We start from the raw sequence: 65938 nt of genomic DNA on the forward strand, positions 1-65938 counted from the left end.
TTCCTTGCGAGCTTACGTATGTCCTCAGCAGTTACAGCCCATGTTTCACTGCCATGTAGCATGGTTGTTCGTACGCATGCGTCATACAGTCTGCCTTTTACTCTGAGTGAGAGTCCCTTTGTCGCCAGCAGGGGTAAGAGCTCTCTAAACTTTGCCCAGGCTATTCTTATTCTAGCAGCTACACTTTCAGCGCACCCACCCCCACTACTAACTTGGTCGCCCAGATAGCGGAAGCTATCGACTACCTCTAGTTTTTCACCCTGGGATGAGATAGAAGTTGTTTCCTGTTTGTTTGCAGTCTTTATTGCACCTGAACATCTGCCACAAACAAAAACTAACTTGCTAGTTAACCTGCCTTTGATGTTGCTGCACCTCTTATGTGTCCATAGCTTGCACCGGGTACATCTTATAGAGTTACTACCTACTCCTTTTCTACATACTGAGCAGGGCCATCTACCTGAAGGGGTTTGTGTTTTATCTACCTTCCTACTTATTAGGATTTTGGTTTTAGCTAGGTTGACTCTAAGGCCCTTCAATTCTAGACCTTGCTTCCACACCTGAAACTTCTCCTCTAGTTCTGATAGTGACTCCGCAATTAGGGCAAGGTCATCAGCATAGAGGAGCTCCCAGGGGCAACCTGTCTTGAACTCCTCTGTGATTGCCTGGAGGACTATGGTAAATAATAGGGGGCTGAGGACGGAACCTTGGTGGACCCCTACCTCTACCCGGAATTCATTGCTGTACTCATTTCCAACCCTCACCTTACTGGCCGCATCTCTGTACATGGCTCGCACAGCTCTCACTAGCCATTCTTCTATCCCAAGTTTCCTCATTGACCACCAGATAAGGGATCGGGGGACCCTGTCAAAGGCTTTCTCCATGTCAACGAAAGCCAGGTACAGAGGTTTATCCTTGGCTAGGTATTTCTCTTGCAACTGTCTCACTAGAAATAAGGCATCAGTAGTGCTTTTACCTGGCACGAACCCAAACTGCATCTCATCTAAATTGATTCGCTCCCTAATTAGTTGGGCTATGACCCTCTCTGTAACTTTCATAACCTGATCTAACAGCTTGATGCCTCTGTAATTATTTGTATCTAAAGCGTCCCCTTTACCTTTGTAGCAGTTGACTATGATGCTGCTACACCAGTCATAGGGTATGACTCCTTCGTGTATCACCTGGTTCGTAATACGGGTGACTAGGCTATAGCCAACACTGCCAGATATTTTGAGCATCTCTGCAGTGATTCCTGATGGGCCGGGGGCTTTCCCGGTCTTCATACTCTTAATTGCTTTATCTACCCTGGTACTATCAACTCGGATAGCTGGTCCCTCTATTGGGTCGACATAAGGCAGGCTCTCTTTCTCCCATTCATTCTCTTTATTAAGCAATCTATCGTAGTGGCATCTCCAGACCTCTTTCTTTGCATCCTCATTTAATGCAAGCGTACCATCATCCATGCGAACACATTTCTCTCCTACAACATCACTATTCTCTCTCCTACACTGTCTTGCAACACGAAATACCTCGAGTCTTTGGTCCTCACGGCGCAGAACATTGGCAAATCTTTCCTTATCTGCTTCCCCTCTGGCTAAATAAACCTGTCGCCTAGCCTCCCTTCTGGCACATTGGTACAATTCCCTGCTACCACCGTTCTTCCAGTCCTTCCAAGCTTGTTTCTTTTGTCTAATAGCCCTGTCTACCTCCTTGTTTCACCACCACGTTACTCTGGGTTGGGAGGGGACCTTACACCACCCACAAATCTGGTCGGTGGCTTTCAACAGGTTGTCCCGCAGAAATCTCCAATTGTCTTCCACGTTGTATGATGCTATATCCCCTTCTATTTCGTTAAATGCTTCAAGTAACTTGTCTCTAAGTCTCTGTCCGTTTGCAGGGTCTTTAAGCTTCCACACCCTTCTTCTCCAAGCCTGTCTAATTCTGGGCACCCATTTTGCCTTGATCCCAAAGTCGCTAACTACTAATCTATGTTGTGGGGTACATTCTTCGCCAGGGTAGGTTTTGGCATTTATAAGCCGCCCTCTTTCCCTATTTCTGGCGAGGATGTAGTCGATTTGGCTAGAGTGTCTGCCGGAGCGGTAGGTGACTAGGTGACTGGCAGGTTTCCTGAAGTTGGTATTGCAGACCATAAGATTGGTTGCATCACAGAACTCCAGCAGTCTGGTTCCCTCCTCGTTGCGGGAACCGAAGCCATAGCCTCCATGTATGCCATGGAAGCCCCCAGCACGACGTCCGACATGCCCGTTGAAGTCTCCAGCCACAAAGAGAAGGTCCCTGTCACTCGTCGACGAGGTAGTTTGCAAGAGGGTGTCATAGAATTGGTCTTTCAGACCATCTGGTAGCCCAGGTTGAGGTGCATAGGCTGAGATGACAGTAGCTAATCTATGATGATGTATGTATGTATATATATATATATATGTACACTAACGGACACACATATATATATACATACGTATATGTAATATCTATATATGTGAATGTATGTATGTATGTATGTATTATATATATATATATATATATATATATATATATATATATATATATATATATATATATATATATATATATATATATGTATGTATGTATGTATGCATGTATGTATGTATGTATGTATGTATGTATGTATGAATATATGTATATATATATACATATATATAAATATATATATATATATATATATATATATATATATATATGAATATATATATGTGTGTGTATATATGTGTGTGTATGCATGTGTATGTATATATATATATATATATATATATGTATATGCATGTGTGTATGTATGTATGAACGTATATACGTACGCACACACACACATACATTAATGTCTCGGTTTACGAGTTGATTTCTTCCCGGATGCCGCTCGTAAAGCAGAGCAATAATGTCCCATAGCAGCAATGACATTTTGAGCTGCCATTTTACTCTGCAGTTGTGTAGATGCGACAGGACCAGTGTTGCCACATACAAAAAATAGCTGTTTAAATTGTTTGGAGTGGCTGTGTGGTAAGTAGCTTGCTTACCAACCCACATGGTTCTGGATTCAGAACCATGGCAAGGAGACAGAAAATGTACAGTAAATACAAACTGAAAAATAACAATATACAAAATGCTCGGTGGATGATAGCAACCTGTAAAATGTGCTGAGATTTTGCACGTCGAGTTTTTGCACTAAATTAAATAAAATTAGAAGGTGTCTTCAAGTTTTTGAAATGGTAAGTTATTTTGCATCACCCTAATATATATATATATATATATATATATATATATATATATATATATATATATATATATATATATATATATATATATATATACACATATATACATATATATATATATATAAATATATATATATATATCTATATATATATATATATATATATATATATATATATATATATATATATATATATATATATATATATATATATATATATATATATACATATCTATATATATATATATTATCGACTATTTCCAGTAAATATTGGTACTTTGTTGTACCACTATCCTAGATACGTATACATATATATATATATATATATATATATATATATATATATATATATATATATATGTAGAGAGAGAGAGAGAGAGAGAGAGAGAGAGAGAGAAAGAAAGAAAGGCATTAGTCAAGTACAGAGTGTAATAAGAGATTATATATATGACAAGGGAACACATAATTTCTTGTTCCCTTGTCGTATGTGTGTGTTAGTGTGTGTGTGTGTGTGTGTGTGTGTGTGTGTGTGTGTGTGTGTGTGTGTGTGTGTGTGTGTGTGTGTGTGTGTGTGTGTGTGTTAATCAGGGGCATCAAGGAAAAACACTATGACACATTGTGCAGATGGATATTATCAATAATGCACAACCGTTATCGACCACACACGAACATCTATAGCAAAGATTCTCAATAGTTTTGATATCGAGGTATACTAGAGATAGCAAAAAAAAGTGATACATTTCTTATTGAAAGAAAATAAAATTATTGGCATACTTCACATGGCAAGTTAAAAAGAAAAAGAAAAATATATATTAAATTTATTGCTTACTTGATTTTATTAACCATTCTTGTGTACAACTAAATTGTGAATAACATGTTTTGCAAGATGAACAAGCATAGATATGAACTATGTAAAACCTTAGATAATTTTTTTTACATCTTCCGTGCACTTTGATAATCCTTGCAGCACTTGGTTTGAGAAATTCCGATCTCTGTGGATCAACAACACATCGGAACAGTAAACACCTAAACTATCTCCGAAGCTCTGTATCTTGGGTTACGAACACCACAATATTAAATTCATGTCACAACAACTGTGAAGTCAACTATCTCACTATGAACTAACAAGAGAGCCTCTATATGGTCCTTCAACACACTAGAAATAGCAACCAAATTCTCCCTCAGATTACACATTGTTATTTGTTGTTGTTGTTTATTTCTAAAAAAAAAAAGGACCCACTGGTTGTATAGTGTAGTCTAGATTACACTGTCTAAATATATGTCGTGATGATCATGGTTGGAATACTTTCGACCAGAAGTTTGTTTAACCTGAGCTGGCTTGAGGTTAAACCACCTCACTGAACCAATACTGTCTTTAATACATTTTCAACCATTTACTTCCACTTTGTTTATCATCTGTGATGACATGAAGCAAAGGTTTCAATGTCCAGTGTGACCACTAACATAAGTTGCAATCCTCTGAACGAAAGAAGGCTGAGCGAAAGAAATTGATGCAGTATCATCAAGAAACTCACTGCCCTTTCTAGAAGCAACCACGAGATGAAGGATGCGTGAGAACGGGGGGAGATGGAGCCATAAGCTGTAAGAAAGAAGTCAACCAGTTGAGAGATACATGAACAGAGTTAAACAGCTAAAGCAACAAAATTTCAACAATACACTAACCACCACCATTCTGATACTACTCTCATTATCGTCTTCGTTAACAGTATTTTGTTTTAATTACTAATGATGGTAATGAGATCTGTGAGGCTCTTTGTCTGCTGCTTTTTAGCCCAGGTTTATGGCATTCATCTGATGAGGGATATAACTGTACATGGACAAGACGTTAGCATTCCTATGTGATATGAAACTATTCTCGACTGCAAGTTAAACTGTGGCAACGGCAATTTCTGAGTTCCTTCCCGAAGAGAACAGAAAATAGATTTGACTTTGCGATCTGAGAACTATTAACCCAATTGCTCATCCATACAACCATCTCATCACCACGTTAATGATACACGTAGCTTAAACAATAGAGCTACAACATCAACAACAACAGCAGCAGCAACAACGAGAAATCTAGTGTTATACCACAGCAAAAGATCAACGGTCACACAGTAATAAAATCAAAAATAACAGTATCAACGCTACCATCTTAAGAACGGTAACATTTAAAACCGAAAAAAAAAAGCGTCGACATAACTATAGCAACAATCACAACAATGTCAACAACGGAAGTGACGCTGACAATAATAGTAACTGCACCCCCCCCCCACCACCACCACCACAAAAAAGACGACAGTCTTTTGGTCTGTATCTCTTTTAGTCATGTTGTCTTTTCTCTGTATCCCACTTTCTCGCTCTCGTCTCTTTCTTTCTCACATATACGCAGCGGATTTGAAGGAGAATTTGGTTGTTATTTCTAGCGTGCTGAGGAACCATATAGAGGCTCTCTTGTTAGTTCATAGTGAGATAGCTGACTTCACAGTTGTGATACGAATGTAATATTGTAGTGTTTGTCTATATCGAACCCAAGATATAGAGATTCTGAAATGGTTTAGTTGTTTACTGTTCCGAAGTGTTCTTGATCCACAGAGATCAGTATTACTCAAACGAAATGCTGCAAGGATTATCTAGGTGCTTGGCAGATTTTTTAAAATATTCTCTAAGGTTTTAGATAGTTCATACCTATACTTGTTCATCTTGCAAAACATGCTATTCACAATTTAGTTGTACAACAAGAATGGTTGAGAAAATCAAGTAAGCAATAAACTTAATATATACTTTTCTTTTTCTTTTTAACTTAACATAAGAAATGTTTCACTTTCTTTTCCTTTTTTATGTCTAGTATACCTCGATATCAAAACTATTGAGAACCTTTGCTATAGATGTTCGTGTGTAGCCGATAACGGTAGTACATTATTGATGATATCCATCTGCACAATGTCATAGTGTTTTTCGATTTATCTTGAAGCACCAGTTTAATCTGTGGACGCGTATGGCTTAACGTATTCCAAACTCCCTAACGTTTACCTCGAAACTATCCACAAACAACAGAACTATTCCCGCCTTGCTAATTCTGAGCAGACAACAATATTTCACAGAGGGAAACGGTAATTGTTTATGTAGAATATACTATTCTTGGTTAATGACAATATCAATCAAAGAACTCTGCGAAGAAGTCACTTAAAATCTACAATAAAGGTAAAGTATCTTATTAAATTTATTGAGAAATATTCAGCAAAACCATATTGACTTATTTCTTGAAAGAATTCCATTTAACATTTTGTTTAGAGCCCCGTGATTCAGGCTTGATGATATATCATCAACTAACGTACTCTTCGCGAAGAAGCCTCATAGCACATATGCAACAACTAGGATGAGAGGACTTCTCATCCTTTTATTCCTAACAGCACAATGCAGGGATAGGAAAGATACATGTATAAGGATGGAACATGTTGGATTGGTTGTCATTTAGGAATTGCATGATGTAACAAGTCAGATTCATCGCAAAAATGGGGCGAAGTTATTTTCCCTTTGTTTATGATAAGTAGTCGGGTGCTTCTGGAAAGGAACATATTTGTACTATACAGTGTTTAATCTTACAATGACCACTACAATACTCTCTTTTCTATAAACAATCATTAGCATGAGAAAAATGAAGGTAAAAAGATGCATTGCAGGATAGTGAGAAAAAAAAAGGAGAGAAAAAAAAGGAACAGTGCGTGATAGAAAGGAAACATCATAAGTGTAAAATTTGAAAAATAAAATTGCCAAGAGTGAGTATAAAAAGAAGAGAGGACAAGTAAGTGACAATGAAGATAAGGTTGTAGAGAATAGTAGGGGACTGTAGAATTAATTTAAAAAATACCTAAAATTTAAAAAGAAAAAAGAATAAGATCGTAAAAAATAAAGGAAGGAGAAAGATAGAAAAAAGTTCGCGAAAGAGAGTGAAAAAGATTGAAAAACACGGCTAAAAAACAGAAATGCAGAAAAAAATCTGGAAAAAAAATATGACCGAATGTGATGGTAGGATTTTAAGTTTAATCATAACCGTAATTATGATCATACATCTAAAACATTATATCCCTGGGGTCTGTGCGCAAAACATGTGGTTACTAGAGAAGGGACAGGAAATCATGAAGCATAAGTTATTCGAATATCAGGGTTCATTTGCCTCAAAACTGAAAGATTTTGAGCAGAGAACTGACGCGGCCTACCGGCACGGAAATTGCGGGGGAAGGGTGACGTCACCTCCCACCCAAAGGATTTTGCCCTCGCAGAATTAGTTTGTGGTGGGAAAAATAAAGACGGATAGTTTTTGAACGCTCCTCGTACGTACGAAAAGGATATAAAGAATATATAAATTTATTTTAATGTATTTACTCTAAATTATTTTCTACATATCATCCCATCATTCAGCTTTTGATATTTTCATATGTTTATACATTATCACTGAGAAAGTTTACAAAAGGCTAAATGAACACTTTTCATCAAGAAATATTTTCGCTATATCTACAAAACATTCATATCTATCACAGATATTATATACGCATATGTGTGTATAAGTATGTGTTTTGTGTGTACATGTGCGTATGTATATATCTGGTTATATACATACTCACATACATGTATGTATGTGTATATACATGTGTGTGCGTGTGTGTGTATATACATGTATGTATATATATATATAATCTATAAGTAGGTAAGTATGTATCTATACATACACACACATGCATACATATACTCACATATACACACACAAGCACACACACGCACATGCACGCGCATACGCACACATACACATACGTACACACATACACACACACACACACACACACACACACACATACACATAAGCTCTTTCAGCCTGGTTACAATCAAAATATCGTGTTTGAGTTTAGTGGTGGTACTACTACTACTACTACTACTACTACTACTACTACTACTACTACTACTACTACTACTACTACTACTACTACTACTACTACTACCCCCACCACCAAGCCATCTTCATTCAACCCTAAACTACATTTCATCAACGCCAGTAGTTTCAGATCGTTAGGTCAGTTACAGTATGCTGCTTCCTATAAGATTTTTATCAACCATCAAACCCTCCGTGAGCCATTGTGTCGATGATAATTTAGTTATTTAGTAAAAGCGCTGGTTTCTAAGAACTCCCCGGGGGGACCGAAACTGCTGATGTAATTGGTGTTCAAATATAATTTCCAGTGTTGGAAAAAATTCAACTAATGAATACTCAAAATAAATAGCCGTCAGAGCATCAGAAATAGCGTCACATAAACAGATTTACTGGTGCATTATGCTGCACATTAAGTCATTTCTGCAGCTGACGAACAAAACTATGTATATTTATATATTTATTTATTTATTTATTTGATAGAAAAACATTACAGAAAAAAATCTATTGTTCATTTTTAAATAGACATTTATGGCACGAAAGACCGATAAAACAAACAGTTTTATCGTCTTCTTTTGTTACTTCAAAGTTACTGTTGTTTAACAGAGCGATCATTGTTCATTTGTTCTCGCTACTTTGAGGGAATTACATCATCAGGATTGCTGAAAAAGCAGTGACAGCAGAATAATTGCGACAGAAATAAGGATTGAAGTCCCCTTCACTACGAAGTAGCCCCTGTAATCTGGTGCTTAGTGGATTTGGTTTTGTAATGCATAACAGATGAAAGATAAAAACCTGCTGAGACAAGACGTCAGTCAACTGCAGATATTTTCCAAAAAATGTACTATACAGGGTGTCCACAAGGTCTGGGTACATGGAGTAAATAAATTCATAACATAAGCAATTAAATATACGAAATAATAATTTCTTAAAGTATGTGATAAACCCCATGTACCCAGACTTTGTGGACACCCTGTATAATGCCAGGCTTTCAAGAAGTAGAAAAATACCTACAAGTTATTTTAACTTGCAATATAGGAGTTGGTTGCGAGCTGGCAGACTCATTAGCACGCCTCTTTTTTTTTATGTTCTGAGTTCAAAATCCGTCGAGTTCGATTTTACTTTTCATCCTTTCGGGATCGATAAAATAAGTGTAACTTGAGAAGTAGGATCGATATAATTGAATTACCCCCTCCTCTTAAATTTCTGGCCTTGTTCCAAAATTTAAAATAAGAATTGGTTAATTCCGCTGAGACCGACTTTGCCATTCGTCCTTTCAGGGTCGATAAAATAAGTACCAGTTGAGCATTGGGACCGATGTAATCGACTATCCCCCCTCCCCTTAAATTGCTGGCCTTATGCCAAAATTTGAAATCAATATAAAAATTGATTAATTCCACGAGATTGACTTCGCCTTTCATCCTTTCACGGTCGATAAAATAAGTACCAGTTGAGCACTGGGTCGATATAATCGACTTAGCCCCTTCCCCAAAATCACTGGCCTTGTACCAAAATTTGAAACCAATATAAGAGTTCATTTTCGAATCCTATATTCCGTCAGCCAAAGAACCTTTATTAATGCAATGTTACTCCAATGTTACTTCCACAGTATCTCCCTAACCGAGTTTAATGAAATATCGCTAGCATGGTGGCTTAAATTTAGCGCAGCAATCTAAAGGAACACTCGTCTATGATATAGTGCCCCTGTCATTGCCTAAAATAAATAGATTTGCCCTCTCATGATACCTAAATAATTAGCAATCTGGCAGAGTTGTTATAGCGGTGGACAGAATTTACTGCAATATTTGCACCGGTTCTATGAGCTCTCAGTTAAAATTCCACTGCTCGCTGAAGTCAGCTTTGCTTTTCATTCCTTCGTGATCAATAAAGTCCCATTCAAGTGGTGGGGGTCGATTATTTCTCATTCTCTCTCTGTCTCCCACTTCCTCTTTTTCTCCTTCTCTTCCTCTCTCTTTCTTTTCTCTCCCTCTCTCTTTTTCTCACTGTCACAGAATATCGTGGTATAAATATGTGTGTGTGTGTGTGTGTGTCCGCGTTTGTCTCCCCCACCATCGCTAGACAACTGATGCTGGTGTGTTTACGTCCCCGTAACGTAGCGGTTCGGCAAAAGAGTTACTCTAGAATAAGTACCAGGCTTACAATGTATAAGTCCTGGGGTCGATTTCTTCGACTAAAACCCTTAAGAAGGCGATGCTCCAGCATGACCGCAGTCGAATGACTGAAACAAGTAAAAGAATAAAAGACTATGTTGACACAGCCCCCCCCCCCTTCTATTTACTGCAAGTCGACAGACTCCCATCGTTGCTTTATATTTGCTATATATCGGACTCTCATCGCGGGGTGAGTCTCGGAGTCCATAGCTTCTCTAAAGATACCATCAAGTCTAACATCACAAATTATATTCTTTTATATACCCAAGGGCTTATTTTTTTTAGGCTTAGTACTTATTCTATCGGAACCTTTTGCCGAACCGCTAGGCTACGGGGATGTAAACACGCCAACACTGGTTGTCAAGCAGTGATGGAGGAACGAGCACAGACATAAAGATACACACACACACAATCACACACATATATGTATACACACACTCACACACACACACGACGGACTTCTCTCAGTTTCCGTCTACCAAATTCACCCACAAAGCTTTGGCCGGCCCGAGGCTATAGTAGAAGACACTTGCCCAAGGTGCCACGCAGTTGAACTGAACCCGGAACTATATGGTTGGGAAGCAAGCTTCTAACCACACAACTACCAACACTGTAAATTTAATGTAAATAGCTAAAAATATTAGAGATGATTGTTGATGTTGTTGTTGTTGCTGCTGTTGTTTAGCTCCAAGTAAATCCTGATCGAGCAGGCTCATCATCAAGGATGTTCCAGCTATGATTTTTTTTTTATTCAGCATTTTCCTTCTCTTTTAAAACGTTAGTGTGTGAGCTGGAAAATATCTTGCTGCTATTTCTTGCAGGTCAAGTGAGCACGAAGAAGCTTCTACGTTGGCTTATCGCTAGTTATTGGTGTTTAGTCTCTGGTCAGTCCTAATCCGGAAGACTAGTGACCAAAGACGTTCCAACCATGACATAATTGGTTTTTTACCTTGTTTAGTATATCTAGGAAACTCAGCATTAAACCGTATTTTTTTTTTTAAATCGTTATGGTATTATCTGAGGGACGTTTTTCTACTATTTCTGATAGACCAAGCAATCACGTCGTGTTTCCTTCGCTGATATGATGAGAGGGAAACAGTAAAGTGAGAGTACTTTGAGCCGTGAAAGCACCCTAATCTTTTCTATGTTCCCATCTCTAAAACAAAATAGGAGCTTTAAATTAATGCAAGACATAATATCCTTTCATTCGAGAAACGTGTCGAAATGTCTGCAACCGATTCGAACGTACAATCAGTTAGCAAGATAATCAAAAACTTCAACCACTCATTATTTTCACTTCAACGTTATCAGTTAAGTGCCTCCCAGAACTAAAGCGCCTGATATCCATTTGCTTTCTCCCCTAAATATATAATTAGGGGTCATAGTATATATGATTGACTGACGATAAATATATATATATAATTATAATTAAGGGTACCGAAAACGCACCACCATGCCAGAAATAGCATTTATATATATACATGTATATATATATAAGCAATGTTAAATCTCTGAACGAGGTATTAACAGTAACTGCACGATAAAGTGAAGTATATTTGCCACTTAAATGTGGCTGACCCCGAGGGGTGGATGTTACTGTTGCTTTTAGCCCCAGGAGGACATCTCCTCCAGCTGGCTATCGACACACTTCTGTGTCCTGTCTGTATTTGCCAAGGGAGGTTATCCTTCCCATCTTGATCTACGATACGTACGTACTCGAGTTTCAGGGTTATTTCCCTTCTTCAGCGTACGACAATCGCCGACCTTCGATGCAAAAGGCATCCCTTGGCAAATATATATAAGTTTTTCCAGTGAAATTATTCACTGATATCGAAAAACTGAAAACAAGCAATGTTAAATCTCTGAACGAGGTATTAACAGTAACTGCACGATAAAGTGAAGTATATTTGCCACTTAAATGTGGCTGGCCCCTAAGGGTGGATGTTACTGTTGCTTATATATATATATATATATATATATATATATATATATATATATATATATATATATATATGTGTGTATATATATATATATATATATATATATATATATATATATATATATATATACAAACATATGTGTGTGTATGCATCTATATATATATATATATATATATATATATATATATATATATATATATATATATATATATATATATCGTTGAGGCTGCAGACACTTCAGAAATTGTTAATGAAATAGTAATTTACTCTACCTTGGTATCTGAGTACTATTTTCCTACTTGTTTGGCACTTATGTTCACACATGTATGTATGTATGTATACACACACACACATACACACTCACATGTATATACATATATATTCAACGATGTGCTAAAATGCATTTGACCAAGATGTCATTCAATGCGCTCGAGCCCGGGACCTCGTGATTGCAAAGCGGACACTATTACCATAACCATTCTGCCATCCCGTGTCCTTAAGCAATGTCAGATTTCTTGCAAATTAATATCTATTTGTAAGTGTACGTAAATGTGTGTGTGTGTGTGTGTGTGTGTGTGTGTGTGTGTGTGTGTGTGTGTGTGTGTGTGTGTGTGTGTGTGTGTGTGTGTAGGATGTACGTGTAAATAAATAGCTTCGGAACGACCTGATTTCTCTAGAGACTTATTATAAATTTATTGAAGCATACTGAACTCTCAGACAAAATGGAATTGGCCATGATTAAGTGCGCAGACTTCTATAAGTACCAGCGACAAAAGTTGGAATTAAAAGCCTGTTATTAACTTCAGAACTTGGCAACGTATATCGCGTTTTGGATCAAATTTTCGTAGTGATTCTATCAAAGAAAAAGTCAATGAAATGTCTATTTAACAAGCTTTGAAGGAAAGATATTAATAGAACTCGGCCACGTGAAATGGCTACACATTAGAACTCATCATGTGTATCAATGGATTCTTGAGATTCAACTGGAAAAGCAGATAATCAAGTCGACTACTTTTGAAGAACAAACACGTCTGTTTCTATAAATTATGAAAATTTCATAATGGTATGTATTTCTTTGTCATCTTTCCAGAACATAGGAACATTCTAGATTTCCTGATAACACTTCATTGTTAATAGTTCGTCTTTGATATAATGCCTTTAAACTAAATAGTCCATTCTTTACAGTTGGCTTGTACACAGAGATAGCGTATTGTTGTCTAAACAGAGGCGATAATTGATCAGCGATACGCTAGACAATCGTATATTGCGATACACATTTTGTATTTGTGTGCGTGATGAGTGTGTGTGTGTATGTGTATGTGTGTGTGCGCGTGCGTGTATGGGAATGGTTATTCTAAAGAGGAAGGAAATCATTTCAGGCTCTTCTGAACAGATAAGTTTTCCGTGGTTAGTGTTTCGTGGGGAAACTCTGGGTAGGGAAGAAAATCTAGAGGAGTGAAAGTTCTGGGGAGTAAGGGCGAAACGACTGGGTTTTTTTTTTTGTTTCATAGTATAGAAATTAGGGGAGAATCAGCGTGGCACTGGTGTGTCACAAAGTTGTACTACTGTGTTACAAATACAATCCATCGATGCGCTTCCACACAGTTTCCGTCAACTCAATTTTGCTCACAAAATTTGACCCAGTCAAAGTCTCTTGTAAATGACTCTTCCTCAGATGCCAAGAAGAGAGTTCGAGCTCGGGTCCTGTAATTATGAAGCCAACTTCTTAACCATTCGGCCAGGCTGCACCCGCGATGATTGGATGAGAGACGTAAGAATACGGAATAATTGGAAAATTCTACATAAGAGAAGTTTATTACTTTGTGATTCAAAATAAATATGTTGCTTCTGATTGGATCATCTGGTGATGTTGGCAACACCAAAATACTGGATGGGATAATCATTAAGTCTATTTTTCCAGGAAGGGATGTTTAGTAATAATAAAATAAAGAAAGAGGCAATGTCTTAGGGGTGGGGCTAGTAATGGTAGGACTTAGGAGTGCGTGTGTGTGTGTGCGGGGGGTGTACATGTTTGTAGGTAGGTAGGTAGGTAGGTAGGTATTTATGTACGTACTTATGTATGTATGTCCGTTTTCTCTCTTTAATTTAGAATAAATTTTGACCGCCCACTTCTTGGTAGCAAGGTTATAAAGGAAAGTACCTTGATTTAACCATCGGCCAGTAAACCTTAATAAGGTCTTGCAGGTTTTTATAGCCCCAAGTATCATGATCATTTATAGCGTTATGATTTAAGGATTTGCGTTCTCATCCCAACATCCTAAATTCATTCATATTTTGCTCCAGACGGGTCGCTATGTATCTTGTGGCTCCAATGTATGTATGTATCTGTTCGGTGAGATATGGTAAACCCACTAAGAAGAAGTACTCAAAGTATTAATACTGAGTGTGAACATATGCTATTAAAACAGAGTCCGACAAAAGGCATTTCGTTTCGGTCCAGTACACCGCAGGAACGATCCAAGAAATATTTACTCCTTATGTAACCTATTACCACAGAAAAGTGTTTAAGTTCGAGTGATGATGATGATGATGATGATGATGATGATGACGACGACGATGACGATGATGATGATAAAGATGGGACTAAATGATAAATGGCTGGAACGAATGGAGGATAGATAAGAAACGGACAGTAAAATAAACTGAAAGAATACTTAAGATAAAATGAGCAGAAATGGGAAAAAATAGTGCTTGATATGCTGGTATATAGATGATGACAATGATGATGATGATGTTGGTGGTGATGGTGGTGATGATGATGATGTTGGTGGTGATGGTGGTGGTGCTGGTAGTGAGAACACGAATAAAGAATTGATGCGTGGTTCCCGATATATGTGATAAAAGATAATGATGATTGTAAAGTGGTAACCAGTCCCTAGGGACAATCATAGCGTTTAAGTGGACGGAGTCTTAATCCACAACAGTAACCAAGTAGACATTCGAAACGCGTGTATGCTTGCACACACACACACACACACACACACACTCACACACGGAAAACATGCATATATGTATATATATATATATATATATATATATATATATATATATATATATATATATATATATATATATATATACATATATATGTGTGTATATATATATATATATATATATATATATATATATATATATATATATATATATATATATATATATATATATATATATATATGCATGTATACATATATATATATATGCATGTATGCATACATACATATATATATATATATATATATATATATATATATATATATATATATATATATATGTATGTATACGTGTGTATGCTTAAAAATGTATGTAGTTACATATATTCATACATATACATGTGTGTATGTATATATATATATATATATATATATATATATATATTGATATATATATATATATATATATATATATATATATATACATATATACATATATACATATATATATATATATATATATATATATATATATATATATATATATATATATATATATATATATATATATATATATTATAATATATATATTTATAATATATATATTCATATATATATATATATATAATAGATAATATATATGTATGTATACACGCGCACAGACACACACATATATATATAACAGCCATGTATATATACGTACACGTGTGTGGGCGATGAATGTATGTATTTGCATGTACGTTCGTACGCGTTTGATCGTTTCCGTATTTGGTTACAACAGAGAAACAAGGAACCGTCCACTTAACTATACAATTGTCTCTAGGGACTGGTCATCGTTTTACCATCCTCATCATCACCATCACCATCACCATCATCACCGTCGTCGTCATCATCATCATCATCATTATCTATATACCTGCTATTTCAGTTTCTGCTCATCCAGTTTCCTTTTATTTATTTTAATCTTATATTCATATCTTTTTTCTTTTTTTCTTTTTTTTTGTGTGTGTATATTTTTATCCATCTTTCAATCTCCCTATTTCTCTTTCTTTCTCTCTTATTTCATCTCTCTATCTTCTGGTTCTTATTTTTTTTTAATTCGATCTTTGCCCTAATTCCATCACCTCCACCACCACCATCATCATCATCATCATCATCATCATTGTCATCATCATCACCATCACCACCACCATCATCCCTATAATCATCATCGTCATCATCCTCATCACCACCACCACCACCACTACTATCACCATCATCATCATCATCACCATCACCATCATTATCACCATCATCATCATCACCAACATTACTGATATTAATACACGTTATTTTTTTTATCTTTTACTGGTTTCAGTCATTGGATTGCAGCCAAACTGGGGCACTGCTTTGAGGGCATTAAACCGCCAATCGACTCCAGAACTTTTTTTTACGTCCGATACTTATTCTGTCGATCTCTTTTGTTGAACCACTGGGTTGCTGTGACGTAAACAAACCAATAACTGTTGTGAAGTGCGTGTGGGACAAGCACCAACACAAAGACATGCACACACATGTATATATGTTTGTGTGTATATATGCGACAGGATTCGACACGGTTTCCGTCTATCACTCAGAAGGCATTGGTCGACCTGGGGCTATTGTAGAAGACACTTGCCTCAGATGCAGCGCAATAGGGTTGATCCTGAAAGCTTCTGGTTGCAAAGCGAGCTCCTTACCCACACAACAATACCCCAATTAATCGCTGACATGTTTCACGTGTGAAACAAAATGCTTTTTGTTGGCCTCACTTGTCTTTAAAAACACTCACATATAGACACACGCATACACTCATGCATAGGCATACACACATACACACACATGCACACATACACACGTACTCATAAACATATACAATCGCACAGACATATAACCACACATTCACATATACATACACAGACATACCCACACCACACACATCCACATAGGCATACATTTACACACATACACATGCACACACACAAACTCATACATACACACATAGAAACATACACACATACACATACACACATACACACAGGCATATAGCCACACACTCAGACATACACAGACATTTACACACACAGACATACACAGACCTCACACATTCACACAGGCATTTATACATGCATATACACACAGACATCTACACATACACACATTCATACATTCACACACACATTCATACACAGGCATATACACACATACCCACATACACACAGGCATATAGCCACATACATATTTAGACACAGACATACACAGACCTCACACATCCACACAGGCATTTATACATGCATATACACACACAGACATACACGCATGCACACATTTCTATACACATACTCATACACACACATACTAACACACACACACACACACACACACATACACACACACATACATACATCTATATGCACTATTACTCCTTTCTAATTATGTGCAAGATTGCATTTTGCTATATTTAAATTTGTTTGAGTGGTAGCAATTATTTTGTATTACAGTTCCAGAAGAATCAATGTTTTGATTCAGCTATCCTCATCATCATCATCACCATCATCATCATCATCATCATCATCATCATCATCATCATCATCTGCAACCACCAACTCTCGGAGTACGAATAGCTCATCCAAGAATACTTCTCCACCTTCTTCGATCTTCTGCTGAATCTTCAAACCTATTATTTCCCATAATGCTATCCAAATATTTTCTTGGTCTTCCTCGAGGTTTTTTTCTCCCAAATGTTTTTTCGAGCGTAGTTCGGGAAAAAGACACCGGCAAGTCATTACTTAGCAGTTCGGCACAATAGACCGATAGAATAAGTACTATAAGTACCATTAGTACTATAAGTAATTACTACAATCGATTTATTTGACTAAACTCTTCAAGGCGGTGCCCTAGCATCTAAAGACTGAGACATGTCCAAAAAGATGACATGTCCGAAGCATTTACGTTTTTATTTGTCTAGCAAAAGACTGCGGCATGAATTGGTGACACTGTGTGACACAATTTTTGTCCTTGGATAGCAACTGTTATTTCTTATTTGCTTATCCTTAGAAAATATGAAAACTGGTTATTTTCTTCATATCTTACTTTTGTTACATTTATTCAAACTCCAAAAAATCCCTCTCAACACATGGCTATGATTCTCCCCTACTACTACTGCTCATGATCAGAGATGCACATATTGTCAGCCACTTAGGGACATGCTCGAGTGATTAAGATCAAGCAACTGACCAGCAAATTTGTGGTATTGAGCAGAATATTTGTTATAAAAATATTTCTGCTTCAGCAACTCAGCACTGAACTTGTGTGAAATGTAATGGAAAAATAGGTCAGTTTCAAAACATTGATCTCCAGGTCACAAAAGCAAAGTTTGAAGGGAATAGTAGTCACTTCCTTCGATTTCTAGACAGAAGCAAATAGGAAATAACACTTAGTGACCAAAGACAAAGAAATTAAAATTAAAATTTTGTAACACTGTAATCCAAATATCATTTTTTTTTCAACTAACTAAATCTATAACAATACACATTATAACACACAAAAAGAGTCTCATGATTTTTCTTTTCTTGGAAACAATCACATTATAGGCCCGACAATGAGAAGCTTCCTCACAGCTTCAGATCTTCCGTGTGTCTGTGTCTGTTACATTTTATAAGTCACTCAGAGAAGGAAGGGCAGGATCTGTGACTCATTGGTGAGGTTGAATGTGACCGATGCCCAACTTGAACATCTGCAGGGTAACTCCTGCAAATAGAACTGTACGTGGATACGGAACCATGTTATTTGATCTAGTCTAAAAGTACTCAGTCTCTAAATGTTGTTGTTCTTTACCTATATTTTGGACCTGACTGAGCAAACTCATAATGAAAAGCTTTCCAATAATGACCATCCTTTTTTTTTTTTACTTTTGTATTTCTAAAGATATCATGTATCTAATACTATATTATCCAGTGTAGTCTTAGATATCCTTCTTAAGCTGGTAGGATATGATTTAAAGAGAATTTAGCAACTATTTTTAGCAGATCATATAAAGATACCCTTGTTGGTTCATCCAGATGGAAATGTTAAACTGAGTGGCGTGTTAGATCTAGAGTCCATTAGTTTGGAAAGTGTTTGTTTTTACTATGACCGAAAGAGTTATTCTATATTGAAAATTGCTTTCAGTAATCATTTTGCAGCAGTGGTTCTAAACCATTCTTTTGCCTGTGGACCCCTTTGATTCCTATTTTACTCTGGTGGACCCCCCCCCCCCCACCCACCCACCCAATAGCCATTCGATGTTTAAAAAATTCTATTATATTTTTATAAGTAAATATTATTTTTAAAAATCTATTTTAAAAAATTGTGAGTTTGAAAAAAATTATTGCTCTTATATTTTAACAGCAGAATCTTATATTGACTCCATGAGTCATATGGACCCCAGTTGAGAACCATTGTTTGGCAGAATAATATTATTTTTATAAAACTCTATGCTGAAATGTCTCTTCGGTAAAAACTCATTTCTATGAAAATTCGCTTCGATAAAAAGAAGTTTCAATAAAGGTCGCAGCACCATTGTAATGTTCATGTCCGCCCCCACTCAATCACAACATACTGAAACTAACTTTTCATTCTATTGTCCATGTCTTCTCACCAGCCAGGACTTAAGATATCTTATTACATTTCAAGATGTTTATATTAAGGATGACACCAAATCACTCTATTATAATTCGTTTTCCTATATTTCTGATTTCATATAATAAAACAGGGATTTATTCTTAATTATCTTGAGAAATATATAATTTTGTTTTGATATTTATTCTTCGTAGCAAAATTATATGATTTTATTATCATTTCACTGATTTCAGACTTTGGTCAATGTTAAAACCGTTTATATCCATCTAGTTTAAGTAGACAGATACTTATTTAATCTGCCGCGGATGGATGAAATCTATAGTCTTCTTCATTCCTATCCTTCCTCATCGCTAGAATTTTTAAGTGTTTAGAAGTTTTCTTTAATACATTTCAGACTTCTACTTACTTGCGTAGCAACATCATTTGTGAGGATTTTCCTGCTAAGCGATTTATTTACGTTGGTGTCTATTACAGTGAGTGTTATTTAAGTGCTCACTACGCAACATCTAACTTGAACATTGATGTTATTCTCAACCTGTCTATATAGTAAGAGATCGATTAATTTATGTACTTTCTAATCTGATATTGTTTCCAGGATTATAGAGAAAAACTTAAATATTTCTGCACTTGTATCAATGTGCAACGTGCCATTATTATGAAACTTCCGTTACATTCAACGATTTTCGAGATTTGACGATGAATATATTATACTGAGAAACCAATATAGAAGATTTGATGCGTAAACTTTAACTAAATAATTCCAGCGACTATAGAATTAATTTTATTCGACCACTCAATTTTTGCTTTTCTCTGATAAAAGTTAAACATCAAAAGCACAAAGCACGATTTATGGAATCAAAGCCCACGTTCTTTTTGATCGAAAGAGTGTTTGTATTGAAAATCGATATACTTACTATGATGTTCACCTTAAAACTTAACCAACGACGATAATTCCTTTTATCGAGGATTACAGAGTTAAAAGAATATTTCCCGAGATTTCGAGGCATATAAACCTGCTTCATCTCAAATTGAAAAGGAGATTCAGCTACTTCTGAAGGATTCTAGATTCAAAGCAACTCTGATAGATCTTCCACTGCCTGTTTTTGCTAAATGTCTGGCTTGACATCATCTCAAAACAAAATTAATTAAAACAAAATTAATACCTCTCATTAAGATATAATACCAGTATCTTTTTTTATTATTATTGATTCGAAACCATTCTTTAGTTGAAATTATTCAACATGAAGCTTTAAGGAGAGATACATACAAGTATGCTCCATTCGGTGCATAATTTTGCCTTGAAGTACAGCAGTCAAACTGCATGAACGCTATGAATAAAAACACAGCACTTGTCATTTCGCCTTGTCAGTGTGAAGTGATATTTAGCATAATACAAGCATATGAATAGGAGCAAAAGATAGATATCTAACCCTTTCATAGTAATTGCACTAAATCCTATTAAAATGTGCATTTTATTTCTGCAAAATATCTGAATTATAAACTTAATTTCCGTCAATCAACTCAATATTTGTGACGTTGCTATCGCGAAAAATTTCTTGTATTCATAGATTTTCGCCTGAATCAGACAAATATTTGTTCATACTTCAACTACTTCCAACATTGGATTATATTTTTATTGAGAGCCAGTGAATCAAAGATCAATAACCTACTACATGTTCAGAGCATTATCTTATCTTCAATCTATCTTATATTCGTTAAGCGCAGTTGTGAAAATGCCAACAATTGCTTTGTCAAACTTTACTGGATGCCAATAAATCAGATGATCATATTTAAAACATCATCGATGACTAAGAAATACTTCTGTGATATTGCCCCAGTTTCTCACCTTCTTCGTGTAAAATATTTATCAGCACTGACCCTCGACATTAAATCATTTTTCAACAATGGACGTATTACCTGGCAAGTCATTATGATTGATCTTCTCCGAATATCTAATTCAATTGACGTATTCAAACATCAAACGAGACATTTGTAATTCGATGATTTCTTTTCCATTTTTCTCCAGAATCTCTTTCAGCCGTAATTCTTTGATATAAGTTGAACAATAATTCCATACTTTTATTATGGTTCTTTACTATCTCTGTCTCTAACTTAAAGTAATTATGGCATTCTGTAAACATCATTAATCATTTATTAATTATGTCATTACTGTCCAAACTATTATAAAATAATTTGCCAAGATTATCTGCTATTCAGTAACTTCTAGTCTATGGTATGAGTAACTGGTTATATCCTCCCCTGTTCATTTATATGAATTTATCTTTCTATCTCTCTCTCTCTCTCTCTCTCTCTCTCTCTATCTCTCTCTCTCTCTCTCTCTCTCTCTCTCTCTCTGTTTCAGTGTCTCACAAATTGTAGAGATCTGTAATAATAATAATAATAATAATAATAATAATAATAATAATAATAATAATCAAGACCTGATGCAGTACCAGGCAGTGGCTTGCATGGCTTCTGATCTTAATTGATTGGAAGTGTTATCATGTACATTGTTTTGTCTTGGTATAAAAGATGGGTTACAGTAAATATTCTGCTCAATACCACAGATTTACTTGTCAGTTGCTTGACCTTAACCAGTTGAGCATGTCCCTTGGTGGATGACAATATGTGCATCTCTGATCTCAAGCAGAAGTAGTGGGAGAGCATCATAGCCATGTGTTGAGGGGAATTCTTTAGGGTTTGGAAACATGGGTGTTTCGTTCAACATTCTTAAACAAACCTTATTCAGGGACCTTTTGAGGGGCATTGTCTACTCGACCTGAAGAAAATTCCAACCGGGTCTCGCCTGCAAGGTCATGCGCTGTCTATCTTGATATGAATTCACCATGTCAGAACGGAAAGAAACAAATTGAGGAGCGGTGGAGCCTGAAACCCTTGCATAGAGAATATATTCTTCGAATCAAAATGCTGATATAGACCAAGTAACAACCCATCAGTAGCTGAAAAGATCAGGACTGAAAGCAGAGACTGAAGGTTTCATACTGGCGGCACAAGATCAAAGCTGGCTTACCAGAAATTACCAGGCGAACACAAATATATCAATAGATAGAGTTTTTCTAAGGATGTGGGCAGTACTTGTCAACACAATCTTTTGGATTTCTCTGAGATCTTATCTCGATGTTTCTGACATCGCTTTTTTTTTTATCATACCTAGGGCACCTACAAAAATAGGAATAGTTCTCTCTCTTTAAGATGCCACATCTTTTGCACTTCAATTTCCAGGTCATTATATTTACTTAGTTTGTCAAATTCCTTTACATATGTATTTATATCAGTGGGAACACTTATATCTATTAGTACAAGTATTTTCTTCCCTGTCTTTAATAATTATGTCTGGTCGATTAGCCTGAATCGTTCTGTCAGTGTTGACTGGAGTATCCCAGAGGATAGGGACATTTTTACTTTCAACGACTGTCTCAGGATGACGTTCATGCTAGTACGTAGGTGTTTACATATTTTCTAATGTAAATACTGTCCTACCCTATCGTGGCGATTTTTGTATTCGTTTAGAGTCAGCACAGGACATCCTGAGACGAGACGGTCTGTTGTTTCGTCAAATGTGTCGCAGAATCTGCATTTAAGTTCAGAACCGTTTTGAAGAACGTTAGTCTGGTAGTTTTTTAGGGGGGGTTTGTGTGAGCTTTGAACTTGTCCCGCCAATACGAAACCTTCTGTCTCTGCTTTCAGTCCTGAGCTTCTCAGCCACTGATGGGTTGTTGCTTGATCTAGATCAGTATTTCGACTTCGAAGCATATACTGACCATGCAGAGGTTTCTGGCTCCATCGCTCCTCAATTTGTTTCTGTCCATTCATTATTGCAGTTTGCTTGATCCATTTTGCTTGTTTTGTAATAGTGGTTTCAGGTTCTTCAAATATTTCAGGGTTAATGCCAAGTTCCCTTGCGAATTTGCAAGCTTTCTTGACAATAGAATGTAATTTTTTGTTGCTTTCGTGTTTGCACACAAGTCGCAGCGTCCAGTCCTTTGTACTAGATAAGTACCTGTTCATTGCTATAGTGGGGGTCTTATAGCATAGTTCTACCTGCATCATTCCTCTTCCTCCATTACCTCTAGATAGGTAGAGACGATCAACATCTACTTTTGGGTGGCGCATGTTTTTAGAAGTTAGTAGTTTTCTTGTCTTCCAGTCCAGGTGCTGGAGAGTAATGGGGAGAGGGAATCACCTTGAAAGATGCCTCGTTTGATATTGATGTTGTTAGTTTGGCTCATCCCATTACTATGGTTTAGAAGGAGACGTTTGTTCCACTTGGCCATGCTACTCTGTAAGAATTTGGAGATGACAGGAGAGATCTTGTATATCTCAGAGGCCTTGAGTATCCAATTATGTGGAACACTATCGAACGCTTTCCTGTAGTCTGTCCATGCCATACTTGGTATTTTCTGTTTGCTCGGCAATTCTCTACAATCATTTTGCTTATGAGTAATTGATCTTTGCACCCATAAGAATTCCTTTTTGCAGCCTTTTTGGGCTGGTGGAAAGATAGATCTCTGTTCATGGACAGCGTATATTCTGTCAGTTAAAATGGATGTAAGGATCTTTGGATTTTTTGCGTCTTCCGTTTTTGATAGAAGATATGCTGTTCCTTCGGTCATCCAGGCAGGTATTTGCTCTGGGTTCTGGATGACACCAGTCAGAGATGCATCGAAATTTCGGTGTACTTCTGTCAGACAATTCAGCCAGAAGTTAGGAATTCGCTCCAGTCCTGAGGTTTTCCAAGATACTATGAGAGAATTCAGCAAGACTGAGTCTACTGACATCATCAATAGAGAACCACTGGCAAATTTCTCAAGCAGCATAAAAAAAACAATATATATAATGCTCTTAGACAGATTTTAAGTAATAAGGGAACACATCTTAGCTCTTCTACTCCTATTGCCTCCCATTTCTGCTCTTCAGCTTCATCCAGTCTCACTTTCTCACGCTTTGTCCAGTGAGCTTCAGCATTATATTCTTTTTTGTTGTTCCTTATCTTCTTGCAGAACTCTTCCTTTTCCTCAGTCTTAGGTGGCTCCTTTACTTCTTTCTTAGTTTTGCCAATTTCCTTATAAAATTTCTTTACATCCATCTTGAATATCTTGTTTTGTCAATAAAATTTGATTCGTTTGTCAAACCTTCTGAGCCATTAGGCTTTCAGTTGTATTCGTTGTTTCAATTGTTTCTTAGTCGCAGAGAGGTTTATATAATCTTTGATTTTATATCTTTGCTTGATTTTTCTAGCTCGTTTCGTTAACATTTACTCCTCAACAAATTCATCGAGAACTGATACATCCGCCCGCAGAGATTCGATCTCTTTTTGTGTTGCTACTTTCCACTTAGGAGGTTTATTGACATGGTTGGTCCTTTTCTGTGTTGTCCTGATACCTAGTTGAGCAGTTACAACTTTAGCAATGGAATAGATGAGGTTATTTAAGGTTGTTAGGTTATTTCCCTTATTACTTAAGATCTGTCTAAGAGCAACATTATATATGTTATTTTTTATGCTGCTTGAGAACTTTGCCAGTGGTTCTCTATTGATGATGTCAGTAGACTCAGTCTTGCTGAGTTCTCTCATAATATCTTCTTTTGCTTCTATGATCTCTCACCTCAAATTCTGTGTCGTACCTATTCTGGTGTTCTTGAGGTAGGTCTACTTTCTCCTATTTTCCCACATATCTGTTCTTCGCTATTCTTTCTTCAGCTTCCTCGTTAGGGTGTACTGCTCGTATACTGGGTTTTGTGCATCTGTTACCTATTTCATCTGCATTGTTGCTGCTTTCGTTTGGTCTACCATGAGATATTTGTGTCCTAATTTGATTAATTTCAGTGTCGGTTAACCTTTTATTCTTAATGATGTCTCTACGTACATTCTTTTACTCTTTTACTCTTTTACTTGTTTCAGTCATTTGACTGCGGCCATGCTGGAGCACCGCCTTTAGTCGAGCAAATCGACCCCAGGACTTATTCTATTGGACTCTTTTGCCGAACCGCTAACTTACGGGGACGTAAACACACCAGCATCGGTTGTCAAGCGATGTTGGGGGGACAAACAGACAAACAAACTCACATATATATATATATATATATATATATATATATATATATATATATATATATATATATATATATACATATACATATATACGACGGGCTTCTTTCAGTTTCCGCCTACCAAATCCACTCACAAGGCTTTGGTCGGCCCGAGGCTATAGTAGAAGACACTTGCCCAAGGTGCCACGCAGTGGGACTGAACCCGGAACCATGTGGTTGGTAAGCGAGCTACTTACCACACAGCCACTCCTGCGCCTACTTAGTTTATTTGCATATAGTTTATTTGCATATATGTGTGTGTGTGTGTGTGTGTATGCGCGCGCGCGCGTACTTCATTGCCTACTAACTTTCTCCATGAAATGTACGTTTGTATTACGAGGTTATTGTTTGGGTTTAGTTGGGATGTACAGAAAGCTTTCAACACATCTCTATAATCCTTCCTAGTTCATTTTATGTGTTTTGCTTTAGAGTTTGTTTTTGATGGCACCCTGGATCTGGTACCTAGTAGATCGTTTTTTGTTGTTGTTTTTTTTTTCAGTTCTTGAGAGATTTTTCCAGCAGCTTACTTTTCGATCCCAGTCTGGTCCCCATTGAATAACGCGGTCCTTGTTGTCCCGGGCGATGACCGATACGGCATGAGTTTTGGTTTGTCATTAAAGCATTGGCAGTGACAGTAGGAGACGGGTCTATTTGTTCAGAGTTGACTTTTTGACCTGACACCGCTTTCTTGTTCTTCGAATGGATATGTTTATCATATTGTAGGCTGAATAGATCGAAAATCACCTCTATTTTTTTTTTTTTTTTTTAGTAGCTGTTTCCCGGCATAACAGTTTGGTTATATTTTAGACTTAGTGACTAGTTTGCTCCTTTTTATATTCGTTTGTCGGAAGTCGCTTTGTTTTTGTTTGGTACAGCGTCGTTTATGACACGTGTATTTTTCTTTTATTTTCCGTGTGTGCAGATGTGTGTCGTGTAGGCATTATTTATGTTGCTTATAAATATTAACATGTGCACATGGTTGTGTGGACAGTTGCATGTATAGGTAAGTATTCATATTACGTATTTACTGTCTAAGTGATGTTTCTTCCAGGTTTCCTAGTGCTGGTTTCAACTTCTCGCGTATGTTGCTTTGAGATATCGTGCATTTAAGAAAGATACTACAGTTTCTTTAACAATAAATCTTTCCGGCTTTTTAGTTCCTCTGCTTTAACAGAACTTTTCCCCACAGTTGTATTGCGAAATTTTCTTTCCATGGCACCGATGTTATTGGACTGAGTTTGTTTTGTGGTGAGAGCTTCTTAGTGTACGTCCATCTTCTTCTTCTTCTTACTATTATTATTATTAATATTATTATTATTCTTAATATTATTATTATTGTTGTTGTTATTATTATTATTAAGACGGCGAGCTGGCAGAATTGTTAGCACGCCAGGCGAAATGCTTAGCGGTAATTCGTCCACCTTGACGTTCTGAATTCAAATTCCGCCGAGGTCGACTTTGCCTTTCATCCTTTTGGGGTCGATAAATTAAGTATCAGTGAAACACTGGGGTCGATTTTATCGACAAGTCCCCTCCCCAAAGTTTCAGGCCTTGTGCTTTTAGTAGCAATGATTATTATTATTATTATTATTATTATTATTATTATTATTATTATTATTATTATTCTGCCGAGGTCGACTTTGCCTTTCAACCTTTCGGCGTCGATAAACTAAGTACCAGTGATTATTATTATTATTCAGTTATTCAATGTTTCTAATGATACGTGTGTGTATGTATAAGAGCGAAAACATTTCCATTATTTGAAGTTAGTCACCTTGTTCGTATTCCATTACTAAAACCAATTTCCTTTTTTACTCTTCTACAATTATCTTTATTGCCTGCATTGGGGAAAGAGAGAAGCGGAAAACCGTTCTACTACATCTTCAAACCAATGAACTGGATATAGACTATATCTTCAATATAATCCTGTTAGAATCCATTTAAAACTATAGAATTGTATTTTTTTTAAATGAAGTCAACAGAATCTAAAGCAAACGATTTTAAGATTTATTTTTAGACACAAAAACATCAGAACAAAATTAAAATTTAAAAAACGTACGATTGAGATAAAGGTTTAATCTGCACAAAAAATTCCATTGTAAGATGTACCCACCCACCTCTCTCTCTCTCTCTCTCTCTCTCTCTCTCTCTCTCTCTCTCTCTCTCTCTCTCTCTTGCTTGCTTGCTTTCTTTCTTATGCATACATACGAACACTTATGTAAGTATGTAAGTGGTGCGTGATTGTGTGTGTGCCGTTGTATTTCTGCATTTCTTGTGTACCTGCTGCCTTATCTATATTGAAAGTCAGCCACTGGAAGTATTTTGTTTGGTTAACTATAGATAAATAGATACACTGCTGATTATAGTTATCAGCCAATATAAGGCGGCGAGCTCGCAGAATCGTTAGCACGCCGGGCAAGTTGCTTAGCGGCATTTCGTCCGACTTTAGGTTCTGAGTTCAAATCTCACCAAGGTCGACTTTGCCTTTCATCCTTTCGAGGCTGATAAAATAAGTACCGGTTGAACACTGGGATCGATGTAGTATATCTTTTATTGTTTCAATCATTAGATGGCGGCCATGCTGGGGCGTTGCTTTAAAGGGTTTTAGTCGAATGCTTCGATCGAAGTACTTTTTATAAACCTGGTACTTATTCTATCGGTCTCTTTTGCTGAACCGTTAACACACCAGCACCGGTTGTCAGAAGTGGGGAGACGAGCACCGACACAAAAATACACATACACACACACATATATATATATATATATATATATATATATATATATATATATATATACACACACACACACACACATATACGACGGGTTTCTTTCAGTTTCTGTCTAACAAATCCGCTCACAATACTTTGGTCGGCCCAAGGCTACAGTAGAAGACACTTGCCCAAGGTGCCACGCAGTGAGACTGAAACCGGAACCATGTGGCTGGGAAGCAAGCTTCTTACCACAAAGCCACGCCTGCGCCTATATATGTGATTTGTTTTTGTTTTTGTTTTTTTTATAGATTGAGAAATTTTTCTCACATTGTCTCATAATGTGTCATATTGCCTTATATTGTCTCATATACTGACAACGTGAGGCAACAGCAATGACAACAAGAATGTGATGGTTCGCACTTAGCCGAGAATTATGTCAAAGTAGTTAGAGCAAGTTCATTGGCAGATATATAAGAGGTTGATGTTTAACATCTCCGTTAGCACTTTGATGCTTCCTCAGAGTCAAATTGAACCTAACTTCCGGGTCTGTCATCCCTTTAACCTAATCTATCTCGAAAACCCTACAATCAAAAGGTAGAAAAATAAAACAAAAGTATGACTGCCTGGTACATGATGAATCGATGATCGATAACGTCGGAGATAGTGACATGTTTTTAGGTTCGGTACAGCCAGAACCAGGCAGCTAGAGTTGAATCCCTACTGCTCCCAAAAATGGTTCCATACTGCGTAGATAAACTTATCTCTATCGGAAATCTGTTATAACTGAAAATTAATTAAAATGGAAAATAAGCATTATTTCATAAGTCAAGATAACGTAGCCTTGTGTTTACTTGGGGTGAGATAGTTACTTACATAGTATACATATGTATACATATATCCAATTTGTAAAGAAATAAAAAAGAACTTTCTCGAAATATCTGAATTTATTAAAAATGATTTCTTCAGATTCATAAACGTAATATTTTTTTCTGCAGAATTACATAGTTCGCAGGTTTTAGTTCAATGTGTAAACGACTTGCATGCTTCAAAAATTTTACATAGCATATTGATTACAGAACCACGTTCCTTCAATATCCAACCATAATTAATTCGATGACATTTCCCTTTCTTTCTTCAAAGGCAAATATTAAGGAAATAACGGTGTTTAAATATGCCCTCTCATATGCCGACATAATGCTTGTAGCTATTATGATTTTGAAATTTATACTGCTAAATTTAGATATCAGATTTTTCCTAAAGGTATCTAGCGTAATGACCATTACAGCCGTAGGATATGCCTTAACCACCATCTCGATACATAAAAATAGTATGGTGGGGGGAGAACTTAGTTTTTAGGCCATCTAGTATAAAAAGCTCTACAACGATGTAAACAAGAGGGCATTTGCACCAAAAACCAATATGAAAGTTTCTGTCATGGTATCTACCGCAGTAAATTTTGTTCTAACAGAACATCCGTGTTTAAGTGGGAATAAATATTACCTCCCGCTATTAATACTGCCTCTGTCGCTAATATATAATGTTTTACCCGTTATATTCTTAAACCAGTCTATTTACCATCTGCTTCAGTTATGTACTATTCCTAATTTTATTACTGATATTTCTTAATTTCTGTGTGGTGGTGGGGAGGAGGTACTAAGCCTATCACTGTCCAAACGGGAGTTATAAGTCTACCGGTGGGCTTGTTTGCAAAGTTGGGTTTCCCTATTAAAAGTTATAAAAGCTTCCCTTTTAGCTCAACATTCTGTCTCATCGCTAATTTTATTACACAATGCAAAGAGTTTGCCCTATTCATTTGTATCATTAATTTACTAGCATTCGTTTCTTTTATTGATTTATTAGAGATATTGTTATACAGCTACTTATCGTATTTATCATTCTTAACTTCATATAAGTTGATAGCCTTATCAGAAAAAATGAACTTATTTTTAGAGCTTTTAAAGTTTCTAATATCAGTTTTAAATTTAACCTTGAAAGGGTTAGAATAGTTACGGAATTTAACGCCGGCTGCTATATCTAGAAGATAAGCTTCAAATTAAGCTAAATTTGTTATTCTAGCGGGACAGGTAATTACGTGTCTTTAAGTCGTAACGTTTCGTAGCAGTAGATATCAGCTCGTCATCTAATTATAAAGCCCTCCAGCGCGCTTATTTCACCAGGTCTCCGGCTTTCTCTTGCAGGGTCTTAATACGGAGATTGGTTTCACAATTTCGCACAAGGTCAGTGATTTCGGGGGAGGAGTAAGTCGATTACATCGACTCCAGTGCTCGACTGGTACTTATTTTATCAGCCCCCGAAAGGATGAAAGGCAAAGTGGACCTCGACGAAATTTGAACACAGAACGTAAAGACCGACGAAATTTCGCTAAGCATTTTTGCCCGGCGTGCTAACGATTCCACCAGCTCGCCGCCTTGATCCTAATATAGAGATTATTAAACGATGAAGAGTAATCCATGTGGTATAAGTCTATTTTTGTATTGTTTTGGGTGAATCTTCAGAAGCAGCTTAACTTGTGTCTAACTTGCTAATCATATGCAGTGTAAGTTTTATCGTATTTGCATGGTAAATCCACAGGTTGGAGACGAAACAATGATCTGTTCATTTTGTCTTTAATCTTTTATCTTTTATCTTATACTTCTTCCAGTTACTGGACGGCGGTCATGCTAGAGCACTGCCCTGAAGAGTTTTGGTCGAACAAATTGCCTCCATTTATTATAGTATTTTAAAGTCTGGTACTTATTCCGTTTGTCACTTTTTGCTGAACCGCTAAGTAAACTAACCAGCGCTGCTTGTCCCACACACACACACTCACACACACACTCACACAAACATATATACATATGTATTATGAATGTATCTGTACACAACGAGCTTCTACTCAGTTTCTGTAAACCGAATTCACCCACAAGGCATTCGTATGTCTGGGGCAATAGTAGAAGACACTTGCCCAAGGTGCAGCAGAATCGAGCTCGAAACCATGTGGTTGCAAACGCGAGCTTCTCAACTACACTGCCGTGCCTGCGCTGTAATAGGATCACCGAAAAAGCACTCAGGTTAGCGTATGTATGTATGTATGTATGTATGTGCGTATGAATGTGTATGTATGCATCTGTGTATCTATCTATGTATGTATGCATGTATATGTGTAGATTTGTATGCTTTTGTTTCGTGTGTGTTTCGTTTTACCTATGCATTCTCATGCATATAAGTTGCATGCCTAGACATGTTCATATATTCTTAAAAGAAAAACTTATGGAAAGTTTTACAGATTCTAATAGCGCCAGTGATGGCTTGGCCCTCTTGTCTTCGAATCAGTTTTCTCCATCTCGGTTTTGAAAAGCGTAATTTTCCAAGATTCGTACTTAGACAGTATGTTACATATCCCACTGCTCCAATAATTACGGGTATAAACCTGAACTCGCATTCTGGGTAGACTAATTATAGATTTCTCAATAGATTAGTGTAGGTATTTTCTTTTTCGCTGATCTTTAGCTGGGTAACTGATTTCCGCAACTCTACACAGTTTTCCTTTTCTATCCCAAATCATTACGCCAGGTTTATTATGTTTACATTTTACTGAGGCTTTCACTGGGACATTCCACCTGCACTCCTTATTGTGAGTGGCTATGGCTTTCACCATATATGTATGCAAGTATGTATGTATGTATGTATGTATGTATGTATGTGTGTATGTATGAATGTATGCGTGTATGTGTATGTATGTATGTGTGTTTGTGTATATATGTATGAATGTATGCGTGTATGTACGTATGTATGTGTGCATGTATGTATGTGTGTTTGTGTATGTATATATGTATGTGCGTATGCATGTATGTATGTGTGTTTGTGTGCGTATGCAAGTATATATGTGTGTGCATTATGTATGTGTGCCTTATGTATATGTGTATTATGTACAGATGTGCGTGTGTGTGACCGTGTATCATTAAAAAAGAACACGAGAAAAATATCCAATACATAGTGTAGGTCATTTTATTTTTATATTCATCTTGCAAATAAAGGTGTTTACATTACTTGACGGTTATTTGATCACTCAGGCGGCAGTCGTTAATCTGTAATGAAAAACGTGATCCTATTCAAGGCGTTGTCGACACCTCATTGTTTAATTGACTAACACAAACTACGCACGTTACAAATAAGAGTAATAATTAACCACTGAAAATAACATTTTTCTCATTCCTTGAGTTGATAGCAAAATTTTCATAGCAATTTGTTGGTGTGTTTTGTTTTATTTTGTCGTTAAATTTTCCGTGTGAGTTTCTTGATACTCGCTTTGTCATGGAAGAATATACTTTTCTTAAATAGAGAAGCAACTCCATTTAATTTGCTAACAAGAATTAACATCTCAATTGATTTTATTTGATTTTATGTGTCGGAATTTTCGCTACTCCATGTGTACGTTCTGCTATCGATAGTTGCTTGTACGTTCTGCTATCGATAGTTCGAAATTCGTTCATATAGAAATAAAATTGACCTCTTGAAACTTATATTTCTTTGCATGGATACAAAACGAAAACGTATCTTTTGTCTTGTTCAAGATACAGCTAGAGTTAAAATCAAGAGTTTTCTAACCTCATATAGTTTAATAGTGGCTACCTGCGCTGTGGTATGCGTTGCTATGTAACAATATTTTATCGTAAAGTTGCCTCTTCTGTTTTTCAGCAACCAGATATACACAAACTGAAAAAGAATAAAAGTAATAAAATGGATGTCCATAAAATCCTTATTTATTTTAACGAAACACATTAAAACTATAAAAATGAATTGAATAATAGCATGAAAGATTAGTAACACTGTTTGAGGTTTTAAGAGTTGAGTTTTCAGCCATCAGTATTCTGACACGGCTAAAATAGTTAGGTAGCATTTTGAAACACATCCTAAACCATCTGCGGTGATAACTTGCCATGAGTTTTTATCATTGTTCTGTAGAGTTACGAATCGATAAAGTCCCAATCAACGAAATTTAAAATGGCTTGATCTGGTGATCTAGCTGTTTACGGATTGTTAGTCTCATGTCCAATCAACTGCTTTGGAAATCTTTCATACAGATTATTCTAAATTATTGATATAATGACAAAGGACGCTATCTTAGTAAAATATCAGTGCTAATTATTTCATCTGCAGTTAACTGATGCTCGAAGAATTACTGAAACATGCCACAATAAACTGATCGTGTAATAGTAGCTTCAGCAAAGAACAAAGGTACACAAATCTTAAATCTTGTCGAACCCATCTAAATATTTACATTGACCTTAAATGAGTCCCTTTCCCAATGTTGGGCAAAATATTTTGGACGTTCATCTACTGAAATGAGAAAGTTGTGGGGATTTACTTTTCCACGCGTATGGAACGTTACTTCATCACTGACCTGATGTCTATTAGGTTTTCACCGAAGATGCGTTTTGCGAAATCAGCAAATGCTCAACTTATTGCAGGAAAATTTCCATCCTATGAGCCATGACTCCTCCACACTTCACCGTATTCATTCTGAGAGTCGAGAATGGAACAGTCTTCATTAAAAAAAAAATAGGGATTTTACAGACTTGCTGAAGAACTACATTCACCCGTATAGGACTTTACGGAAGTTGCAGACTTGCAGTTCCCTATAATGTGAACGAAAATAACATTTACACACCTGAAAGAATCTATTTAAAACTTATAAAGAATTTGATTTTAAAATGACATCATAGGTGTGGTTGTCTAGTAGGAAGTTTGCTTCCAAACCACATGGTTCCGGATTCAGTGCTTTCGCATGGCCCCTTGGTCTCGCGTCTTCTATTATAGCCTCGGACCGACCAAAGCCTTGTGAGTGGATTTGATAGAAACCGAAAGAAGTCTGTCGTGTGTGTGAGGGAATGTCTTTGTCTCTGTGTTTGTTTCCCCCCTCATCGCTTGATAGCAGGTGTTGGTGTGGGCACGTACCTGTAACTTAGCGGTTCGGCAAAAGATACTAATAGAATAAGTACCAAGATTTAAAAGAAATAAGTACTGGGGTCGATTCATTCGACTCAAAGATTTTCAAAGGTGTGCCCCAATATGGCCGCTCCGAATGACCCGTCCTTGTTTTTTTCCTGTCCTTTTTGGTAACGTCTAACTGTCCGGATGTTTTGTTGTCGCCTGTTATGTTCTTGTTCCATTTTTTGTTTTCTTGTGTGTGTGTGTGTGTGTGTGTGTGTGTGTGTGTGTGTGTGTGTGTGTGTGTGTGTGTGTGTGTGTGTGTGTGTGTGTGTGTGTGTGTGTGTGTGTGTGTAGAAATAATTGAGATTCAGTTGAATTAGGAACTTAAGTTGAAGCATCAAGTCAGTCCGGTATTATTCGTACAGCTCGAGAGTGAATAAACTCAAAATAAGCAACAGGATATCAAGAAGTGACGCAGTACAACAGTTTCAAGCGACTCCATTTAATTGAACAATGCAATCATTATATCAATTTAAATGCAGGGCTATCATCAGCTGCACAAATAAATAGAATTTTAATCAGTTGGACACATTAATATAATTTTACTCAAATACTCAATTTTAGTAAAATTATATAATCTCTCTCTCTCTCTCTCTCTCTCTCTATATATATATATATATATATATATATATATTCATATACATATATATATATATATATATATATATATATATATATATATATATATATATATATATATATATATATATATATACATACATATATATATATATATATATATATATATACATACATATATATATATATATATATATATATATATATATATATATATATATACATATATATATACATATATATATATATATGTGTGTGTGTGTGTGTGTGTATGTATGTATGTATGTATATATATATATGTATATATATATGCATATATGCACATGTACATACATACATACACGGTTTTCCATTCTATTTTTCTCAACCAAATTTGACCAACAAGACACCTATGGTAAGTTCCGCACAGTAGGCTCGAACTGAGAACCCCATCGTTGTGTAGCTAACTTCTTAATCTCACAGCCATGCCTTACAAGACATAAATTAAACATCTTTTCGACTTTGAGAAAGCATTTTATACATTAATTATTTTAAAGTGTCCAACGGCCGTGTTTATTCTGAAAATACTTGGGAATATTAGACCAGGAATTAATTCCTGGAGAAGCACGTTCTATGAGTTTACATCGGGTTTTTAATAATTAAAAATATTGATCCGTTCTTTACAAGAGAAAGAAACAATTTAGAAAAATCCATAAATTTTGTATTTCAAAATATTTTCTTACATATCAACAGCTTAGTGGAATATTTAATGTTGTAATTCCAGTGCACACAGCAGAAATGGTAATGGTTGCGGTAATAGCACAGGTAGTGGAAATAATGGTGAGGGGGAGACGGGAGGAGAAGAGAAAGAAGGAAGGAAAGAGGAGGAGGAACAAGAAGGGGGAGGAAAGAGAGAGAAGGAAAAAGAAGCAGAGAAGGCGAGAAGGAGGAGGATACTGACAATAATGGTGATTATGGGAATGACAATGATGGTGGTAGCGGTGGTGTTGGTGATTACAGTGGGGTTAATGATGATGATGATGATGATGCTGATGGTTGTGGTGAAGATGGTAAGAAGGTGTTAGTAGCAGTAATGTGAGGAGGTTGCGGTGGTAGTGGTGGTGGTGGGAGGATGTTTGCGATACCAAATAATGGTGTCGATGATGATGATGATGATGATGATGGTGGTGGTGGTGGTGGTGATGATGATGATGACAGTGATGGTGATGGTAGTAGTGGTGATGATGATGACGACGACGGTGATTATGAGGATGATGATGATGATTGTGGTGGTTGTGGTGGCGGTGATGACGATGATAATGATGACGACGACGATGATGACGACGATAGTGGTGGTGGTTGGTAGTGGTGGTGGTGGTGGTGGTGGTGGTGGTGGTGGTGATAATGATGATGATGATGATGATGACGTCGACGACGATGAAGACGTTACTGGAGGCGGTTGTTGTTGCTGGTGGGGGGATGAGGAGGAGGATATGACGATGATGGTGCTAGTGGTAATAGTCGTTGTGGCGCTAACGTTACTGATGGTATTATTTAGTGGTGGGAGCGATGATTACGACGACGACGACGACGAGGATGACGGTGATGTTGAGGCTGATTGGGTGTGACGGTGGTGGTGGTGGCACTAACAATGACAGATCAAAATGTCGCGGAATTAGTTGAAGATTTTTCATGTAACACTGTTCTTTACATGTCAATCAGTGAAATCCTTCAGTAATATTGTGCAGCTGGGAATATTAATTTAGCTGTCACCTGTTGATATTCACTCACGTGTCGACCCACGTGTAATTAATAAAAGTAAAAAAAAAAACAGAGCAGACTCGTTATAAATTTCTTCCTGCACCAAACAACCAGAAATTTGCTGTCATTAAACAAGGTAAGACATCTTTTCTCCAACCCCATAAAAACCTTTTGCCAATCAAGGAAGCTCGACTTTGTTGCAAATTGTTGCCAAATTTCCTTCAAATCTGCTCTATAGTCTACAAAACAAGGAACGACGGGGTCATGGGATTAGCTGGTTCGTGAAAACAAAATATCAGTGGCATTTACTTACGGTCTTTTCCTGATGTTCTGGGTTCAAATCCGATGGAAGTTAACTTTGCCTTTCATCCTTCAAAGAACAGCACCAAGCTATCTGTTCTTTTCAACTAATTCTTTCCTAGAGATTCTGGCCGTGGCAAGGAGGCAAATCTTTAGTAACAGTTCTACTGGGTACTCCATACCATTTCCTTCATATTTCTCTTGAGGCCTTCTGATATTGTCTCCAAGGTCCTAACTGGCACTATCTTCACCTTCTTCATTTTCCACTGTCGAGTCGAGCTATCTCGTATGTCTGTCTTTTCGCCTTCCTTAGTGGGTTAAGGGGACACGCAACATCAATTACGGAGCACATTTGGTCCACTTTGTCCACCACCACCAGGTCCGGCTTATTGTGCTCAAGCACTTGGTCGGTTTGGATGGGGAAATCTCACAGGATTTTGCCAATCTGCGACTCTGCCAATATCTGTGGTTTAGCTCATATCACGTCTTGCCTCTCTCAAACCCCCACTTTTCGCAGTTTCCAATGTAGCACTTCATCGTGTTGCTACAACTTGTATTGGTTTTGAGCAAGTGTAGGATATTCGTTCATGATATGGGCAATGGTCTCGCCAACTCTATTATAGATTCAGCGCAGAGGAGACACCTGCTCATTCCTAAGGTTGACCGTCCAGTTTGTGGTAAAAGCTTGGTCTTACGCTGTCACTATTGTGCTCCTAGTCTCTTTTCTCACTGTTCCCACATATGTTCTCCAGCAACTTCAGTTGTGGCTACACAGAATTGATTGCGTAGTTTTCTGTTGCACAGTGCTTCTTCGTGTCCTTCATGTATTCCTTGTTTTATTCTTTTATTTTCCTGCTTTCAATATGCTTTCGTTTCTAACTGCCGCTAATATGTTTACCTCACTTTGGGATAGGAACCTCAACCAATTCCCAAGTTCGAGATGCACACAGTCTTCCACACTTTTCATTCCCCTTCTTCCATTCGCTTTCTTCATGTATAAGGGATCATGTATAAGGGATCATGTATAAGGGATCATGTATAAGGGATCAGAGCATGCTTGTAGATGATGGGCTTCATGCATTGTTAGGAGCTTTCTTGTCTTCCTGTCCAAATCCATTAGATCATCCTCTGTCCACTTCATAATTCTAGTAGCCATACCGAACCACTGCAACTCCGCGCGAGTTTATTGCCAAAATTATGTTTCTGTCGTTCAACTTTGAATTCAATATTTTTCTCATTCGCCGCAGATACTCTTCCTTTGTTTTTCTTTACATCATTATACTTAATTCCATCTGCCCCAAGTATTCCCATGTATTTAAATCCGTATTCAGGTTCAATCGCCTTAAATATTTCACCACTTAAGATTATGTTTCAACAAGCAATTATGTAATCCTGATAGTAATATGGAGAAACGAGTGCAGATTTTATAAAGCACAAGATACTATATATGCTTTCTGTAATTTATTATTACTATGTATGTATGTATGTATGTATGTATGTATGTATGTGTGTGTGTGTGTGTGTGTATAGCCTAATTTCTGAAGATTGGTATTTAGGTAGTGTATTACATATCCCATAGTCCCAATAATTACAGGCATATACCTGAACTTAAAATCTGGATAGAGTAACTCTAGATTTCTCAATAGTTCAGCATAGGTGTTCTCTTTTTCACTGATCTTCAGCTTTATGTTACCATCCGCTGGGCAGCTAATTTCCACAACTGTGCACAGTCTCTCTTCTCTATCCCAAATCATCATATCATGTCTGTTGTACTTACATTTTACTAGGGTCTTCACTTGTACATTCCACCAGTATTCCTTTTTATTATGAGTGGATATGGCTTCTACCTATTGTGAGTTCTAATTTCGTTGTCCTCGGGATTATTCTCCAACGGATTTCGTTATGTATGTATGTGTGTGTATGTATGTATGTATGTATGTATGTATGTATGTATGTATGTATGTATGTATGTAATAATACAAATAATATGCGATACGCCATTATTCAGTTTTATTTCAAGAGTTCTTGCCAAATAGAAAAACAGTTGGTTTCTAACCCAGATCCAAGGCTTCTTCATTAGAATTTCAACATCAACTGGGTATTTTTGTATGCATGTAAGTATGTATGTATGTATGTTTATATGCAGATTTGCTTGTTTTATTTTATATATGTATTCTCATGCATATGGTTGCATGCCGAGACATGCTCATATATACTTAAATGATAAATTGCTGGCAAGTTTTACAGTTCCAGTGATGGCTTAGATCTGTAGTCTTCAAATCACTCCTTTCTGGTTTTGAGAAGCCTAATTTCTTAAGATTGGTATTTAAGCAGTGCGTTACATATCCTCGTGTCCCAATAATTACAGGTATAAGACTGAACTTTATAGATAGAGTAACTGTAGGTTCCTCAATAGTTCAGCGTAGGTATTTTCTCTTTCGCTGATCTTTAGCTTTATGTTAACATTCGCTGGACAGCTGATTTCCACAATTGTACAGTTTCTCTTCCTAATCCCCAATTACTATGTCAGGTCTACTATGTTTACATTTTTCTGAGATTTGCACTGGGACATTCCACCAGTACTCCTTTTTATTATGAGAGGTTATGGCTTCTCTCATACTGTAAGTTCTTATTTCTTTGACCTCAAGGTTATCCTGCCGAAGGATCTCATTATGCAGTGTACTAGCTACAACATTGTTTGTTTGTATGGATGGATGGATGGATGGATACTCGGCATGTATATATGTATGTATGCGTATGTGTGTATGAATGTATGCATTTGTGTATGTTTCAACCCAATATTTACATGCTATTATTTATAGCTTTATCATCTGCTTCTTGTGTGTGTCTGTGTCTGTGTCTGTGTCTGTGTGTGTGTGTGTGTTTGTGTGTGTGTGTGTGTGTGTGTGTAATCTGCCTATGAAGGACTACATTTTCTAATACGGACTTTCCTAATTTAAGACATTCGTGTATAATTCATTAGAGTTTTGGCTGCGGTTTTCAGCAGATAGATCGAATATGCGCCAGCAAGCTGTTTAACCGGATCATCTATCAATGAACAATTTTCCAATTTTCCGTCTCCCTTCGCTCTCCTTCTGCTCCCTTCGCACTTCTTTTCTCTAAACTCTCCTTGTCTCTATACACTCCTTCCTTTCCACTGACATATTTCCTATTATCTTATATAACTACGAAAAAGCAGCCTAGTTCACCAGTCGCGTTCAGCGACGTTATAAGTTTTGACTTACAGATGATGATAGAAGGTGGAAGGATATTCGGCTACATATACATATATCGGCACGTTAACATCATCATCATTATTATTGTCGATTTCAAATTTTGGCACAAAGCTAGAAATTTTGGGGGTAGGGGCTATGTCGATTACATCGAACCCAGTACACAACTGGTACTTGCTTTATCGATCCCGAAGGAATGAAAGGCAAAGTGGAACTCGGCGGAATTTGAACTCAGAATGTGAAGATGGACGAAATACCGCTAAACATTTCACCCAGCGTGCTAACGATTCTGCCATCTTACCGTCTTCATCATTATTATTATTATTATTATTATTTTGGGTTTGACTCGGGTTCTGTTTTAGTCCTGATAGGATTTATGTGGGTAGCGCGTTACTGCCTGTAACCTTAGGTACCCACAAGTTTTCAGTAGACTTTCAAGTGCTTAGAACCCTCCTGAAAATCGTTGCTGTTCCTAAGAGACAAACTTTTTGCAGGAGCTCTACAGCGTAATCTTTTCCAATCTCATTTAGCCATTTGTCTATGTTTTTGCTTACTAAGGCGGCGAGTTGGCAGAAACGTTAGCATGCCGGGCGAAATGCTTAGTGGTATTTTGTCTGCTGCTACGTTCTGAGTTCAAATTCCACTGAAGTCGACTTCGCCTTTCATCCTTTTAAGGTCGATAAATCAGCTACCAGTGAAACATAGGGATCGATGTAATCGACTAGTCTCCTACCCCAAAATTTCAGCCTTTGTGCCTATAGTAGAAAGGATTATTATTATTATTATTATTATTATTATTATTATTATTATTAAGGCGGCGAGCTGACTGAATTGTTAGCACGCCGGGCGAAATGCTTAGTGGCATTTCGTCCGTCTTTACATTCTGAGTTCAAATTCCACCGATGTCGACTTTACCTTTCATCTTTTCGGGGTTGATAAATTAAGTACCAGTTGCGTACTGAGGTCGATCTAATCGACTGGCCCCTCCCCCAAAATTTCTGGCCTTGTGCCTAGAGTAGAAAAGATTATTATTAATATATCATTATTATTATTATTATTATTATTATTATTAGATATATATAATGTCGACCAACTGATATGTGTTTTAAAATAGCATTTAAGAAAACTTTAATATGTAATTTTTTGATAATTAAACAGCCCATAGCCGAAATATTTTATTACTGGTTAAGAGCAGCTTCATTAAGTTATCCTTTGAAGTGTTGCTTAATTATATCTTATAAATGGCACCGTTTAAAAGCAAAGGCAAAATATAGGAAAACATTCACGGTAGAAAGTTCTCATAATATATTGATTTTTTACTGCTGTTTAGTAAAGTTTTTTTAAGTTGGCAATTGATATTTGATAAGAAAATCAATAAACTGGTAAGAAAATAATCGACCTGTGTTTCAAATAGAGCTTCTCACAATTGCTGTGGTTGTTGTTATAATTGTTGTTGTTGTTGTTGCTGTTGTTGTTGTTATTGCTGCTGCTGCTGCCGCTGCTGTTACTGCTGCTGCTGCTGCTATTTCTGTTGTTGGTGTCGTTGTTGCTGTTGCTGACTGATTATGTTGTCGTTGATGATGATGATGATGATAATGATGATGATGATGATGATGATGATGATGATGATGATGATGATGATGATGATGATGATGGTGGTGGTGGTAATGGCGGCGGTGGAGTGGTCTTATTTAACTCGAGGTTGACGTTGATCAAGAAAACTTATGATCAAATTTTTTCATTTGCATTTCTTTAAGACGTGAAGCTGTGATTTGAGGGATATTTAGTTACTATTTCTAGCAAGTGGAGGCAACGAGCGGAACTTCTAATCTGTGGATTGGTCTCCTAGGAATAGCAACCTGGCCTACGTCAAAACCGTATACTTCAGTCTTGAAAAAGAAAATATCAGTTTAGTCTGAAGTGCACAATTCCAGAAAAACAAGAGATGAGACGGCTATGGCTAGACTGCCTTTGATCATAGTCTGCACGATCAGGGCTGACTTGGAGGTTAAATACTAACAACAGATATACAGACAAGTGAACAAGGGAGCCTTATGTGGTCGCTCGACCTGCTAGAAATAAAAATCAAATCTCCCTCAAATTATACCTGAGCAGAGTCCCAGATTAGGAATCGTTAAATAAAGTGGTCTTGAACTGCGATTAGCAAAATAAAGGTTCGGTCGGCCGGTCTCGGCACCTATACCTTTGATCGTGGGCCTTTTCTCTTGAACGAAGACTCATCCAGTGATAGACACCGACGACCACGATAGTTAACGATCGTTAGCGACTCGACTCACCAACGTGTCAGGTAATGCCTGTGAGGGTGCTTGGCTGTTCCAATGCCTCGGCCTTGCCATCGCCCGTGGTAATGCCGTAAGTGTGTAGGCTCCGCTAAACCTTGTGATGTGCGATGAATTAATGCACTTCGTGTTCAACTGATCTTTCTTTTCTTTGTCTCTTCTTTCTTCCTCTTTTTCTTTTGTTTTCTTTCTTCGTACATGTGTGTGTCTCCTTCAGTTTTGAATTTGTATTTGGAAGTGGTTTTGTATCATACATGCATTATATTCATACATGTTCTATATATGATTACTAAATTCAAATCTTAATTTTCATGGAATATATATAAAATAAAAGTTTTTTTTTTCTTCCACTATAATTAAGCGCCATCTGGAAACAGAACCGACAAATGGCAATACTTTTTTAAACTGGACGATATTGTATTTTTTTTTAGCTAATTTTTTTAGCTAATTTCTGGCTAATTTAAAAATTTAATTGCTAAAGATAAGAATCTTATTGAATGAGTAAATTGAAACCAGCATCTAGGCTATACGTATACATAAGCGTGTGTGAGTGTATATGTATCTGTGTGTGTCTGTGTCTGTCTGTCTGCCTGTGTGTTTGTGCGTGTATGTGCACGATTGTATATATGTGTGAGTGCATCTTTGTATATGTGTGCGTGTGTGTGTATATATATACGAGTGTGTGTGTATGCACGTGTGCGTGAGTGTGTATGTGTGTGTGTATTGTGCAGGTGTGTGTGCGCGCGCGTATCTTTTATATTATCACTTACATGTTTCAGTCATTGGATAGCGGCCATGCAGGGGCACCGCCTCAAAGGGTTTCATTCCAATAAATCGACCCTAGTATTTATGTCTTTTTTGCTTTTGTGTTTTGAGACTCATTCTATTGTTTCCTTTCGCCGAACCGCCACATTATGGGGACCAATTACAAAACATTATCGGTTATCAAGTGGGGAAGAGGAACAAACACAGGCAGAAAGGCACACACACACACACACACACGCACGCACACACACACACACATACATATGTGTGTATGTGTATATATGACAGACTTCCATGCAGTTTTCGTCTACCAAAATCACTTACAAAGCAGTAATCGGCCCGGGCTATAGTAGAAGATACTTACCCGAGGTGCCGCGCAGTGGAGCTGAACCTGAAACTACGAAGTTGCAAAGCGAGCTTCTTAACCACACAGCCATGCTCGTACAACATTCTGAAAACACATAAATTCATCAAATGCAAAAAGCAACACAAATCGCTGAAGAGACTTCTAAAAAATGCGAAGCTTTACACAACAACCACGAAACCAATGGTTAAAAAATGTGGACGTCCAAACTGTGGAACATGCCCCAACCTGTTGGAAGCTACAATTAAAACCAACTTCCCTTGTGCTTCCGAGAATCTAATTTATGTTATAGCTTGTTCAGGTTGTGGACATAACTATACAGGACAGACAAGTAAGGCACTTGGACGGAGAACAACAATACATAAGGAACATATCCGTTTTCCACAGCACAGACAGATTCCTTTGAGTGAACACATAGAGAGTTGTGCAGGTAATATCCAACCAAACTTCATAGTTTCCCCATTCTACCAGTGCAAAGAAACAATTTCTGTACAAGAACGTTTAATTAAAGAAAATTTATATATCGAAAAATACAGAACACGCCTAAATATGAACGCATAACCAACTTTGGTCTCAGTATATATTTCACTTCATGATCACATATACATCACTAAATATTTCATTTCACTACTTTAGCTTCGAGTTCTTGTATATTTATTTACGCCCCTCCCACCACCCCCAATGAGCAATTACCTCTCCTATCCCGAATAATAGCGATCACCATAGATTTTTCTACCAGTTGATTCATTTCATTCACAAACACCCATACACAACATGAACTAAAATACGAAATTACAATAATTTTAGTATCATGATTAGCGAAAGCGAAACCGGTCGACAAACACAATACCCTTTCACTTATAAAATCAATTAAAAAATATATTAAAACTATGTAAACTGTGTGCATTTTCCTTCTTTCATTTATTTTATATATATATATATATATATATATATATATATATATATATATATATATATATACATATATATATATATATATTAGCATTAGAACTCACCACGTGGGGATAATCGAAATTCTTTTCCCTTTTCTTCTTACTTTATATATATATATATATATATATATATATATATGTGTGTGTGTGTGTGTGTGTGTGTGTGTGTGTGTGTGTGTGTGTGTGTGTGTGTGTGTGTAAATATATAAAAATAAAAGATAAAGAGAGCAATGGTAAGGTTGGAGAAGTATTTTATGGATAGAGTCTTACAGCTGTTTCTGGGAAGATCCAGTACTTCCCTTCATCGGAGACAGAAAAAATAAAGGAATCTATTATTATATCCATAGGCGGATAGTTTTAGTATGAAGTGGTATAGAGTGTGATGCGCTGAAAAAAAGGAGAGAACAGTACTTGAAGTGTAGTTTCATTCCAGTAGTAAATATCCGTGTAAAAATCCGTGTAAAGTAATCCTTGTGGGGATAATCCGGAAATAGATGTTGGAGTGAAGGCTGGTACAGCATAGATAGCAGAGGTGAATATATGCCATACTGCGATAGATTTTTGCTTGTTTACTTGATGAATGGCCAGAGTCAAGTGAAAAATGAGCGGTAATTCGGTCAAGTCATGAAGACAGAATGTGAAAGGGGATAGAGGAGAGATAGAGGTTGAGGATGGTAGCGGTATATTTTAATGGTCAGTTGATCTTACAGGATAGAGGGGATGAGCATATAGAGAGAAGGAGGAATGGGGGGGATGAGGTTAAAAGGTCTAGTGAGTAGGAAGGAATGCGCGTATGTAGTATATAGGTGGTGGGGGTATGAGTGATAAACCAAGGACAGAGAAAAAGGGAGAGCTGGGTGGGAAAGATAGTTAGTAGTATCATATTCTAGAATGCAGCCAAACCTATTTATAGACGGTTGAATGGGATTGAAAGAAACGACGTAGTCTGTATGCGTTGGTGTTGTTGTTGTGAATTAGGGAGTAGAAGAAATAGATTTGGGGATATATATATATGTGGTGATATGATCGAAAGGAAATAATCCTATTCAAAAGATGGTAAAAGATGAATGTTTTTGCCATGTTGAATAGGTTGCCTGTGGGGGGTCGTGTGATTATGTTGCGTGATCGTTTGTGCAATTTTGCTTGTGATAGAACTTAAATGTGTCGAAAGAGCGGTGATTGCAGTTGCTAAACGCTTCGTTATATCGATTAAGTAGAGTGGGAGAATTGTATTTTAAAATATGGAACGCCTCCATTAGGCAAAGCTTGCAGTTAGAGCGCTGACCTCTCCCCTTTCCTCTTTCTGACGAAAAGTCATGCTCGAAACGTCACACGCTCTCTTCTTTTTTTTTTCATCTTCAACTGAGCGTAAACCTAATACGTTCGCTGTGTACATCCTTTTGACTTTTGTTGTTTTTGTTTTTATTTTTGATTTGCCTACATATATATGTATGTATTTATGTATGTATTATGTATGTACGTATGTTTGTATGTGTGTATGCATGCATGCATATATGTATGTGTGCATATATGTATGTATGTATGTATGTATGTAGTTTATTAGCAAAATTTTCCTTGGTGTCTACTTTTTCACACAGTATGCAAGTTTGAATAATTTGCGTTACTTCATGTTTATGAATCTGATCCAGCAAAGTGTGTCTTGTGCCGACAGTTCCGCCCAAGAAGCAGCAATCTTGCCGAAACGTTTGGTAGGAATTACAACTGATGAAATTTTGTTGATGAAAGTAAGATTGGGATGTTATTACAGTTCTATCTAATTCATTAATATTCATTGGCAATTTATTTCATTGCAATACGGATATTTATCATTTTTACTGCTGCTCTAGGTTGTCTACCACGCCCTACAACAGAATTGTTGTTGTTGTTATTGTGTGCTACTGCGACTGCAGTGGCTACTACTGCTGCCGGCTGTTGCTGCTGTTGTTGTTACGCTTGCTGTTATCGTTGATTTCTAGCCTACAAGTCAGCCTTAATTGAGCAGATCTATGATGAAAGCATTCTAATCCTGATTTTCTCTAGATCTAGAACTATCATTATTTCATACGTCCTCATCTTGATGTAGCAGGCTCTTTTCAGAATCGTTCCAACCACAAGTATTTCAGATTTTTCTTTTTTTTTTTCTTTTTTTTTTCTTTTTTCGTATTTTCTCCACTGATGTAGCTATGCATGCTGATGACGACAATCATGTTTCTGGAATCTAAAAACAGAAACAATTCCTATCATAGTAGGTGCCTTAGGTATAATAAAAAAATATTCAGACAAATACATAACAAAAACACCAGGACTTACAAATATATATAACATACAGAAAATTGCACTACTGGGTACTGCACACATTCTACGCAAAACACTTTCAATACAGTAAACATAAGAGCACCACAGCAAACCACAGCACATACCCAAGGCGCACAGAGCTGCGCTCGGTAGTGAAGTGAAAGCACGTTATAAAAATAAAACTACTGAATAATAATAATAATAATAATAATAATAATAATAATAATTGTAGTAGTAGTAGTAGTAGTAGTAGTAGTAGTAGTAGCAGCAGCAGCAGCAGTAGTAGTAGTAGTAGTAGTAGTAGTAGTAGTAGTAGTAGTAGTAGTAGTAGTAGTAGTAGTAATAAATGCCCTGATGCAGTACCAGGCAGTGGTTCTCATGGCTTCTGATCTTAAATGATTGGAAGTGTTATCATGTATATTGTTTTGTCTTGGTATAAAAGATGGGCTACGGCAAATATTCTCCTTAACACCACAGATATGCTTGTCAGTTGTTTGACCATAACCGGTTGACCATGTCCTTTTGTGACGATATGTCCATCTCTGAGCACGAGCAGAAGTAGTGGGGGAGCATCATAGCCATGTGTTGGGAGGAATTCTTTGGTGTTTGGATAATTCACCTTTGGAAACATGGGTGTTTTGCTCAACATCCTTAAACAACCCTTATTCAGAGACCTTTTGAGCGGGATGGGCTACTCAACCTGAAGAAAATTCTAACTGAGCCTTACCTACAAACTCATGCGCTATTTATCTTGATAAGAGATCGCCATGTCGCGCACACGTTGTTGTGATGCATGTGCCTGGAATACCCTTATCAGACGAGTAGTCATGATGTGTATACTGGGCTTCATATATTTTACCCCAATTTCGGACATACCCGTCTGACAGCACATCCGTGCTTGTAGAGTTTATCTTGAACCATTAGCGCCCCCACCCCACCCCGGTAGCGCTACCGGGTCAAGGACATCTGGAAATTATTCATGATAGTTCCCGCTTGGAAAGTCCTCTGGAACAGACTAGCCAGTTCGTTCTTGTCGGCCCCCAGAGTCTCCCCGAGAACGTCGTCGCACTTACCCGCCACTAAAGCTCTACAAATTTCTAAAGTAGAACATCCACTGATCCCATTGTCTGACTGGTAGAAGACCATGTGCACCTGACGACATTCTAGGTGCCAGACACTAAGTCTCGGTCTTTTCTTCACCCAGGACTGCAACTCCGTCAAGGAAATGAGCTGCGGAAAGACGAGCCTCACAAACGGAGCCCAGATACGCTCACCATTCAGAAATCGTTGCAGGTGGCGCAACCTAAGAGTGTGACTGCGCATTAGGAGCCACGCTATATCTAATCCGCCACTTTGAGGATGCTGGCAACACACTGACCGCCTGACCATTGGAACACGACCCTCAAGAATTTAAATGAGAGACGTTCCTACCTGGTCAAGCAATACTGGGACAAGACACAACGTTCAGGCGATAAATGATAACGGAAGCAATGTAAGCATTCGCCACCTATGCCCGACTTTTCAGGGATAGCTTCCTCTCAGCCCATTTCTGGGTAAGACTGGCCACCTTGGTCGCCACCTCGTCCCAGTTCTTATCAACCTGGAGGTCGGAACCAAATCAGACCCCGAGTAGTTTAACTGGCCCGTCGGTCCAGCGTCCGATGACGCCGTCCGACAGCATCGTCCTGCATCTCCAAGAGCCCAACCGAAAATCCACCGAGTTGTCGGTGTTGATTTTCGCCCAGCAACCGACTCACGTTCCCTTGGGATGATGCCGACCGTCTTCACGTCGCAGGCATCCGACACCATGACGGTGACGTCGTCCGTGTATGCCGGCACTGCCCTTCCTTGTCCCAGTTCGAAAGGGATGTCTCTTAGCTGTCCCAACTTTCGCAGTAGTGGAACGGGTGCCAATACGTACAGACGAGGCGACAGAGGGCAGCCCTGACGGACCAAGCATGCAATGCCAAACAGCTCTGATAGGTGACTGTTTACTTTGACCACTGAACAGGTGCTGCTGTGCATTGCAACGATCCTACCTATGAAAACGGGTCTGAAACCGCCTACTTTCAGGACGGCTTCCAAGTAGCGATATCCAAGGTCGACTCTATCGAATGCTTTTGATTGATCCAAATTGATCAGCGAACCCCCGAAGCTAGCTTTGGTCCCAGGCCTCTCTATAATGTATCGCATAAGGTGGAGGGTGTCGTGGATAGACCTGCTAGGGATTGCACACTTTGCGCTTCTCTGACCAGGCTACCGAAGACAAGTGCCAGCCTTTTCACTAACACTTGGACCAAAATCTTAAACTCAATGTTTAACATTGAGTTATGGACCGAAAATTCCTTAGTACGTCCCCATTGTCGGCGTCCTTCCTCAGCAGTGTCACCACACCTCTGCTAACAGCACTAGGAATTCTCCTGTTCTGTTGCCAGTTGCGGTAGACGTCTGTCAAGAGGTTGCCAAACAAATCTGATATGAATACATAGAATTCATAGGGCAGAGCATCCAAATCGAACGATCTGCGACTTGTGCAATCACTCATCGCCTCCTAAATTTCGGCGGCCGTTATCGGCCTTTCACATAACCTAGCGTCAGCTGCCGAGAGCTGCGGCAAGCCATCCAGGCACGAACTAAAATCCTGTGCTGTCTTTGACCCATCGCCCGCCCTCTCTATCCAGCTGCGCGAAGTGCTGCTGAAAAGCCGCACACATCTGCTCGGAGCCGCGTATCACGCGCCCATCCCGATCCGTCAAAGACCTGATCGTAGTTTTATTTCCGTGTTGCGTCCCCACCGTTCGGGCGCATCGGAAAGCTTTAGTTCCTTCCCGTTTGAGCGCACGGGCCTTAGCTCTAACGCAACCTTCGTGTTTCGCTTCGAAGAAACGGTCAACGGTTATTCTCATTGCCAGCACATCGGTTGCAATGCCCTTTTTAATCGCCTCTTCTAATTTGCTAACTAGTTCACCCTTTAATCTATTCCTTTCTATTGCTAACTCTTTGCTTAACGCTATCACTTCTGTTCTAGAGGCCATCTTCAAGGGGGCCCACCACGGGTTGTTGATGATTCCCCCCGTAAACTGCTGCTTAACTAATTAATTCACTAATCTGGCCTCTGTAGTCTTTGCGTGCCGGATAGGACGCGTTTAACTTCCAGTAACTGGGTTCGTCTTATCTAACTCGTCAATAATAATAATGATGATGAAAAAATTGCATAGGTTTAAAATTAAGTAATTTTAGCTAACCGGAAGCCTCCATTGCAGACACACAGAAAGTCGTGACTGTCTCCATAGAAACAGCACACACACACATACACACACATACACACACATACACACAAGCGCGCGTGCCGATAGTGAAGCTTTTCTGTGGTCGGAAAACTGTTGTTGTTTTTGTTGTTGTTGTTGGTGGTGGTGGTGGTGGTGGTGGTGGTGGTTGTGGTGGTGGTGGTGGTGGTGGTTGTGGTGGTGGTGGTGGTGCCAGTGTTGTTGTTGTCATAACAACACTGTTCAAAATATGCTGAACAAATGAACAAGGCTTTAAAGTAGAAGTTATGCTCCATGTTTGAGTGACTCCTCCATTTTAGAAATAGGATACAGTGAATTTTTAGGTGACGATTATTTAAATGTTTGCTTGTTTTTTTTTTGTGTGTGTGTTTCGTATTTTTCATTTTGTACACTACTTCATATTTAATCAAAATGAAATGTCAAGCTTGGGTCAACACTTAAAAAAAATGTCATCCATCTTTCACACTTCGTCCTTCATCGCGATTCTTAAAACGGTTTTCTTTAGCAGAGTTGTTGTTATTTTTATTGTACTTGTTATTGTTCTTGTTGTCGTTGACGAACAACTCGGTGTAATTCTCTCACTCAGTATTCCAGACATACAATGGTTCCTACCTTCTTACAGTCCACACAGCACACATCAACATTCTATGGCTTATTATATGAGTTACACTGTGGCAATCAGCTAATATTGTATCTCTTCACTGCTATTCTCTCTCTCCCTCTCTCCCTCTCTCCCTCTCCCTCTCTCCCTCTCTCCCTCTCCCTCCCTCCCTCTCTCCCTCCTCTCCCTTTCTCTCTCTCTCTCTCTCTCTCTTCTTATTTGTTAGTAGTTTCTCCTGGTCGCCACACATAAAAAGGTGGAATCATTCAGAGCATGATACATACTATTCTTTTGTATTTCTTATCGGTGGGTGTCCACCCCAGTATAGTGTTTAGGGTTAATGGAAATATTTCTAGCAGGCCGAACAACCACATAAAGCTTCCTTTGTTCCCTCTTTCTGTAAGACAGCAAATGTGATTTGAGTGAGATTCGGTTGCTATTTCTAGAATATCGATGGACCACGTAGAGCTTTCTCTTAGTTCAACAAGAGTTTTCAAAACAAATTTTATCCTGTTTGTACCACGATGAAGACAAGGATACAGAAGTTGCTTGTTGGGAATAAGTGTGGAGGTGTGTGAAATATATGGATGTCCTGATTATCGAAATATTGATGAATTTGTGTAAGAGATCGTTCCAGATAACTGATATGATAAAAGATGGAAGTGGAGAGATGTAATAGAACAAAAATTGCATTAAATGAAGCAACAACGATGATGTACCAAAGTTACATTTCAAAGCAAGTCGGCTGATCATGTTGGAAGGCCAGGATTCTTAGAGTTAATTTCCTGTCAAAGCTTGTATAGATTTCATCCATTTTCTCCCAATTTTTGGCGCTAATTTACACAGATGTTCTCATAAATTATTTGTACAACGCTCTTTCTCTTTTCTAGACATTTCACCATGAAGCTCCTGCTAGTTATTTTGTCGTCTGTTGTTGTTGCTACTCAGGCAAGTAAGTACTGCTTTGAAAGCATTTACCTGAACATCCTCATGACTAATCATTAGTTCATTTAATGTCTGTAGCTGTCAATGCTTGCATAACAAGTTAGATACGTCTTCGACAACCTCACCCATCACCATAGCAACTGTAAGAGGTGCTTGTGTTATGGCAAACAACGTTATGTGAAGTCGAGCGTATGTTATTGCTATTATACTGGAGGCTTTACAGCTCGATGGTCTTCTCATTGTCCGCCCGTCCACTAGCACATGATTAAAGTGAATATATAGCCTTATCTAAATATAATTATCTTAAAAGGAAGATATATTAACGCTGTGCATCATAGATACCTTTATGCGTGTGTCGTGGCTCCATGAATATACGCCTTTTTTTATATTAAGAGACGGAGTTATTTTACTTATAGTAATAAAACCAACATCAAATCTCTGGTCCCTGGATTGCTTGTTATCATAAAGGTTGTTTACCTATGGTTGCCTATCTTTGATAATCAAAGGTTATGTTGCTGTTGTTCTTTATCCCTAATTTGGTACTGACCGAGTAGATATGTGATCTACGGTATTGCATCCACCATCGCCGTTTTCTCCTGAACACAGGGCATCTAGGATTACTTTATCCTTTATATCATTCCATTAAAATCAGTGGTTCTCAAATTGTGTCTATAATTCTCCTGAGCCATTTGTGGGGTCCACGCAACAAAATAATAAACCGGTGATCTACAATAGTATTTTAAGGGTCTCTAAAAAAAAAGGTTTGTTTTAGATGTATTATTGGTATGTATTGCAAGAAACAGCTTGGTTTCTTTCTTTAACATTTTACATTGTTCAACCTACACAAGTTAATGTGTGCAAAAGAAAATTGGAAGTTTGAAAGAAGTTTCCATAAAACTAGTTTTTTAAACATCAAATGACTATGGGGGGTCCACCAGAATAAAATAGTAATCAAAAGAGTCCATAAGACAAAACAAAAACGTTGAGAACCCCTGTTTTATAATGTAACGGGGAATAATTAATTGATATTTCTAGCAAGTCGTATGACCACGTCAACTCACACTTTTTGTGCACGGTATCTTCTTGTATTTGATGTCCACCACAAGAGAGAGAAAGTCGTGAAATATCATCATAGTACAAGTGATGTATACACGGATATCTAAAGTTCAAACGGTGGAATAAATTATTATGCCGTGAGAAAGAAGACAACGCTAACGTTTCTGGCAGGATTTTTCGTTAGAGAAAAGGTTGTGATGTTCTGTGATGTTATTAGATGAATGTACAGGGAAGAGAAAGGAGGGAGGAAGAGGAAAAATAGGAGAAGGGGGGTGGGGTGTTGATAGTATCTAGGAGTAACAGTCATAGTAAGGAGGCAGCAGAAAAAAGCAGCAGATAGAAACATTGAGGAGGGAGTTGATAAGAACAGCTGCAAACCAGACAAACTTGACATGCTTACGCACATACACACACATACATGCACGGACATATATACGTTTATATATATAATTGCTGTTGTTGTTGGTGGTGGTGGTGGTGGTGGTGGTGGTGGTGTGTGGGGAGTCTCACCTTCGATTTACCATCGAGATCCATTCGTTTTGTGTGTGTGTGTGTGTGTGTGTGTGTGTGTGTGTGTGTGTGTATTTATTAAGGCGGAGAGCTGGCAGAATCGTTAGCACGATGAGCAAAACACTTAGCGGCATTTCGTCCGTCTGTAGGTTCTGAGTTCAAGTTCCACCGAGGTTGTCTTTGCCTTTCATCCTTTCAGGGTTGATAAAATAAGCAGCAGTTGAGTACTGGGGGGGGGGGGTCGATGAAATCGACTCATCCTCCACCTCCCCCCCCCAAAACTGCTGGTCTTTTGTCAAAATGTAAAACCGTCCACAGCCACACAGTAACAACATTAACACAGTCCGAGAATAAAGCAGTAATAGCAGCAAGGCCCACACGGGTTCGATGTCAATATACTGCTATCCTTTGATGGTAATGAATGGAGTACAGGTATTTCATCTGACCATTATAGCTTCTTACACTTGCTTTTAAGTATATCTTATGTTTTACTCTGTTTTAATATTTCAGTTACCTGTGCTCAGTACAGACTCGTGACGTTTTCAAGAGATTTTCCTGCATGTGAAAAGGATGGATCGTACTCCCGGCTGCAGTGTACAGGCCCAATGTAAGCGAAATAAGTTCAATACTTGTAATATATTATAACAACGTGTGTGTGTGTGTGTGTGTGTGTGTGTGTGTGTGTGTGTGTGTGTGTGTGTGTGTGTAGATAGATAGATAGATAGATAGACAGACAGATAGATAGATAAATAGATAGATAGATAGATAAGGTTGGAATGAATGTTTTGTCACATTTCAAGATAGGAAAGAAACAAATGCTCCTTTTGTCTTATTTTTCATACCTAATCAAGATAATTTTTTGCTATATTATTGGATAACATAATCCCATCTATTTGACAAATTGCTGTTCCTCCAGGCTTAAATTTTTTTAGGCTTCGGAGCAAAGAATTGCGTAATATCATTTTTAACCTCTTCGCAATTGTTTTCCCTTTAAATAATTTTGCAATGATCTGAAAAGATGATAGACGGTGCAAGATCTGAAGAATAAGGAATATGAGGCAAAACCTCTACATTTAGCACAGTGATATGTTTCTGGGTGGCTTGGGCAATATGTGGTCTAGCATTATCATGTATGACCAACAGTCCTTTACGACTTGTCACTGATGAGACTTTTGCAGGCAAATTTTTTTTGCTACGCTTCCAATTGACGACAACTCTTCACATTTACTGTTCCGTTTTGGTTTAATACATCATGATAGTCGACACCCTTCATATCTCACCAAATACAAATCATAGCTTGACACTAACACTGGTTTCCAAATGGTTATGGGAGGCAAGCAAACAAACATACACACACATACACATACAACGGGCTTCTTCCAGTTTCTGTCAACCAAATTCACTCACAATGCTTTGGTCGGCCTTGGTTATAGTAAAAAAACACTTGCCTAAAATGCCACGCAGTGGGACTGAACCTGGAACTATGCGGCTTGGAAGCAAGTTTCTTACTACACACCCACGCCTGCACCTATGTTACAAGTGTTTCTTTTGGTTTAGCTTATATTAAGACGTGGTTAAAAAGGAGCGTTTGTCTTGTGAAAAATTCCTGTCCATTAAACCAAAATTATTCTATACTTCTTACACAGTCACAAAGCTTCAAATTCGGCAGAGTTGATTGCACTGATTCCAGTACTTGACTGGTATACTGTTTTATCAACTCTAAAACGATTATAAACAATGTTGGTCACGGAGAGGTTTGAACTCAGAATGTAAAAGACCATAACTAAACATCATAAGAAATTTTGACCAACGCTTTGATGTTCTCATTCCATTGCCAAAGATTCTTATTCATCGAGTATACCCAAAACCTACATTTTTACTGGAAATTCTGGGAGTTGTCTCATATGCCACGCCGCCTTATGAACTGATATATGTTATATATGTATACATAACTTAAATATTACAAATATTTTACATTTTGATCGAACTGATGCGTTTTCTTAATGAAAATTTATAATTTACTCCTGACAGTTAAGAGAAATAAAATATCGCTTCTGCACTAGTATCTTGAATTCTAAGAATCGGTCAGAAATTTTCCAGTGTATATGTTGTCACATAAAGCATCGATTATGCTTTAAATTATTTACTGTTGAATTTGAAGTAGATAAAGATATAAATCACACCTCGTAAATATTGGATTAAAATCCCTTTCAGATAAAAAAAAAAAAAGATCGAAAGATACCCGTATTACTCGAACCTACAACTTTTGCAAGCATAACAGGCGTTCTACCATCGGAAGAAAATAATTGTTCAGCTTTTTCAGTCCATTGCAGAAGCTTTGTTCATTGTACGATTTTTTGTGTCATAATAATTTAGAAATTTTGATAAAACGTGAAATAATTAGTGCTTAACTGTAGATACTGAAGTAGAGAATAAAAGCTAATAACTGTTTGGTTCGTGAAGTAGATGGGGAGTAGTCGAAGGTCATGGAAGTACCTGAGTTGACCTGACGAAAGAAAAAATCAAAGCTAGTGATGTCAGTGTAAGTCATTTCAATAAACTTATTTCAATTCAGTTTTCATGGATAAAAACCAAGACAGGAAACATTTATAAATTTCATAAATGTTTTGGAATACAACGTTGTATTACTGAAGCTATAGGATACGGTTTCAAATTCTGGGAAGTACAAAATTCATCATGGATTACCAAACTGGACAACTAATTCTGTTTTCAGAAACAACAGTAAAGAATCCACGAGGATAATCAGCCTGCTAAAAATAGCAACTAGATTTTCCTCAGATCACACCCTTTTTATGAACTCATTCAACGACGTGCTTTTAGGCAAAAAGATGGAATGGTCACAGTTAGAATGTCTTTGATCATAGATTTGTCTGATTTATAAAGCAACTATTAATTCCGTTTACCTTTTTCAATAAATGTTCCCAACTCCTAGAATTAAGGTCTTCATAAATGTATTCATAAATGTAATACTCACATGTTGGAAAGATTTGTATTTTAAAAAGAATTTTAAATCTTTTCTTCGTTTAATATATGCTCAGTCGAAAGCTAGTTGTATGTTGTGACAGGAAAGTACTTCAAATTAATGTTTCCCTTTACTTACAGTTGCTTCTGTTTTACATCTGCTGGACACTTGGTTGAGGACCTTTTCATCAACAAGACTGATTCGGTAGGCATGGATTGCAGTAAGTAGATTTCAAGACAATTATCTGGTATATACAGAAATAAAGCCCCTATCTTCTCCGACAAAAATGAGAGATAATTGTCAAACTCTCCACACCATGGAAATTAATGATGAAATTTGCTGTAAAGAAACTAAATATAACTGATATGCCTAAATTACATTTTTAATCTATCAAGCATGAATGTTGGTGATTAAAATTATTGACTGTATCTTGTTTTGTTTTTTGTTTTGTTTTTTTTTAAGATTGTGCTGTGGAAAAAACAGAAAGCAAATTGAGAGGAGAAAACTCAAAACCTTATCGGTGTCTTCCAAACGGCAATTATGACAAAGTTCAATGTCAGGCTGACTCTTGTTACTGCGTAAACCCTAAGGGAATTCAGGAAGGAGATTCAGTACCTGTTGCACGCATCCATACACTTCCATGTTATGGTAAGTAGAATAATTTATTTACTGAAGTCTAAACTTCAGAGGTAATATGGTTATGTGAATGAGTCTACAGATGACAGATAACAGGACTTCTACAAGTATTTCAATGAATTTCTAGCCAGGTATTTCTCTGTATTTCATTTAAACTTAACGGAGATGCATTTGCTTGGCAAGTAACTTGATCTGAGATAAAACCTTAAAACTGAAAATGCAACATCATGAGAAATATCATAATAGTCATTTAAAACATGGCTACAGCATGACCGAGTGATTATGAACTTTACTTCACAATCATATGATCTCAGGTTCGATCCCACTGCATGGAGTCTCAAGCAAGTTACTTTTACTTCAGCCTCGGGTCGACCCAAGCCTTTGTGAATGAAATTGGATCGATGAAACTGTGTTAGGGAAATTAGGCATACAGTCATAGAAAGGATGCCAACGCTGACATTGGAGTATGGTGAAGTTCAAACTCATCAGATCCTGTCATTATATATATATATATATATATATATATATATATATATATGTATATGTATATGTATATGTATGTATGTATATGTATGTATGTATATGTATGTATATATATGTATGTATATATATATATTTATATATGTGTATGTATATATGTGTATGTATATATATGTATATATATGTATATATGTGTATGTATATATGTATATATATATGTATATATATATATGTATATATATATATGTATATATATATATGTATATATATATATGTATATATATATATATATATGTATATATATATATATATATATATATATATATATATATATATATATATATATATATATATATATATATATATATATGTATATATATATATATATATATATATATATATATGTATATATATATATATATATATATATATATGTATATATATATATATATATATATATATATATATATATATATATGTATATATATATATATATATATATATATGTATATATATATATATATATATATGTATATATATATATATATATATATATATGTATATATATATATATATATATATGTATATATATATATATATATGTATATATATATATATATATATATATATATATATATATATATATATATATATATATATATATATATATATATATATATATGTATATATATATATATATATATATATATATATGTATATATATATATATATATATATATATATATATATATATATATATATATATATATATATATATATATATATGTATATATATATATATATATATATATATATATGTATATATATATATATATATATATATATATATATATATATATATATATATATATATAAGCTATCTGAAAGGCATCTGTCAAAGGATCGGTCGCTTTCTGACAGGTTTATGTTCGAACCTGTGGCAGTGGAGACCTCCGGCGTTCTCACTCCCGGACCGTATCCCTGCTAATTGCAATCGGGGCGGAGATGGCTGTCGACAAGTGCGAGCCCCATGAGTCAAAGCGACTGTTCCAGCGCATCTTCCGAGGCAGCGCCTTTTTCATTTTGTCTGTTGAGACCATGAGGCAGTCTGAATTACAAGAAATTTAGACAATGTAAGAATTTCGTAGCTTAATTCTGTTTTATTTTAATCTACTCCTACTGTATTTATTTAGATCCTTTATAGAGTTATCAGTAAAATATATACAATATAAGTTGTTTCTTTAATAAGTCGTCTCTAAAATAAGTTAGCTAGAATATAAGCTATCTGTATTATAAGTTCGCAGTTTATCTGAGATGTAGGACAGAGTCCAAAAGAAAAAGAAATAACCCAATAACATAAACAACGAACAATTCCATTGAAATATAGTATTTAGAGATGATATCTCACAGCTGTCGGAGAACGTAGTGGAAATATTTCATTTCCCTGTCATCTTCTACAACACTTACTATTGTGACAGCTGTAATGGTAATAACAGCAAAAGCAACTATTTATAATGCAGAGGGACAGCAACTGTTGAACACTGAATATGTCTACTTTGCTCACCTCTTCTGTGGCTACCGAAAAAATTTACTTGTATACAACGCAATGTGGAGAAACTCCACGCAGAAAGGGCATCCCTGTTTTTTATAATGACAGAGTGTAATTTGAGGGAGATTTGGCTTTTACTTCCAGCTGGTTCTTAATATAGGTTCACTCATTGGCTTGCATGCCTAAGAGTCTCTTGGTACTCACAGGGGAGATGGGTACAGTGGAGTTATTCAGAACACAAGAATTACTGATTGTCTGCACATACCATTGGTTCATGTAACGTTTGTGGCTACTGCCGCTACTGCTCCTGCCATGCCAATAAGGAATATTTCAAGAATGTTGGCCCCCTATCTATAACTATATCTCCACTGGCTCTCTTTCAGCCATAGAATTATTGCACCCTTGCCTCTTTCACTTGACCTTGTCTTGTATTTCTGATTGTAAACTTCTATCTATCAAATAAACTCGCACCTTCTTTTGCATGGTAAATAAACACTCACGTTGTGCTATATTTCTGATCATTTGTGATTTCGTTCTAAATTGCAATAGATCTAACTTTCTCTTTTATTGCAGATACACACTCTCCTTGTCCTATATTGTAAATAAATTCTGATCTTGTCCTAAATTTTAAATAAACTTTAGTCTTTCCTATATTTCAGATGAACTATGAGTTTATTCTAATCCAATGTTTTATATTTTCAGACAACAGATCGTAGCTGTCTCAATGGATAGTGAAAGTCTCAGAAGTCAGAAGTTATTCATTGAAATAAAGACATAGATCCATTTCAATTCGTTGTTTCATGTTAATTAGATTTCTGCTAATCAATAAAGATCTCTCAGACATTCTAATCTAAAAGAGAAAATTAAGGTGAAATTCCAAATTTAATACTGTACAGTATTTAGTTTACAGTATTTAAGTTTCAAATCAGAATGAGGTCAAGCTTATTTCCAAAGATTATCTACTGAAATCCAGTAATATACTGAGGTCAAGTGAACCAGATTGCGTGCCATAGAAAGGAGATGTTTTGATATCCTGCTGAATCACTTCACATTTACCTGTCATATCTATGATTTCCAATCGAAACGCCCCTGCTCCCGTGTTATAATTAAAGATGCAATCAAAGAGATGGAAATTATTTCTTCTGAAAGAGGTCTTTTTCATTTTTTAAAGAAAAACTATGAAATATAATTGATAAAAGTTAAAGTACAAGCATAAATTCAATTTAGTTTTTTACCCACGCAAATGTAAACAATGCGTGTGTGTGTGTGTCTGCGCGCGTGCGCATACATGTTCTTGTACATAGTGCTAGGGAATCCCAAACCTTTGAGGTAAGAAGTATCCCTACCTTTGTTGTTGTTGTTGGCACTCCGTCGCTTACGACGTCGCGGGTTCCAGTTGGTCCAATCAACGGAACAGCCTGCTCGTGATATTAACGTGCAAGTGGCTGAGCACTCCACAGACACGTGTACCCTTAACGTAGTTCTCGGGGATATTCAGCGTGACACAGGGTGACAAGGACAAGGCTGACCCTTTGAAATACAGGCACAACAGAAACAGGAAGAAAGAGTGAGAGAAAGTTGTGGTGGAAGAGTACAGCAGGGTTCGCCACCATCCCCGGCCGGAGCCTCGTGGAGCTTTAGGTGTTTTTGCTCAATAAGCACTCACAACGCCCGGTCTGGGAATCAAAACCGCGATCCTATGACCGTGAGTCCGCTGCCCTAACCGCTGGGCCATTGCGCCTCCACTTCCCTACCTTTATTAGTAACTATAAATCTACTCAGGCCATTCTGTAAAGTAAGTAAAGTCATGGACCCTAAAGAACGCTTTAATTTTGCTGAGGACATAGTTACTTCTCTTGTGCTTGTGTCATGAAAAACATAGCTACTGACGAGGGACAAAGATGAAATAAATAAACAGAACACAGCCTTAAGGCTCGACAGAGACGAAAGTATGGGTGACGCTGAGAGGAAACTCCTAAAGGATTAGAAACAGGACAACAGACAGCAGAACAGGAAAATACGACTGGCTGCTTCAGCGGTCGACGTGAAAAAGGAAGGAGAAAGAGAAAAAGGATGACAACGGGTCACGTGTCAGTAGCAAGAGGGAGAAAAGTTGGCAGCGGGAAGAGGAAAAAGAGAGCGAGAGAGGAGAGGGAGAAAGAGAGAGAGAGGGAGGAAGAGACAGAGAGAGAAAGAGACAGAGAGAGAAAGAGACAGGGAGAGAAAAAAAGAGAAAGAAGAAGGAAGAGGGATAGAAACAGAAGTCGTACGAATATATAAGCACTTACTGTGAATAAAATCGAAGGGAAGTAGCGTTCCATTAATTAATAAATTAAAAAAGCAATAAATGCACAAACAAATGGGAAACAGATATGGAAGGTCAGAATATATACACACACATATATATATATATATATATATATATAAAAACAATATATGAGTATATGCATATATATGTGCATGTATGTATATACGTTTATCTACATGTACATATAGATACATAACTGGGTACATGACGTGGCAAAAGAACAAGGACAAAATGGTAAACAAGGTGCAACAAACAAGCAGGCCACATAGAAACATCCCCTTCATCAGCTGCCACCATTAAAACTCCGGCGTTTCGAAGAATTAAGGCAGTACGCATCGTAAAAATGGTTCTTCCCACGAACACAAATTAAATTGTTTTCGTGGAGGGTAGTGGCGGACGGAAAACAAGACAGGAAAACGAAACGGTGAAATAAACAAACAAAAAGCTGTACAGCCAGACGTGAAGTGTGTATGTCTTGAACGCTGTGAAGCACGAACAGGAGGGGCAAAGAAGTACGTGCGAGCTTGGTGATTCCAAGAACGAAAAGAAATAGCAGCCGGACACACGTGACCAAGGCTGTGTGAAGAGAAAGAGTAGCAGATGGAAAAGGAGGGGAGGAAGTAGAATAAAAGTGAGCAACGAGAGGTAGAGAGAGAGAGAGAAAGAGAGAGAGAAAGAGAGAGAGAAAGAGAGAGAGAGAGAGAGATAGTAGTAGTAACGGTGAGAGGCGAAGGACGAGTAACAAGAGATAGAGGGAGAGAGAGAAGTAGTGACAGGTAGAGGCGAAGAACAGTAGAGGGAAGAATGAGAGGGGGAGATAGAAATATATAATGTGGGAAGCGGATATGGAAGGTCAGTATATATATATATATATATATATATATATATATATATATATATATATATATATATATATATAGCAAGGACGTGCTGCATGAGTAGGCAGTGCCTTCCTTGAATAAAATAGATCGATAGCAGCATTTTCCTTTTATGGCAAAATATGCACCTAATTCAATAGAATTATGAAGGTTACTCTCATTACTATGCATAAAATGCAAAATATGTTTGGGTTTTTTTTTGTAGGTTAAGTAGGCATAATTCTCCCTTGCTTTTCAGTCTCAATATTTAAGCTATACATAGTACTGCTGTAGTACACGGGTTGCGTGCACTCCTACAACACCGTTTTCTTTACGTGTTATAAAGGCAGAAGTAAATCTACCTTCAACTGAGTCGCGCGCCTGTCTTTCGCTTATTTTTTGTGTGTTTTACTACATAAAGGTCACCAACTGCCTACCCTGAGTAATTACTGATGGCACGTGCCTGATATATATAGGTAGGATCAACAAAAATGTACTCCATCCATTTCATATGCACAGTATTTAAAAAAGATTTACTAATAGTTTCATGCTAGAGAGATACAATAACTTGGCTGATTTGTAACACTCTCACGTCCGTTATTGAATTAAAGGCAATATCCAATTAATATAACCATGGAAGGTCAGTATATATAGAAATATATACAGGAAACGTTACTACATTATCCTCTCTTGAATCATGAGTACCAGATATTCATGCTGTCCCTCAACATCCCAGTTCATTACGACACTATTTACTTAGTACTTCTGTTATTCTGCTGTTGTTGTTCTCGTCACCAAAAATCTGTTGAATGTTCAAAATAATACTTGAATAAATGTGCAAGGTTTTAACGTAAAAGCTAAGCTCCTCCATGTTTGGGTAACGCATCTATTTTAGGAACGTGGTATAGTGAACTTTTAGGTGACGATTAGTTGAACGTTCATTCTAGTTTGTTTTTATTTTTGTTATTCTTTCCTTTTTTTTCATTTTCTACTTTCCTTCTTCCTTAATCAGAATCAAAATGTTATTGGTTAGTTCAACACTTGAAAAACCCCTCATCACGATTTTTAATAGTTTTTTTTTTTTTATGAAGTAGAGTTGCTGTTGTTGTAGCTGCTGCTGCAGTTGTTGTTGGTGGTGGTTGTGGTGGTGGTAGGATAGCAGATGAAAACAGTTCTGCAGCGTGTAGGTCGTTGGGCGAACAACTCGGTGTATCCTACAAATCCAAAATTCCAGATATACAATGACACCTACCTCCCTATTACGGTCTACTCTACACACATCAAAATGCAATGGTTTATTACACAGACAACATTGTGGCAGTCAATATTACATTTCTTCCACTGTTGTTTACTCTGTTTCTATTTGCCAGTAGCTTCTTTTGGTAATCACAGCTGTAAAGGACAAGGTAAACGCGTTCACAGTATGTTATTCTGCTTTTTTTTTTTATTGGTAGTCTACATTCCAGTATAGTGTTTGAAGATAATGAGATTATTCATGAGGAAGCTATTTTAGTAAGAACAGTACGGATCTCGGTGCATGCAATTGTGTTTTATATGTTTATATTTGTCTGGATTGGAATGGGAGAAAGTGTTCTTAAGATTGTGTGATAGAAGGGTTCAGGGATATTGCAGGTATTTCCGAATCTTTGACGATGATGCAACATATGATGGTAGTATCTATGTGGATTCGAACTTGCTGCAAAATCATATACTTTTCATATGTCGATATGGCGATCCATTTTAATTATTTATTTTTACTGTGTATGTAAGCGGTCTTCTAATGTGCTCCGTGTGTAATTGTGTTGTATTAGGTACTATTCTAAGTTACTTGTAGTTTGTTATGGAAAGACAAGAGAACCAAGTGGAGTAGATATTAGCCATGATGATGGATCAAACGCACTGTTAGTACACTAGTGTTTTTTTATATCTTTACTGTTGTTATTTATCCCCATGTAAGCCCTGGTAGAGCAGACTCATAATTCAAGATTCTTCATCAGTAACCATCCTGTCGGCAAGGCACACCAACAGAATAAGTATCCGACCTAAAAAATTAATTACAAAAGCATAAATATTGGGGTTGATTTGTTTGACAAAAGCCCTGCAATGCGGACTTCCAATATGGCTACTGTCCTATGATTGATGTAAATAAACTGTTGCGTGGAAGTAGAACGCCCCTATTTGGTTGGCTCCTAATGTACTGTGCCACAATATAAATGGACATGCGCAGAGAGTGTGGGGAGAGAGAGTCGGTGAGCTGCGTAAAGCCGAGAGTTGCGTGTTGTCGAGTGTAATTACAAGTATTGTGTATCTTGAGGAGAACGATTTGCGAGGACGTTATTTATTATCCCTTTATATCGTACGTCGAACGTAAACGATAAAAGATAAAATTTAAGGGTCACTTTTAATTTTGTACGAAGGTTAAAACACAAGATCTTTTGCAGGGCTTCTGAGACCGCGCTGAGAGGGAGGGCAGAAGTTATCCTCAAACTGGAGACCAATCCTTTCAACAGAACTGACTCTGACAAAAGCATTCAAGATGCCAGGTGAAGGTGCTACGTCGGGCGATGGATTAGGTCTTATGCCATGACGGAATTTGAACTCAAAAGGCAAAATTGTGAAGACAAATACTACCCGGTAATCGGCTCGGCGATCTTACAGTTCTGCCAATTCGCTACTCTCAGCTGATATGTTTTTTCGACCCCAAAAGGATGAAAAGCAAAGGTGCCCTCGATGGGATTTGAACTCAACACTCAAGGAGTCAGAAAAATTACCTAGAAGCATTTTGGCCAATGCTTATAACGATTCTGCTAAATTTCTTCCTGATTTCTTTGCAGCAGTGATCCGTCAGAAACCATCAGAAGTTGTCCCTCCTAGTAATACACTAACTTAACTCTTTATTAATTTCGTACGCAATATACTAAACTGCCTTTAAATCTTGCCTTTATTTGGTTGAATTAAACATTGTTCAACAATGTCTTGATCGCCTTGAAACGAGTATAGTCTACATTAATTAAAGTTATTACTATATTTGTCATATTGTGTTAACATTTAAAGTGCGCTGACATGTTGTAAAGACTACTGGTTTATTATCTTTGCGATATAATGAGGCTTTACATAAACTGTAAATGACAAAGTCATTTCAACATTAAAACGTTCTTGGTAATCAGAAGATCAAAAACGGAAGCAGCGAGAGGATAGTATCGTTGGTAACGGTGCCATCTCTGACTGGGTCAATGATCTGCTGGAGCAGGTCAGACTGAGGTTATACAACAGCTTGTGAGTGTATGAGGCCTGTGATACACACACGTGAAGGAATAAAACATTACGGTATGTCGGTGGTGGTAGCAGTGATGTCAGTGGTGGCCGTAGTCGTTGCCATTTTCGTTTAACTCCACCTTCGAACTGATCAAGAAGCTTCGTCCGTACGTGCCATGGTTTAACTCGACATTTTTCCTTTCTTTTTTTTTCTATTTTAGTATAACTATGAAGGCATTATCTAACATCCTTCTTTTTAAGGAT

General features: G+C 37.1%; 2 protein-coding genes across 12 annotated transcripts in view; both read left to right on the forward strand.

Annotated features, from left to right (window-relative positions):
* The first annotated feature begins 26840 nt into the window (after window positions 1–26840).
* On the forward strand, window positions 26841–60043 carry LOC106870714 (thyroglobulin). 7 transcript variants are annotated; one of them, XM_052973857.1, is made up of 7 exons: window positions 27063–27237; window positions 31347–31434; window positions 51986–52047; window positions 54117–54213; window positions 56730–56809; window positions 57052–57237; window positions 59957–60043. In XM_052973857.1, exons 3-7 carry the CDS (start codon window positions 51996–51998, stop codon window positions 59968–59970), a joined length of 429 nt encoding a protein of 142 aa, XP_052829817.1. In that variant the 5' UTR covers window positions 27063–27237; window positions 31347–31434; window positions 51986–51995; the 3' UTR covers window positions 59971–60043. The 7 variants fall into 7 exon arrangements, with proteins under 7 accessions (XP_052829821.1, XP_014772367.1, XP_052829818.1 ...); XM_014916881.2 differs by lacking the exons at window positions 27063–27237; window positions 31347–31434 and adding an exon at window positions 26860–26976; XM_052973858.2 differs by lacking the exons at window positions 27063–27237; window positions 31347–31434 and adding an exon at window positions 27004–27053.
* A 3012-nt stretch (window positions 60044–63055) lies between these two features.
* Window positions 63056–65938, forward strand: part of LOC128249693 (thyroglobulin-like) — a 41842-nt gene continuing 38959 nt past the window's right edge. The window contains exon 1 of one of the 5 annotated variants that reach the window (XM_089364236.1): window positions 63056–63825. In XM_089364236.1, coding sequence (XP_089220362.1) covers window positions 63582–63825 — 244 coding nt within the window. In that variant the 5' untranslated portion in view covers window positions 63056–63581. Of the gene's footprint in view, window positions 63841–65437; window positions 65842–65938 lie in introns of those variants that run through there. The other 4 variants (XM_089364242.1, XM_089364237.1, XM_089364240.1 and 1 more) reach the window with 4 other exon arrangements.

This window comes from Octopus bimaculoides, chromosome 16 (genome assembly GCF_046866305.1).
Source record: "Octopus bimaculoides isolate indiv1 chromosome 16, ASM4686630v1, whole genome shotgun sequence".
NCBI classification, from domain to species: domain Eukaryota; kingdom Metazoa; phylum Mollusca; class Cephalopoda; order Octopoda; family Octopodidae; genus Octopus; species Octopus bimaculoides.

Bases quoted from the DNA above. Each gene is read 5' to 3' on its own strand.
- LOC106870714 (XM_014916881.2), top strand. The intron at 54,214-56,729 runs GTAAGCGAAATA...CTTTACTTACAG, and splicing joins CTGCAGTGTACAGGCCCAAT to TTGCTTCTGTTTTACATCTG. The intron at 56,810-57,051 runs GTAAGTAGATTT...TTTTTTTTTAAG, and splicing joins TTCGGTAGGCATGGATTGCA to ATTGTGCTGTGGAAAAAACA.